The sequence below is a fragment of the Aethalodelphis obliquidens genome, unplaced genomic scaffold, assembly GCF_003676395.1.
Source record: "Aethalodelphis obliquidens isolate GAN/ISIS:26980383/991018 unplaced genomic scaffold, ASM367639v1 scaffold4, whole genome shotgun sequence".
NCBI classification, from domain to species: Eukaryota; Metazoa; Chordata; class Mammalia; order Artiodactyla; family Delphinidae; genus Aethalodelphis; species Aethalodelphis obliquidens.
The window spans coordinates 39289907-39361995 of record NW_020837948.1 but is presented as its reverse complement, the minus strand read 5'-3'; the positions used below and the strand labels follow the sequence as shown (position 1 = coordinate 39361995).

Below are 72089 nucleotides of genomic sequence, written 5' to 3'. Positions count from 1 at the left end.
GGTAGATACAGATCAGATTACTAAGAAATTGTTGGTTATAAAAACAAAAACTCAAACAGGTCAGGAGGAAATTAACAATTTACTATTATGAGTGCCTGAAAAATTATGGTCATCTTCTTCCCCAGATACTGGGGAAATTAAGACAGCCACTCCTAACTATCGATAACTCCAAGCTTCTATACAATATGTGACAATCTCCACTTAAACCAGAGGCATTAAATGGAATAAGACCTATTATTCAGGAATCCCTTGAGAAGGGACTTGTAATTTCTCGTACCAGTCCTTGCAATACACCCATTTTACCGGTAAGAAAGTAAAATGGAAAAGACTGGAGATTTGTTTAGGATGTGAGCACTGTGAATAACGTTGGGATCCCTTACAACTCTGTGGTTCTTAATCCTCACACCCTGCTCTCAGCCATTCCAGCAGCCACCTGTTGTTTTTCAGGTAATATGTTATTTAGTATTTCAGTGGAAGAAGAAAGCCAATAGCTCTTTGCCTTTATGTGGGAAGATGGTCAGTATACCTGGACGGTTATGCCACAAGGCTATACTGAAAGCCCTACTTATTTTTCTCAAATACTTCAAGCTGATTTGGCTGATGTACACTCTACTAATGGCTCTGCTTTAATTCAATATGTAGATGATTTGCTTTTGTGTTCTGGAACTGAACAGACTCCCAAAGAGATACCATCCATCTGTTACACCAGTTAGCCTCTAAGGGAACTAAGGTTTCCAAAGACAAACTACAATTCTGTTAAGCAATTATGAAATATTTAGGTCATTTGATATCTAAGGAAGAATAGTTAATTGATCCTGGTAGAATTAAGGGAATCCTAGCTTTCTCACTTCCCAAAACAAAGAAGCAACTAAGGGGATTTCTGGGTCTAACCAGATATTGTAGGAATTGGGTACCTAGTTTTCCCCTTATTGCCCAACCTCTCTGTGCATTACTTAAATCTGACCAAGCAGACCCACTGAATGGAAGACAGAAGGAGAAAAGGCTGTAGACACTTTAAAACTCTGCATTGACTCAGGCTCCAGCATTAGGCCATCCTAATTATAAATTACCATTTTTTTTCTCTCTGGGCTTGAAGGAAAAGGAAACACCCTGGGTGTACTAATTCAGAGGTATGGCGACCAGCATCGATCCACAGAATATTATAGTCAGCAGTTAGATTAGGTGGCAAAAGGTCTCCCACCCTGTGTGAGAACTATTTCAGTGACAGCTCTCTTATGCAAAGCTACTGAAGAATTTGTAATGGGTTTTTTTCTAACTATTAATGTTCCTCACTCAGTTCAATCTCTTATAAATTCTCACCTTACTCAGCACTATCCTGTGAGTCAACTGGCTTCTTATGAGGTATTGTTACTCTCTTCACCCAATATTATTTTTGCTCCATGTAATCCCTGTAACCCCGAAACTTTGCTTCCAGCACCTCAAGATGATGACAACCATGACCACATTATGCTAACTGCCTAACTTCTTACTCCTAGGACTGACTTACAGGAATTACCATTGATAATACTGATTTAATTTGGTTTAGGGATGGATTCTATTTAAAGGATGACAAGGGGCATTATCAAACTGGGTGCACAATAACCCTGACGGTATAAATAATTGAAACTGGTATAAATAATTGAAAGTTCTTATTTACCAGACATCACATTGACTCAACAAGCTAAACTGATTTTATTAATTAGGACTTGTCAATTATCCAAGGATCAAATAGATATTTATAGTGACAGTCACTAGGCTTTGGAGTGGCTCATGATTTTGGAATGCTATGGAAACAAAGAGGATTTCTCACCTCTTCTGTCCAGACCATAAGAAATGGGCAGATAGTTTCAAAACTATTAGACTCCACTCAATTTCCCAAACAGCTGGCTATCATTAAGATACCTGGACATTTCAAGTCTGATTCAGTGGAAGCCAAAGGGAATCAGTCAGCTGATGCTGCAGCTAAACAAGATGCCTTAAGCCTTGCCCCTGCCCAATTTTGAGAATGCCCTCTACTCAAACATGATTCTGATGAAACGTAAGAAATTTCTTTTGCAGCCTCAAGAGGTGGCTTCAGAAACAGTAGGCAAACTGCTACGGAAAGAATAATTCCAGTTTGAGGAATTCCTTCTGAGTTGCATAGCAACTAAGGAGCCTATTTTCCTGGACAGACTATTAAATCCATTTGTAAGATTTGGCTGATAATGCAGCATTTTCACTGTGTTTATCACCCTTAATCCACAGGGTTGGTAGAAAGGACCACTAGTAGTACTAAAGCACAATTGGCTAAATTTTCAGAGGCTTTTAATCTTCCATGGCCGAAAGCTCTTCCCTTGGTACTCCTCCACCTTAGGTCTACCCCTTTTGATAAACATGAATTGCCTCCTTTTAAAATAATTAATGGGTGACCTATGCACTTAGATAAAGTTACGTATGAACCAGCACTTCTTTGAGGGGATATTTTATATTACTGTCAGGGATTCATCAAAGTGCTTAAAGAAAATGAGATATTAGCAACTGATTCCTTCCACAGTGAGCTCCCAGGAGACAAAGACCTTAAGGACCACAGGTTACAACCTAGAAATTTTATCTATTGGAAAAAAACATCAAATAAAGGACTCTTTACAGCCATGTTGGAAGGGAGCATAACAGGTATTACAAACAAATCCCTGTGCTGCAAAACTTAAAGGACTAAGCTCTCGGATTCACATTTCTCACCTAAAAAGGCCTCCTCTCCTGACACCTGGCTTGGACTGTTCCTGACACCTGGCTTGGACTAAGACAGCTACCACCAAGCCAGGATGAGAAGACAACAGTGGTAGACAGCTAACCTAAGAGTCCAGACCAGGCCTTTAAGACCTATCTTCCTCTCTCAAATTGTGCTATTTACCAAATACTTGTCTATCAAAATTGAAAGTTATTGATTGATTTCTAGCTGTGTTTTTGCCCGAGTGTTTCGGATGGAAAGAAAACTCTTTAGTAAAGTTATCACCAAGTATGGCTACCAGGGACAATCTAAATGATTGTTGGATTTGTTATCAAATTCCTCATTCAATTCAAGGCTGATTTAGACCCCTTGTAATGCCTATCACTGATTTCAGATGTTCCTAATATTACCGTTTACTTAGATTGGCTTCCCTCTGGCCTAACCTTTCAGGTCCAAATTCTCCAACCTATTAATATGTCCATCCTTTCTTTGACACTATCCTAAGTCCTTAGAGACTGGACACAACTTACCCTAGGACCACTCTGTCCCTTACTTGATTAACAAGCATCTTAAAGAGAAAAATACAAGTCACTTATGCCAGCAACTCTCCCACATCCAATATCCTACAAATAGATTTCGGAAAGCTTGCAAAAAAAGTGACCCATGATTTAATCTGTGTTAACAAAACTCCCAGCTGATGAAGCTATCAATGAGAGCACTCTGAGAGGAATCATTTATGCTCCCCCAGGTTTTGTCTCCATATGTGATATTGGAATTGATCCACCTTCCCAAGGATGGGCATATAAATATCTTAACAGCTAGCAGGTAGAAAGCTTATGCTTACTGGGATGTTATGTTACCCCACTGTGTATATACCAAGAGACAGATGGACCTCCATTCTCTTCTCAATAAAGTCAAGAGATCCATCCATACTAGCAGGATACCAAGATACCTGGTGGCAAAATCTTTGGGGAATATTTGTTCCTAGTGCAGGAGTATATGTAAACTGGGATAGGCACAGAAATCTACCAGCCACCATTGGTCAAATGGCTAAAGAGACTGCAAAAAGCATTGCAGCACAACAGACATCCCTAAATCCCTTAGCCCAACTAGCATTAGGTAGCAAAATCGCCTTAGATTTTCTAATGGCAAAAAAAGGGGTTGTTTTTTACTATTGCTCACACTGTTCGTTGCACTTATATCAACAACTCTGGAGAAGTTGAGACGCTCTTAGAAAAAATTTTCCAAAACGCAAAATGGTTACAAGATGTAAGAAAGACTGACCCTTTAAATGATCTGTTTATTTGGCTCCCTTCAGAACTAGGCAACCTTTTCTGCTCTGCTTTAGAAATGATTATTATTTTCATAATATGTATCATTATTCTTTTCCTAGCTATCAAGTTACACATGGCGTGTATCACCGCTTGCTTCAACTTTACTGCCAAAAGCATTGGTGTACAATGATTGTACAGCAGACTGAGATGATTGGTCAAGTGCACAATCTACAAAGTGTTTCCCCATCAACATACCCTTCTCTGCTTGTTTACTACATTCAATTAATTTTACTCAATTCTAAAGTTCTATGATGAGGGAAACAATAAAACATAACTGAATGGCTCTTAATTTTAAAGTAGCTTTACGACGGGGAATTTATGCTCTAATCCAAACTGAATGTTGCATTTTCGTATCAGATGAGCCCTCTAATATGGCTCATCTAATGACACATGAAAAATCAAATCTCTGTATTGAAGGATCCCCTTCCTAATCTAAATGAAATCTCAGGTAAATAATTTAGTGCTGGCATTTATGGTTTAATCTCTGTTCATGATTTTACTATTGTTGTTGTTGGCTATATTGATTGTGTTTTACATTATTTACAGAGAAATAATCCCTGTGCTTTTCAATGTATGTTCAAAACTCCAACTAAAATAATAATGCTTAAACGATTTGAAACTATTGATCATATCTATAGTTGTATTTAAGATAATGGACACACACAATGCACATATAGGATAAAAATTGGCATAAGTCCTACTGGACATCCTAGAATTGACAATCCAGTCCTTGCCAAGCATTCTACTAGTATAACCCCCAGAAAAAGAAAGAAAAAACTGGGCTGTTAAGTCCCAGCTCAGAGGAACAACATGGATTCAGGGCAGGTGAGAAACCACCCTGGCAGCAAGGGACCAAATGTTTGGTCACGTAACGCTTTCTATTGAAAGATTTATGCTCCAAAGGGGGGGGAATAATGAGGAAAAATCATACATTTCTCTATGGCAGGACAATCAAACTAAGTCAGAATTGAAACACACACGCCCCCATTTGTGATGGGCCTTTTTCAACATGCTATGTGCATCCGCACTATATATTAACCAGACCTCCTTAAGGCAGGAAGATATAATCAACCTTGGAGAAAAATGGTCCCTTTTTCCTGATGCCAGAGTTGTTATTTTTAAGATTAATATTACTTTTTCATCCTGTACAGGGGTCGCATTGACTTAAAGGCTCACTCTGTATGTGCATACCTGACCAAAACATCTCTGATGAACTTTATGTATAATGTTAACCTGTCAATATAATTCACAATTCTTTGTCCCAAAAATGTGTAAAACTGCATCTCTACCTTCTGACCAGTCGAAGCGTTCTCAGAGCTTATGAGAGTTTGTCCCCAAGTTATAATCCTCAATTTGGCTTGAATAAAATTTTCTTTTTTTTCTTCTTAGTTTGATTGTTAATTGAATTTTCGTCGACACACTTGTCTAGTGCAAACCACTTACACGAAGAAGGCAACTTAGCAATCTCATCTCTTAGAGATGAGATTTATTTTCCCTATCACTTTGCTCATTTTGTATCATTCCCCTTTTCAAATTCTCATCATCCTTTAAGGTCCAGTTTATACTCCCTCTTCTCCTCAAAGCCTTCTTTGACCCCAGGTATACTATAAATTCTATACATAAATCCCTAAGGGCAGAGGCACGGGGCTGGACAACACTGTGTTTCTTACTGTATTCATCTCTACCTCCTTTCTCCAAATCCCAAAACTTAGTAAGCTTTCAAAAATGTTTCCTCAGCATATAAATGAAGAAATGAATGAAGGAAGGACTTCAAATATTTCAAGAGATTGAGAAGAAAATGTAACCCTGGCACACTTCTTGGTTCTGCTGGGAATGGTATTTACATAATCACAATATATAATTGTACCTACTGATTTTCAACCTTTAGAGCTGACCTATAAGGAAAACAGCTGAATATTTAAATATGATTATATGACAGGTTATAAATATTATCTTAACACTGTAAAAGTGAAGATCTGATTGGTAGAAGATGGGAATGGAAGTGGGGAGAAGAGAAGGTGGGAAGATAATACCCTCATATGGGAAACAGTGGAGCTTTGTGGGTCTGGATTCAGCCTGCCTGGTCCCTCTGCCACCTTACTACCCTTGTGACCTGGGGCAAGTCATCCTTTACTTTTCTCATCATAATTTAGGAATGATACCTGATAGAGTTGCTATAAGGAGTAAATAAGATAATCCATGTAAAATGCTTAGAACAGTGTTTGGCACATAGTAAATACCCAATAAATTTCAGTCATTATTATCTTACATATTCAAGCACAAAAAGGTACTATCTAAAGTTGATGGAATCAGAAAACAAGGTTTACATGTATTGCATAACGATATCAAGGTAAAAGAAGAACTAAAATAGAAGTGGTAAAAAAAACTTGGAGTAGGAGGGGAAATTGAGGAAAGTAGAAATGAACTAAATCTTCATATTTCAAACCAGGGAGTCAATAGACACCATTTTAAGATACAGTGGTCCAAAATGCTATTTAGAATTAGGGTAAAAACCATCAGAAAACGAAACAGAAAAGCTTACAACTGGTCGCTGCTGGGAAGTGGGACTCGAAGGAGGAAGGAGTAGGGAAAGCTTCTGCTGCTTTTCATTGTGACTTTTCTGCTACTTGATTTCTTATGTGCACATATTGTTGGGATTTTTTAAAAGGTGAAAGCGTTCATACACATACACATGTTCACATTCACATGTACACAGACACTTCAAACAGGGACAAGAACTGTTTCACTCTCTGGCTGTACCTAATATGGCACTTTGCCAAAACGTATACACAATAAATGTCTGTTAAATAAATAATGTTGCCATCCTCACCTGTATTTAAGTAAGGTTTGGTGGTTATTTGACACTGTTACCTTCCAAAGCAATATGATTGCCCTATTAATATGGTAACTAAGCCAAACATTATTTAACTTATGCCAAATATGTCAACCCGTGCGTCTTTTTGTTTTCCCTTAGATTAGCAAACAAGTGCTTCCTTCTTCTCTCAAAGTAACACTCAGTGTTCTCAGCACTTCAAGGAAAATGAATGTACATTGAAAATGACATGTTTCTCAGTACAAAAAAGATGACAGTGGTAAAGTTTCCAGGTTACTTTGCTACTTTTTGTATGCATCAAGTTGGTACAAATTGCATGGAAATGTTCTATCAAATGATAAACAGAAGGCATACTTCAGGGTTTAAGGTTATTTTTCACAAAATGTAATTGTAAAGCAAAATGTTAAGTCAATTAATTATAAAAGAGACTTATATAAACCCTTGGAGGGATACAATGCATTGAAAAGGAATTCTGCTTTTGAATCAACTGTATTATATCTGATTGTTTAGATTTGAGTCTCTTAAGGATGCAAATTCAGTAGTAACTTCCTTAGAATACTGGAAAGATTTAATAGATTGAGCAAGGGAACAATACTATTCTTTTCAAAGTGACTTACTTAGGTGTAGGTTAAAACTTTAAAAATTTTCTTATCAGAGGTCCAATTCATAGAACTATGTGTGTGTTCAGTGATAATCTTATCGATAGATATATGGAAATCTAACCAAGTGATTGCAAAGTCATTTGGGAACTGATCAGAGAACTAAAAACATTAAGAACAAATCCACATGAGAGAAAACATATGTAAGTATTTCACACATGGAGAGCTTCAAGGACCAAGAGAGAGCTGGGTAAGCAGTATCCTGAGAAGCAAAATTATTTTTCCCATTTCCTTCTAGTCACCTGCCTCTACCATTGATCCTAGAAAAGATCCAGAAAAAAACAGGAGGTGAAAAAAATGAAGAGAAAGAACACAACATTATTGAAGGCAATGTGGGGAGAAGGGGCAGGAAAGTGTTCCCTCTCAACTTCCATTGACTTGTGTCCATTTAATCAACCTGGTTGCACAATTTAAAAAAAAATTTTTTTAAATTAACACAAGAGGGAGAAAAAGGAGGAAAAAAGGTAAGTATTTTTTCTGTAGCAAATATTTTTAATACCAAAAAAACCTATGTGGAGCTAAAAATAAAAAGTATATTTCCCTCTGGAAGAAAAAAATCCTGGATTAAAGCTAACAATTTATTTAAGTATTTCACCTTTTGTGCCCTCTCTTTCCAGAACTCTTTCTATGGTCTTTTAGTCAATAATTAACAGGTACAAATGGTGTGACGAGGGTGTGGTCCCTGAGATAATGCTGGGTTCTCTTGCCTTAAACTGATATGTGACCTCTTCAATCCTCCTTATATCTCCAAAAGGAATGAAATTCTTATCCAAATAAAGGAAGAGGTCTCTGAATATTCTTGCAGACACAGGAAAATCACTCAAGATCTGCATCTTGTAAAAACTTTTCTATTTGAAAAATGTGACTAAAGCACCCAGCCAGGACAGGTTTGAAGGGAGGTACAATTCCTTCATTGCTAATGTCCCCGCTGATATAAAGAAAACTATACTCCCAAAGCATAGTTATTCAAGTATCCAAATTATATTTAGTAGTAGACTTGTATAAGTTCTGATCCCTAGTCCTCAACTTCACAAATCAGAAATCCAAGCCTGTAAATCTGATTATCTTAGGTCTGGGTGTACATTAGGTGAACGTGTCTAATTGCTTGCTGGATTGTGTTATTTACCACAGTATGTATGTTTGCATGAGGCGTTAGCAAGCACTATGGAAAATGATTCTCTGCAGTTACACTTGTCACCACTAGATGAAGCTACCACTGCTTTTGCTCTCCTCTCAAGAGAATTTGTTGGTTAGCTACTAAATGACATTGATGTGGAATTTAAGTTTAGGGTTACTCAAAAGCTGCTTTGCTCTGAGAGTAAGGTGACAGGTCTATTTTGCTAAGTTCAATAAAGTTCAGAGAGCTAAGTATTAAAGTGCACATAAATGGCCTTAACACTGTAACCCAAGACTTCTCTAGTTGATAATTTTTTATTTCAAAAGATAGACTCATCAATCTCTACACTGACTACTTTTATACCAATTATTGGCTTCAGGGAGGTATAAACAAGGTACAGGGGTGGAAAGAGAAAGCCTCTAATTCCTCTTAGATAAAACTGAGAATTAACTTACTTAACATAATTTCAAAAGCATAAACATGAGCCCTCCCACTTTTACATAGTTTACAAATTAACTAGAGGGTAACAGGTAGATCAAGAATTTCCATAGGAGGGACCTTCAAGATGGCAGAGGAGTAAGATGTGGGGATCACCTTCCTCCCCACAAATACATCTACACATGGAACAACTCCTACAGAACACCCACTGAATTACGGCAAAAGACGTCAGACTTCCCAAAAGGTGAGAAACTCCCCACGTACTTGGGTAGGGCAAAAGGAAAAAGAAAAAACAGAGACAAAAGAATAGGAATGGGACCTGCACCTCTGGGAGGGAGCTGTGAAGGAGGAAAAGTTTCCACACACTAGGAAGCCCCTTCACTGGCAGAGACGGGGGGTGGGTGTGGGGGAAGCTTTGGAGCCATGAAGGAGAATGATGCAGCAGGGGTGAAGAGGGCAAAGTGGAGAGAGTCCCGCACAGAGGATCAGTGCCGACCAGCACTTACCAGCCTGAGAGGCTTGTCTGCTCACCCGCCGGGACGGGCGGGGGCAGGGAGCTGAGACTCCGGCCTCAGAGGTCAGATCCCAGGGAGAGGACTGGGGTTGGCTGCGTGAACACAGCCTTAAGGGGGCTAGTGCGCCACAGATATCCGGGAGAGAGTCCGGGAAAATGTCTGGACCTGCCTAAGAGGCAAGAGACAATTGTTTCGGGATGTGCGAGGAGAGGGGATTCAGAGCACCGCCTAAACGAGCCCCAGAGATGGGTGTGAGCCGCGGCTATCAGCGTGGACACTAGAAACGGGCATGAAACAGCAACACTGCTGCTGCAGCCACCAAGAACCCTATATACAAGCACTGGTCACTATCCACAGGCCCCTGGGAGCCTGTGCAGCATGCCACTGCCAGGGTACCATGATCCAGGGACAAGTTCCCTGGGGAGAACACACGGTGTGCCTCAGGCTGTTGCAACAACACACCGGCGTCTTCCGCTGCAGGCTCGCCCCACATTCCAATTGTGACTAGCGTACCCCTCCCTCCCCGCGGCCTGAATGAGCAGGAGTCCCTTAATCAGCCATTGCTTTATCCCTGTCCTGTCTGGGCAGGAACAGATGCCTGAGGGTAACCTACACACAGAGGCGGGACCAAAAACAAAGCTGAACCCCGGGAGCTATGAGAACAAAGAAGAGAAAGGGAAATCTCTCCCAGCAGCCTCAGGAGCAGCAGATTAAATCCCCACAATCAACTTGATGAACCCTGCATCTGTGGAATACCTGAACAGACATTGAAAGATCCCAAAATTGAGGAGGTGGACTTTGGGAGCAACTGTAGACTTGAGTTTGCTGACTGCAACTGATTTGTTTCTGATTTTTATGTTTATCTTAGTTTAGTTTTTAGTGCTTGTTATCATTGCTTAATTTGTTTATTGGTTTGGTTGCTCTCTTCTTTTATTATTATTATTAATAATTTTTAAATGTATTAATTAAAAAACTTTTTATTCTTTCTTTTTTCCTCCCCTTTCTTCTGAGCTGTGTGGCTCACAGGGTCTTGGTGCCCCAACCTGGTATCAGGCCTGAATTCAGGACATTGGTGCACCAGAGACCTCCCAGCCCCATGTAATATCAATTGGTGAGAGCTCTCCAAGAGATCTTTGTCTCAATGCTAAGACCCAGCTCCACCCAACAACCAGCAAGCTCCAGTGCTGGACGCCTCATGCCAAACAACTAGCAAGACGGGAACACAATCCCACCCATTAGCAGAGAGGCTGCCTAAAATCATAATAATGTTGCAGACACCCCAAAACACAGCACCAGATGGGGCCCTGCCCACCAGAAAAACAAGATCCAGCCCCACCAATCTGAACACAGGCACCAGTCCCCTCCACCAGGAAGCCTACTGAACAAGCCACTGAACAAACCTCACCCACTGGGGGCAGAACCAAAAACAATGTGAACTACGAACCTGAAGCCTGAGAAAAGGAGACCCCAAACACAGTAAGTTAAACAAAATGAGAAGACAGAAAAATATGCTGCAGATGAAGGAGCAAGGTAAAAATCCACCAGACCTAACAAATGAAGAGGAAAGAGGCAGTCTACCTGAAAAAGAATTCAGAGTAATGATAGTAAAGATGATCCAAAATCTTGGAAACAGAATGGATAAAATAAAAGAAACCATTTAAAAGGACCTAGAAGAACTAAAGAGCAAAGAAACGATGATGAACAACACATTAAATGAAATTAAAAATTCTCTAGAAGGAATCAATAGCAAAATAACTGAGGCAGAAGAACGGATAAATGACCTGGAAGATAAAATAGGGGAAATAACTACTGCAGAGCAGAATAAAGAAAAAAGAATGAAAAGAATTGAGGACAGTCTCAGAGACTTCTGGGACAACATTAAATGCACCAACATTCAAATTACAGGCATCTCAGAAGAGGTAGAGAAAAAGAAAGGGTCTGAGAAAATATTTGAAGAGATTATAGTTGAAAACTTCCCTAATATGGGAAAGGAAATAGTCAATCAAGTCCAGGAAGGGCAGAGAGTCCCATACAGGATAAATCCAAGGAGAAACATGCCAAGACACATATTAATCAAACTATCAAAAATTAAATACAAAGAAAATATATTAAAAGCAGCAAGGGAAAAATAACAAATAACATACGAGAGAATCTCCATAAGGTTAACAGCTGATCTTTCAGCAGAAATTCTGCAAGCCAGAAGGGAGTGGCAAGACATATTTAAAGTGATGAAAAGGAAAAACCTACAACCAAGATTACTCTACCAACAAGGATATCATTCAGATTCAACGGAGACATTAAAACATTTACAGACAAGCAAAAGTTAAGAGAATTCAGCACCACCAAACCAGCTTTACAACAAATACTAAGGGAACTTCTCTAGGCAGGAAACACAAGAGAAGGAAAACACCTACAAAAACAAACCCAAAACAATTAAGAAAATGGTAACAGGAACATACATATCAATAATCCCCTTAAATGTAAATGGATTAAATGCTCCCACCAAAAGACATAGACTGGCTGAATGGATACAAAAACAAGACCTGTATATATGCTGTCTACAAGAGACCCACTTCAGACCTAGGGATACATACAGACTGAAAGTGAGGGGATGGAAAAAGATATTCCATGCAAATGGAAATCAAAAGAAAGCTGGAGTAGTCATTCTCATATCACACAAAATAGACTTTAAAATAAAGACTATTACAAGAGACAAAGAAGGACACTACATAATGATCAAGGGATCAATCCAAGAAGAAGATAGAACAATTGTAAATATTTATGCACCCAACATAGGAGCACCTCAATACATAAGGCAAATGCTAACAGCCATAAAAGGGGAAATCAACAGTAACACATTCATCGTAGGGGACTTTAACACCCCACTTTCACCAATGGACAGATCATCAAAAATGAAAATAAATAAACAAGCTTTAAATGACTCATTAAACAAGATGGACTTAATTGATATTTATAGGACATTCCATCCAAAAACAACAGAATACACTTTCTTCTCAAGTGCTCATGGAACATTCTCCAGGATAGACCATATCTTGGGTCACAGTCAAGCCTTGGTAAACTTAAGAAAATTGAAATCATATCAAGTATCTTTTCTCACCACAACGCTATGAAACTAGATATCTATTACAGGAAAAAAGCTGTAAAAATTACAAACACATGGAGGCTAAAAAATACATTACTAAATAACCAAGAGATCAGTGAAGAAATCAGAGAGGAAATCAAAAAATACCTAGAAAAAATGACAATGAAAACATGACGACCCAAAACTTATGGGATACAGTAAAAGCAGTTCTAAGAGGGAAGATTACAGCAATATAATCTTACCTCAAGAAACAAGAAACAACTCAAATAGACAACCTAACCTTACAGTTAAAGCAATTAGAGGAAGAAGAACAAAAAACCCCCAAGGTTACGAGAAGGAAAGAAATCATAAACATCAGTTCAAAATACATGAAAAAGAAACAGAGGAAACAACTGCAAAGATCAATGAAACTTAAAGGTGGTTCTTTGAGAAGATAAACAAAATTGATAAGCCATTGGCCAGACTCATCAAGAAAAAAAGGGAGAAGACTCAAATCAACAGAATTAGAAACGGAAAAGGAAAAGTAACAACTGACACTGCAGAAATACAAAGGATGATGAGAGATTACTACAAGTGACTATATGCCAATAAAATGGACAACCTGGAAGAAATGGACAAATTCTTAGGAAAGCACAACCTTCTGAGACTGAACCAGGAGGAAAGAGAAAATACAAACAGACCAATCACAAGCACCGACATTGAAACTGTGATTTAAAATCTCCCAACAAACAAAAGCCAAGGACTAGATGGCTTCACAGGCAAATTCTATCAAACATTTAGAGAAGAGCTAACATCTGTCCTTCTCAAACTCTTCCAAAATACCGCAGAGGGAGGAACGGTCCCAAACTCATTCTATGAGGCCACCATCACCCTGATACCAAAACCAGAAAAATGTCACAAAGAAGGAAAACTACAGGCCAATATCACTGATAAACATAGATGCAAAAATCCTCAACAAAATACCAGCAAACAGAAACCAATAGCACTTTAAAAGGATCATACACCATGATCAAGTAGGGTTTATCCCAGGAATGCAAGTATTCTTCAATATACGCAAATCAATCAATGTGATACACCATATTAACAAATTGAACAATAAAAACCATATGATCTTCTCAGTAGATGCAGAAAAAGCTTCTGACAAAATTCAACACATATTTATGATAAAAACTCTCCAGAAAGTAGGCATAGAGGGAACCTACTTCAACATAATAAAGGCCATATATGACAAACCCACAGCCAACATCATTCTCAATGCTGAAAAACTGAAACCATTTCCTCTAAGATCAGGAAGAAGTCAAGGTTGCCCACTCTTACCACTCCTATTCAACACAGTTTTGGAAGTTTTAGCCACAGGAATCAGAAAGGAAAAATAAAAGAATCCAAATAGGAAAAGAAGTAAAGCTGTCACTGTTTGCACATGACATGATACTATCCAGAATCCTAAAGATGCCACCAGAAAACTACTAGAGCTAATGAATGAATCTGGTAAAGTAGCAGGATACAAAATTAATGCACAGAAATCTCTTGCATTCCTATACACTAATGATGAAAAATCTGAAACAGAAATTGAGGAAACACTCCCATTTACCATTGCAACAAAAAGAATAAAATACCTAGAAATAAACCTACCTAAGGAGAGAACAAACCTGTTTGGAGAAAACTATAAGACACTGATGAAAGAAATTAAAGATGATACAAACAGATGGAGAGATATACCATGTTCTTGGATTGGAAGAATGAACATTGCAAAAATGACTATACTACCCAAAGCAATCTACAGATTCAATGCAATCCCTATCAAACTACCAATGGCATTTTTCACAGAACTAGAACAAACAATTTCACAATCTGTATAGAAACACAAAAGATCCAGAAAAGCCAAAGCAATCTTGAGAAAGAAAAACGGAGCTGGAGGAATCAGGCTCCCTGACTTCAGACTATATTACAAATCTACAGAAATCAAGACAGTATGGTACTGGCACAAAAACAGAAATATAGATCAATGTAACAGGATAGAAAGCCCAGAGATAAACCCAAGCACATATGGTTACCTTACCTTTGATAAAGGAGTCAAGAATATACAATGGAGAAAAGACAGCCTCTTCAGTAAGTGGTGCTGGATAAACTGGATAGCTACATGTAAAAGAATGAAATTAGAACACTCCCTAACACCGTACACAAAAATAAACTCAAAATGGATAGAAGACCTAAATGTAACGCCAGACACTATAAAACTCTTATAGGAAAACATAGGCAGAACACTTTATGACATAAATCACAGCAAGGTCCTTTTTGACCCACCTCCTAGAGAAATGGAAATAAAAACAAAAATAAACAAATGGGACCTAATGAAACTTAAAAGCTTTTGTACAGCAATGGAAACCATAAACAAGATGAAAAGACAACCCTCAGAATGGGAGAAAATATTTGCAAACGAATCAACGGACAAAGGATTAATCTCCAAAATATATAAACAGCTCCTGCAGCTCAATATTAAAGAAACAAACAACCCAATCCAAAAATGGGCAGAAGACCTAAATAGAAATTTCTCCAAAGAAGATATACAGATTTCCAACAAACACATGAAAGGATGCTCAACATCACTAATCATTAGAGAAATGCAAATCAAAAATACAATGAGGTATCACCTCACACCATTCAGAATGGCCATCATCCAAAAATCTACAAACAATAAATGCTGGAGAGGGTGTGGAGAAAAGGGAACCCTCTTGCACTGTTGGTGGCAATGTAAATTGATACAGCCACTATGGAGAACAGTATGGAGGTTCCTTAAAAAACTAAAAATAGAACTACCATACGACCCAGCAATCCCACTACTGGGCATACACCCTGAGAAAACCAAAATTCAAAAAGAGTTATGTACCACAATATTCATTGCAACTCTATTTACAATAGCCAGGACATGGAAGCAACCTAAATGTCCATCGGCAGATGAATGGATAAAGAAGATGTGGCACATATATACAATGGAATGTTACTCAGCCATAAAAGGAAATGAAACTGAGTTATTTGTAGTGAGGTGGATGGACCTAGAGTCTGTCATACAGAGTGAAGTAAGTCAGAAAGAGAAAAACAAATACCGTGTGCTAACACATATATATGGAATCTTAAAAAAAAAAAAAGGTTCTGAAGAACCTAGGGGCAGGACAGGAATAAATGCAGTCGTAGAGAATGGACCTGAGGATATGGGGAGGGGAAACGGAAAGCTTGCACGAAGTGAGAGTTGCATTGACATATATACACTACCAAGTGTAAAATAGCTAGCTAATGGGAAGCACCTGCATCGCACAGGGAGTTGCTTTGTGACCACCTAGAGGGGTAGGATAGGGAGGGTGGGAGGAAGACGCAAGTGGGAGGGGATATGGGGATACATGTATAGTTATAGCTGATTCACTTTGTTATACAGCAGAAACTAACACAACATTGTAAAGCAATTATACTCCAATAAAGATGTTTAAAGAAAAAGAATGTCCATAAAAGAAGGTTGCAGGAGCAGCAATCCAGCTGGAAGAAGGACCAGGCGCAGGGTGTTTGTAATTAAAATTGCATATAAAGAACACGGTTAGATGATTCTCTGGATAGTTCAGGGAGAGAGCTGAAGGAGGCAGTGAGTGTTGAGATAGGAAAGACTAGACGTGAGTGGGAGGAAAACTACTTAATCTTCTGACCATTAATTTTGTGGAGCTACTGCATAGTGATCAGACATCTAGCGAGACTAAAACAGTTTTGGTAAATGAGGATGGTGACCCGGCAAAAGTTCTAGTAAGACCGTTTCTGAGGCTTAGGGAAGTCTATGGGGAGGGGCCAGGGCACGGGGAGGGTGTTTCCACTTGCAGTAATGGCTCGCTATGTAACTGGACCAACCTCCTTCTACTCAAGACAACAATAAACACTGACAAAATATGAAAACATCTTCTTTAAAGCATCAAAGACAAAGAATTACCAAGCCAAGACTCAAGGGAGAACGGAAATCCAAGAGGTATTTAAGGATGCTTTTTTGCACCCGGGGTGTATGCAGGTTTGGAAAAAGAAACCGAGGAGCTGAGCTAAGCTTTTGATAGCCTCACAGAACCAAGGGAGATAAAACCTGAGTCCAAGTCCTGCTGAGCATAAAGAGAAAGAAAAAAGCAGTCCCTGACATCCGAGAGATGAACTGGCACTCACAGCAGCCTTGGTGTTCTCCCGTCAAACATAAACAATTTCGGGGCTTCCCTGGTGGCGCAGTGGTTGGGAGTCCGCCTGCCGATGCAGGGGACACGGGCTCGTACCCCGGTCCGGGAAGATCCCACATGCCGCGGAGCGGCTGGGCCCGTGAGCCATGGCCGCTGAGCCTGCGCGTCCGGAGCCTGTGCTCCGCAACGGGAGAGGCCACAACAGTGAGAGGCCCGCGTACTGCAAAAAAAAAAAAAAAAAAAGTATGAAACATAAACAATTTCATGGAACATCACCATCAGCCATCAGCCAAGACCACTCTTGAGACTGTGATGGATGAAGACAAAAACAAGCTGACGCAACAATCACGTTTGAACACAGGCAAAACATGAACACTCTCATAGCCACGAAAATGACAAAACACCTTCATATCCTGACTGATATGAGTGACAGCTGTTTCTTTACCAGTTACAGCCTTAGGCTTGGTCTGCTCTTCTCTCCTTATTAAGATGCTTAATCATAGAATTACCCCCCTTCCTGAGAACATCTAAACCAAAACAAAGCCCTGCTTCGACAGCCCTCCCACATCCCGTAAGTCGTTCCTAACACTTTTTGAGAGGCCCCATGGTTCCCCACCATGTACATTATCCTTTGCTGCAATGAGTTAAAAAAAAAAACCCAACTTATTAAAAAACCACTATTAATTTTTTTACATAGCTGGGCAGGGGATTTTTTTTTATTACTCTAATATTCTTGAGGTTTGTGCTGGGACACAGTTACCTGGAAACAATTTGATCCTTTTGGATCTTGCCTTAAGATTTGTTCAATGGGACTGAAGCAGTACTTTATCTAGGGCTAATTGCTCTCCACTACTGCGGCAAGACACCTCTGGGTACTCGACCTGTGGGCATCTTGAGGTTCTCCAAGCTGACCGGCGGACGCAGGTCCTTCTACTTCCACGAGCTCTGTGTGCGCGCTGTTCGCCAAGACCTCTAATCTTTTCCAGTGGTTCGGTCTCTGGCTCCGGTATTTTCTGCACATGCATGTGCTGCTCAGTGATCAGCTGAATACTCAAAGAGAGCCTCCAGCAGAGCTCCAAAGTGTCCTTTCTCTCTTCCCGCTTTCTCTCTCTTCTCTCCGCCCACCCCTTCTCGTTGTCTTCTCTCTTGTGAACGCTACTTTCTTGCCCACCCACACTCAGCTGCACCTACCTCAACTCAAAAGGTCCGCTAGGCTCCGCCTCCGCTCGCCCCCCTACACAGCTGCGAGGAATCTCTCTGAAGGCACTCAGCTGGCCCCTGTCACAGCCCTAACCTCCTTTGTTTCCATCTCTTCGGGGATCACTACTTTCACTTGCCCGATAGTCTTCGACTTGCAAACTGTCTTTTATACATTTTGGGGGTGAGGGGGCATTGTTTCAAGTGACAGGATAAATTCCAGTCCCTATTCTATCTTGGCCAGAGCGGAAGTTCTTCTATACCTTTAAGTCTTTAAATTCTAGGAAGCCAAGAAATACTGATTTACTAATCAGTTGGCTTTAGCAGTTGGAAGCATAAATTTTTCCTTTCAAAATAAAGTATTTGACAAGCTCAGAATCACTCTTGTTTATTTTGCAACCATGTTGTTTGATGATGTCACCAGTTTTTTAGGTAATCTTTAATTGGAAAATGACAGAAGCACCAGAAATTTTCATTTGGCTATTAAATAAAAAATTTAAATGTGGGTGCACTTATCCCTCAGCATGCCTGGGGCATTAGTTCCAGGAGCCCCCCAAACACCAAAATCCTCGGGTGCTCAAGTCCCTTCTATGAAATGGCATGGTACAAGGACCACAGTCGGCCCTCAGTACCTGCAGGCTTTGCATCCCCGCGTTCACCCACCTGCAGATCTTTAGTTATCCAAAGTCAGGTTTGCTTAATTTGTGTTCTACTTCAACAATGTAAGATTTTTTTATTGTTGCAGTCTTCTGTTTTTATTTTTAGTAAATATCGTGGAAGGCTTACTAAAGCTCTCGATTTTTGAAAGACCATCTTTCTGTCAGTTCTTGACTTAAAATTCTGACATTATGCTTTTTTAATTTTCTGCTGAAACTGAATGAATTTTTAAAAAGCTATAGCATGCATTCACTAGGTGAATTCCAGCCCCCATCCCCTCCTATTTTGCATAGACCCTGGGTCTTTGTACTATCAGAAATCTTTCTTTTAATTAAAAAATTTTTAAACGATATTATAGATTTTGCCTCCATTTTATTTGAAATTGTACAGAGACATAGCAATGATTCTGTGAAGTACTTTCAACAGAGTTTTAGAGATCCTTTTGAAAAGAAGTGAGAGGAAGTGGTTTTTAAGACTGTAAGTTGGCTGGTGTTCAGAATGATAGCATCGAGCTGGGACAAAGGCCAAGCTGTGCCTGTGTTCAGGACAGGAAATTCAACTGCAGAAAGAGAGGAGGAGATTCAGGAACATTTCATTTGTAAGGAGGCCATTTATCATTTCATTTATCCTGAACTCTCCCCACATGCAGCACAGCCCGCAGCACTAGGAAATAATTTTTGAGGCACCTGAGTGCCTGAGATAGTGTCCAACTAGCTTCATTTGCTAATTTTTCAGCTCGCAGTGCTTTAGAAGTCTAGAAACAGGTCTAGGGTGGAAGCTGAGGATGGCTGAAGGTAACAACAAAAAGTAAATAAAAATTTGAGGATAATGGAGGAACTGCAATAAACTTTGCATAGTACCCATAAGAATTCAAGAAAAAAAACAGAAAAAGAATTCAAGAAGATATAGCAACATGGGGGTATTTACTAGATTTCATTCCCCTCAAGGGCAGCACTTCATTACAACCCAGCATAGTCACTGATTATTGTTGTTAAGGTAATTGTTGCATGTTGAAACTTCTAAAGTTTATTTTATAAAACATTTATAAACTGTTTTCACATGTTATCTCAAATTGATACTGAGATGGACAATAATCCTATGTAATAATTAGGAAAGTGTTACTGTCTCTAATTAGGAAATGAAGTGATTTATTTTCAGAAGATGGCTTTGAGTCCAATTCTCTTGATTCTAGGTCCAGTTTGTAATTAAAAACTTGGGTCACTACAATTTAAATCTGTTGAGTGCACCCTAACAGGATGGAAATAGTTGTAATATACATAAGAAAGATTTCCATTAAAATTAGTTTAAAAATCTTTGAACATTCTGAAAATTAAGTGTTTCAGGTCTTTGGAAAATTCACTCTCATTCATTCTCATCTGTTTGTTGAGGGCCTACGAGGTGTGCAACGCTCTGAGAGGTGCTGGAGAGAGGTCCAGGCATAGTGTTTGGTCCCTAGCCTTTGGGCGTCGATAATTTAAGGAAGGATGTGAAGAACAAGTATGTTAGTGTAAGGTAAGGGCCAATTGAACTGACTAAACAAGTGCCTGCAGTTAGGACTGGAAAGGAAGCATGTGTCACTTCCAAGGGGGCTTCCTAGAGGAGGCATTTGCCTTGCAATAAGAAGTTTACACAGGGGACACTGAGAGAGATGTATGGAACACAGAGTGGCAGCCTCAGTAAAGGTAAGGGAACCCTGGGCTCATCCAGAAGTGGAAAGCTCCCTGCTTTGTCTGAAGCTTGGAGCAAGCGAAGGGCAATCTGAAAATTAAAGAAAAAACGACAAATATTGAAAATGCATTCACTTGTTCAGCAGATATTTATTGAGGGTTTCATATACCAGCCTCTGCTCTAGGCTCTGGGTGTTAGGAGGCAAGCAAAGCAGGCTTCCCTGGTGGTGCAGTGGCTGAGAATCTGCCTGCCAATGCAGGGGACACAGGTTCTAAGCCCTGGTCCGGGGAGATCGCACATGCCTCGGAGCAACTAAGCCATGCGCCACAGCTACTGAGCCTGTGCTCTGGAGCCCATGAGCTACAACTACTGAGCCCGCATGCCACAACTACTGCAGCCTGTGTGCCTAGAGCCTGTGCTCCGCAACAAGAGGAGCCACCGCAATGAGAAGCTCGCACACCGCAACGAAGAGTAGCCCCCACTCGCTGCAACTAGAGAAAGCCCACACGCAGCAACAAAGACCCAACGCAGCCAAAAATAAATAAATAAATTTATAAAAAAGGAAAAAAAAAGAGGCAAGCAAAGCAGACAAACTCCCTGCCTGCAAGGAACTTATGTTCTAATGGGGAGACATAAAACAAACAAATAAATCAATATATAGTTTACTCTCAGGAACTGATAAAAGCTAAGAAAAAAAAAAGCAGGCTAAGGAGATAGACACTGGGTGGCGGCAGGGGTGGGTTGAGGGGGGAGTGCTACTCCTTTTAGATAAAGTCAATAAGGAGAGTCTCCGAGCAAGAGACAGATCAGAAGACCAGGTGAAGTGACATGTGAATTCCCTAAGCAACAAGCTTCCCAAAGCTTATTCTCTTAGCAGGAAATAAAAAGGTTAGAAACCCCTTTTGGTGAGAGAGAGTTTTAAACAGTAAACTATGACGTCACCTAAACCCTACTCAGCTTCCTCTTCTGGGACTCAGTAGCTCAGTCTGATGGCCCTCTTTCTTCATTCTCTGTCATCACTTCTGTTCTCATGGGTGGGGGAGAGTTCTGAGCACACACAGACACACACAACTGGGCTGGGGCTTGTGACAATGTCACAGAACTACCCCCAGCTTCCTATATCTCCTTCACCCCTCCCCTCCTCCGCTGCAGAATTCGATTTCCAAGAATTGGCCCATGGTGCCTCCTCTTTTTTGTCCCCTTTTCCCCAGTCACCTGTTTCCATCCATCCCACCCATTGTACCCCTTTAACTATAGGAAATGCCACTCCAAGGGACTCTATACAGGTCTGTGCCTCTGGCCCTAGGTATAGGCTACCTCCTTGGTTTTGCTCCTTCTACTTTATTAAGTTTTTCATCCAGGTTGAAATGATAAAATATAACAAGGGAAAAGAAATTGAGGATCAAGAGCTAACTAGGATCTAATCACGGCAGCTACTGAATGTGGAACCAAACCCAGGTTGCAAACAGAGATGCACAGCACGACAAGGCACGAAAACCAGTGTGTGAAGGAGGCCTAAAGACGATAGGAACAAAGCTCGTTATACTTCACTCAAGAACAACACTTGTGTGCCAGCGTGGCCCTTTATTGCACTAGGATCTAAACGAAAACATCAGATGGGCCTTGAAAGAGGTCATGTGGACTTTAGGCTGTCAGCGGGCCTCGCACGGTCTCCACACGGGGAACTGCCTGTCTAAACAGGGGGAAACCATGGAAATGTATATGGAGCAGGGGGTGGCATGATCAAGCAGTGGCTGAAATAATCTGCTGGAGGGCATCGTACAAGAGGACTGCAAGGACACATCTTGAGAAGCAGCAAAACTTGTTTGAAGGCTGATGTGAGGAGTGATGAGGACCTAGACTGTTTTAATGACTATGGGAAAAAAATTTTTTAAGCTGGATAAAAAGAGATTAAAAAGGACGAGTCATAGACAATGGAGGAAGACTCGAAGCAGATGAAGTTAAAGCAAAAGGCTCTGATCTGGGGATGAAGACATTGCTTGAGTTGTTAGCAGAACATCCACATGAAGACAGTCTATCAGCCTGTTGGAACTGCAGCAGAAGAAACCTGGAAGGAGAGATCAGGAGAGGGAAATGTGGGATGGGTGAGGGGAAATAAGAAATCTCTGCACTTGAACATATTCTCCGAAGGAAACAGTAAAGTGGGAAAAGAGCAGAGAACAGAGGTTTTATCTTTGTGGAAGGCCCATATCCAGGATGGTGAGGAAAAGAAGGCCCAAGAAAGATGGAGAGACATAAAGGTGGGCGAGAGCTCCTTTATGCCCAGGAGGCAGGAGGTTATAGACATAGGAAAGGGGTATATATCATCTCTGTTAAAGGTCATAGAAGCTGGCTGGGAGTTACCTTTTCCAGGTGGTTGGACGGAGGTCATATTTCACAGTAATATGGACACAGCACAGCGAGGAATTCAAGATCGTGTCTTAAAATAACTCAGCATTAAAAAACAAAACAAAACAAAAAAACTAGTTTCTGAAGGCTTCACCTGGGGACATGGGAGGATAAAACAGCAGGAGCAGCAGTCACTGGGATTGCTGGAGTCCCACGTGGCCTTGCCGTGGTGTGACTTTTACTCTGAAGCTGCTTGTTAATTTCAGTTATGCAAAGTTCTGAATCTTACCCTAATAGAAAGTGAAAGCAAAACGAAATTCCCCTCCATTCAAGTCTGCAACAGCGTGGATTAAGGTAACACATCAACATTTCTCTTGACTTTGTCTTAAAATCATTATTTTTTCAGTGAGAATAATGACCTGAACTGCAGGTATAAAACTTCTGTCTTGAGGAGCTCTTGCAGCCTAAGGTGGGGATCTGGGGAAGGTGGGTGAATCTGGCACTACTGTATTGGAAAGTTCGTGCAGTGCAGTTAAGGATAGGATTTTATTTAAGAATCTGTTTAACTGACTCACTCTCTTTTGGAGATTCTCTTAGCTTTTGCCAAATGTTTGTTGCAGTTCTTGTGTCTTCCATCTCCGGATGTGTTGTTCAAAACACTAAAGCACAGTATAATGGAAAACCCATTAGACAAAGGGTCAAAGAACTGTATTTTAGTCCCGATTCTCCTTCAAACTTCCTATGTGATTTTGGGAGAGTCACTCACCCTCGGTTTCTTTATCTGGACACGAAGGACTTGTACTAGCTGGCCTTTAAAGTTCTTATCAGTTCTAAAGTTAAAGACTACATGAGTAAATATCAAGGCCTTTTTCTCCTCTCTTACCAAAAAAATATAACTTCCTTTGGGTATGTCTGCTACATGTGGGGGCAAAGCACCATAGTTTAGGCCAGAGAATGTGAGTTATAGTAACCACAATAAAAATTTAATGTTTAACATTCATTACATGCTCCCTACATGCTAGTTGCTATGCTGTGCCATATTCTTCACATGAATTATTACACTTAATCCTCTCAATGTTAGTGTCAACCATTACCCTATCTTATAGGCGAGGAAACTGATGCTCAAAAAAATCAGAAAATTTGCCCAAGATCATACAGGTTAAGTACCATGGAGCTAGAGCTGGGACACAGGCACTCTGATTCCCAAGCCCAGGACCTAACAAATAAATAATTTCATTTTTCAAACCATCAGAAATTCAAGCTAATAGACCAATTATGGTTTGATATATCAGAGGCCCTTGGAACATTGGGATTTGGTAGCAATAATTTAATGCTTGTCTAAAAAGAGGGGAGGAGTGTTGTTATTTAACCATCATTTTCTTCTTTTTCTTTGTTTCTTTAACAATATTTGTTGATCTGCATTAATATTGCAGATTGGAAAATTGAAGTAACTGTTTAGACAATTAATTCAAAAGAATGTGTTAATGATAAAAAAGAAAAGGAAAGGAAACCATTCATGGGTTTAAGTTGAAGCAGGGAGAAGGTAAATAAAATAGAGGCAGGTGACAGGGGGGTGTCAGAACTGAGTACCTAAATTAACCACATATATTGTTTGTCCTTATTTTATGTTTTGTAGTGTTACCCTTCTAACAAGAAGAGATTGTCTTAGTTTTATTTACAGAGGCAGTGTGAGTTCAGTTTGATTTGTGTTTTCAAAGGTAGCCTGAGATGAGGAAGACCAAAGCAACTTTTAAAAATACTCTGTTTGAATATTATAAATGAAATTTTATTTCCATGGCTTTTGATATATTGGAAATAAACTGAGGGTAAACACTTAGCTTGACCAGCATCCTTTATACCAGCAGCCATAGAATTGGGCCATTCAGCTGTTATTTATTGAAAGAGGTGAAGTTCAAAGCCATTGATAATAGTAATATCTGGTATCCAAAGAATATTGAGCATTCTTCATGACTTATTAAGACAAAATAGAGACACCTGTGCAGTTTATGTTCAGGTATCCAGACACACTCTTAAAATGATCTAACCAAATGTTAAAAATGCTCAACATGCAATGAATTTACACACCTACCTTCTGCCCATTGCACAGAATGCAGAGGGGATTCCATAGATGTAATTTTAAGGCAGAGTCCCTTCAATTGAGCTCTAAAAAAATTTTATTTATAATACCCAGATGATAATTTCTACTTTATTTTGTCGATATTTGGTACAATGCACATATGCCCATCTATTTTTCAGGTTATATTTATAAATTGAAATCTTTTTCTTCATGCTATAAATGTTTTTTTTTTTCTTTCTCTCTAGGTTAAGTCCATTTATTGAAACATATTGTTCAGATCCTGAGTGACATAACTGGAGCCAACACGGTGCTATGGAGAACTATGAGATTTAGCCTGGATATTAACTCGTCTTCTAGAGAATAGATTTAGTATTCCATTCTACTGTAATGGCTAATTCACGCAGAAAACTAATATTTAATATTTCCATAGGATTTTACTGCTCAGCAGTCATCCAAATATGTATTTGTTCTCAGTTCACAAGTTCATCTATTGATCAGTTCAATAAGGACCGTGGGGCTTTCCCAGTAGCCATCAATGGGGAAATATTTCCTTGGCATGAGCTAAGGCTCCCCACCATGGTCATTCCCCTCCACTATGACCTTTTTGTCCACCCAAATCTCACCTCCCTGGACTTTGTTGCATCTGAGAAGATTGAAGTCTTGGTTCGAGATGCCACCCGATTCATCATCTTGCACAGCAAAGATCTTGAAATCATGAATGTTACTCTTCAGTCAGAGGAAGATTTGAGATACAGGAGACCAGGGAGAAAGCTAACTGTTTTGAGTTATCCTGCTCATGAACAAATTGCACTGCTGATTCCAGAGAAACTTATGGCTGACCTGAGATATTCTGTGGCTATTGACTTCCGGGCCAAGCTAGCTGATGGTTTTGAAGGCTTTTATAAAAGCACGTACAGAACTCTTGGTGGTGAAACAAGGTAAGATGTAGCTCCAGTTGTTTATAGTCTTTTGTGATACTTTCCTTATGTGTTATGTCTCTTTGCCAGGAGCATGCTTCAGTAGTCATTTATGAAAAGCCCGAAAAACTATGGGGAAACTCAGAAGGAGAAGCTCTGCCATTCCTAAAGGAAATCACAATAAATATGGGAACACAGGATGCAGAGGCATAAGTGGCTAGAGAGAGAATAACCAGGAGGAAAGGCCAATATATGACTATGACAAGACTGATGTGTTTATCTCCTAGGGGAAAGGATGGTCAGTGCAGAGAGAGCTGAAATGCAAAAGGCTTCTCAAAGGAGGTTAGACTTGATCTGAGACCAAAAGGAAATGTACATAAGATTTGGGTTGGGAGAGAGGAAATGAAAGCACATACATTGCCCAGGAAACAGTGTGACTCAAATCCAGAAGACAGAAACAAGTCAGTTTGGAGAACTGAGAAATATGGTCTATTTGATCAGCTCATGTTTATTGAGCCCATGCTATGTGCCAGGTACCGTTCTAGGCACTGAATGTATAGTAGTGAGATATAGACTAGGGATTGGGAATAATTTAGCTGAGTGGTCAGGGAAGTTCTTGGTGAGGCGGAAGTGCATTTAAACTGAGACCTGAACTTTCATGAGGACGTCTAAGGGCACGGTGTTCCCAGCAAAGGCATCAGCAAGTGCAAAGTCTGTAAGGCGGGAGTGATTGAGAGACGAAGGACAATGAGAGAGGGAGAGAAGTAGAGTAGAGAGGGGTCAGATCATGTAGAGAGAGACTTAGAGCCTCTTGTTTTAGGCTTTTACTCAGGGGCCATGGGAATTCACTGGAAAGTTCTGATGTGATGTACGTCTTATAAAGATCAAGTATATGTTGATGGTACATTATAGAGAGGAAAAAGTAGAAGCAGGTTAGTCTTTTAGGAGGTCATTGCAATTGTTCAGGCCAGAAAGGATGTTGGCTTGGGCCAGGCTAGTGGTGCAGCTTATGGAGTGAAGTGATTGAACTTGGCATTTGTTTTCAAGTGTAAAACAGACAGAATTTGCTGACATTGACTCTGTAAGGCAAGAGAAAGAGAGGAACCAAGGATGCTTCATAGAGGGGATGATGTGGTTGTCCAGGGCCAGGGTCCATCTCAGAGGGGAGAGGAGTCTGGTTTCAGTGCTCTCCTACATTTTATCAGTTGCATTCAATTGCCGGTTTGAGAAACCCCCAATACAATGGCTTTGCCACACACTTGTTTTTCTCATGCAGCAAGAAATCCAGAAGCAGGGCATCCCAGGTATGCTACAGTGTGTACCAATATTATCCAGGACCCAGGCTCCTCGTATCTTTCTACTCAGCCATCCTTGGCATATGACTTTCCTCCTAATACAAAATGATTTCTGCACCTCTAGGCATCAAGTCCACATTCCAGGCAGGAAAAGGGGGAGATGGGGGAGAGGAAAATGCAAAAAGAAACATTCCAGCTGAGTCTGACTCCTTTTACCACGACTTCTCACCCAATGACTTCAACTGGGCCAGAACGAGTCATGTGCCCACCAAGTTGCAAGAGAATCTAGAGAAGTGATTTTTTCATCAGACACATTGCCTTCCTGAACAAAATCAGGATTCTACTGGAACTGAAGAAGGAGAGTGGATATTGGTAGGCGACTTTAGCCCCGCAGTGTCTGCTGCCTACCTCCCCTTCCCCACTTCAGGTGCTCACTGCCCTCTGCAGCTCACATGCCTACCCCACAGCCCCCAGCAGTTTACTGAGGACAGCCCTTCCCCAGGCCCACCTCCCCTTCCCTTGGAGACGCTTCCCCTCGTTGCAGCCTCAATTCTCAGAGGCCTATTCTCAGGTCCAGCACAGTATTGGATAGGAAACATCAACTTCTCACTGAGGTACCATGTGACCAGTGATGGTTTATTTCACTTTTTTCAAGTGACAAAACCTCCACCTAAAAGAAATACATTTTAAGGATATAATTTGGGGAGATGAGGGAGACCAGAGGGGGAATTTTTTTAGAGTAGAAGCTTGGAAAGTAACATGCCTCCCATAATTAACTGCAGACTATTTCTGACTCTTCTTATGATTAATTAGTCAGCTCTCTTCATACTCAGTCACCTAGTAGGTCTTCGCATGTAGGATGATTTGCAGGACAGTGTCAGCAGCATTTTATTACCTCTCTATTTTTCATACACACACACACACACACACACACACACACACACACACACATGCATACATACACAACTTAACTTAAAATACAAAAATAATTCAGTCAACAATAATTCTTTGAGAAGCAGGAACTCACTACTTTGCATGCAGCACTAAAATTGTGTAAATAGCAAAAAAGATCTTAAAGTTTGGGCTTTTCCATTCTAAAACTTAACTATAATCAAAATTTCACATTAGTAAAAATTATTCCAGGTACTTGAGATTCCTTTACTTCTGTAGGACCTGTTACTGAATCCAAGTAATACCGAGGCCCCAAACAAATCATTTAGCTCCCAGTCTCACTTTTCCAGCCTGTATTATAGAAATACAGTAGACGGAGGCAACATTATCGTGACAGGCCCTCTTTTCCCTCCTCCTGGCCCTTCTCAGCCTTTATCTGTCTCTTGAGCTTTTCTATTCTGCTCTCCTTCTTCAATCAAAATATGCTCTCCAGAGTTGCTGCTTAATTAAAGCTTTAAAGCCCAAATAATAAATCTGTAATTATATCATTTCAAGCATTATCAAGGTGATGGGGTATAGAGATTTGTCAGAGTATCTATCTACCTGTTATAGTCTGAAGGCTGGACCTGCTTTGCCGGCAAGCAGAGAGAGCTAGATGTGTCTGGGGGGGAAGCTTGGGTCCCCCAGGAAGACCCTTAGCCAATGACGATACAGAATATGAAAGCCCAGCTCCTTGCCTCCAGTAGGGGAAAACTTGAAGGTGTGGTTTCCACTCCAGAGCTCCGCAGGGATGAAGCTGAAGCTGGCACCGGGCCTGACTTCTTCCTCTTCCCTGTCCCGCTTCCCTCCCTCCTTTACCTGTTTCTCTTTTTTTTTTTTTTTTTTGCGGTACGTGGGCTTCTCACTGCTGTAGCCTCTCCCGTTGCGGAGCACAGGCTCCGGACGCGCAGGCTCAGCGGCCATGGCTCACGGGCCCAGCCGCTCCGCGGCATGTGGGATCTTCCCGGACTGGGGCACGAACCCGTGTCCCCTGCATCAGCAGGCGGACTCTCAACCACTGCGCCACCAGGGAAGCCCTACCTGTTTCTCTTGGCAGCCTGTTCTTATAAATCCGGATCTGCTTCCTGGGAACACAACCTAAGGCATCACTCATCTCACAGGTATTCAAATGTCTGATTGAGGCCCGCTCAGGTTTAGTGATGACACTAAACTACCAATTTCCTAGTCAATTTGGAAGTCAAATTGGGCATGACTAGCTCAGCAAATTTACTAGCTAAGGGTCCTGGTAAGGTCACTCAAATTCCCTGAGCCTCAATATCCTTCTCTGCTATGAGTATGAAGGTGATCATGTAAATAGAGTGCCCAGCGCCATGCATTATTCATGACTGGCAGCTACTAAACAAAATTTTACCCTCATTTTCTTCACAAATAGATTCTGGATTCTCTAAGGTTATAGTTTGAGAAATCAAACGTATCACCTCCAGGTTTGATAAGCTGTGCTCTGAAGGTACAAATTCATTTTTTTTTTTTGACTTCATTTGTGTATTCTTTTTGTAATGTACTTCTTTTCACAGAACAATTGCAGTAACGGATTTTGAGCCAACCCAGGCACGAATGGCTTTCCCTTGTTTTGATGAACCATTGTTCAAAGCCAACTTTTCGATCAAGATAAGAAGAGAGAGCAGACACATTGCCCTATCCAACATGCCAAAGGTATTTGCCAATTTTAGAAACTTTGGGGAATTGTTCTCAAAATGAACTTTGGTCTTTGTTTTGTTGTGTTTTAATATTTTGTTTGTTTTCAGGACTTAAGCCATTAGTTTGTTTTTGATCCTTCTACATATTACATTACCCCAATCCATCTAGATTTTAACATCATTCTGTTTGGGCATTGTTTCACAAGAAGCTTTATTTTTTACATAAAGTGATTTCTATTTTATTTGTGTTTATATGGAAGCAGAGTTCTTTTAAATCAGTGTTACTTGGCTAGCGATGAAATTCAGAATTGCCCAGAACAGCACTTCTCAAACTTTAATTTTCAGATGAGTTGTCTGAGGATCTTGTTAAAATTCAGATTCTGATTCAGTCGTTCTTGAGGTAAAGCTCAAAATTCTGACTTTCTAACAAGCTCCCAGGTGATACCACTGCTGCTTGTCCAGAGACCACATTTGGAGTGGTAAGGATCTAGAGAAGCTTGCCTGGGCCCCATCCTGGAGATTCTGATCTAGTAGTCTGTGATATAACGTAGAATTTTTTTTTTTAAGTTCCACGTGTAGTGCTTAAAATTATTTATGAAAATTTTATCTCATAGTTATAAACTTTTTTAATTGAGAGAGACCTCTGAACACTTTTATTTGAGTCATATTTATACTCAAAATGCAGAGACTCTGAATGACACAGTAGACACTGAGCCTCATTTGATATTTCCTCACTAATGATATGCTTGCCTTTTGAGCTGTTGAACGAAATATAAAATATTTCCCCATTGCTACTTAGAAAGTAGGATAAAAATAGAGGCTCTCCGGACAGTGCTTCAGCAGAATGAGCTCAGAAAGCATCCAGGTCATCATAACCCAGCCAGTGACTCCACCCTAGTTTCCTCTCTGCCCTCCACAGTGACTGTCCTCTGTGGATGAACGGGGGAAATGAGTCCATAAGCTAAATTTCCCCCAGATTTCTGTTTAATGCTAGAAAAGTGTTTGCTTTGAAATACTTGCAGAGCAGATCAAGGGGAAAAGCGACACACTCCACATGACATATATCCCACAGTTTTTCCACGATCATACAGACAGCAATTTAATTTGCCTCCTCATGTTCAGGTAAAAAGGATTTGCTACTTAGCTCCAAGTCTTCTTTCTATGAACCAGATGTTCATTTAAGGGTAGTTCAGTCTCTTTCCTGGCAGCTTTTTATTAACAGAATTTTTCACATGAGTAATCATGGAGGATAAAGTAAAAACACAGTTAGTAATGCCTTTTAATTAAAATGTGATGCAAACATCAATTGTCAGTTATATTAGAATCTCAGTTTTCTATCTTTAGAAACCTTCAGTAACTTCTCATATTTAGGAAAAATAAGTGAAAACTTTGAAAATATTTCATACAGTCCTTGAACTTTGCATTGCCTCAGTTGACTGGGCCAGTTCTCTGGATCATGCCTTTTTCAGCAAATATTGGCTTTAGTTTCTGCTTCTCGTTGGCACGCCCAACCCAGACTTTCATGGTGATCCAAAAAAAGGAGAACAGAAGTAATGCTACAACCATACTCTTTGGATAATAGCTGCAGCGCTTAAGATGGGTTATGGACTGGTGAGAAGAAGCGACACATACTAAGTTCTCAATTTGTTTAGTTAAGAATGTAGGAATACAAGTTAAGAACACTAGGAAGTGAGGTGGTCAGCCAAGCACTAGTAGAGGCAGCATATATTCTGGGCATGTCTTTGTCCCCTTCATTCCTTAAGGGAACACACACCTGCTGGTGACACTTGCTATGCAAGTAGAATCCTGCCAAAATTGAGAAGACAGCTAAATCCTTCTCTAGCAACAAGTGTTTTATACTTAGAGCTTACATCACCATCCTGGAAGGACTTACACTAACAGCCCAAATACTTCCATTTAAGGCAATGTTGATCAACATGGGTCACTCCAGGTTCCTGAACAAAACTCAGCCTCTGTGGACTACGTCTTCATCTGGGGGGGAGGGGAGAAATCAGAGGGAATGCCCACCTGTCTCCTGTCTCTGCCACCAGCTGTCCAGTGTCACAGACTCATTTCCCCACAGTCCCACAACCTTTCCCCTTCCTCCCCTCACCCATCTACACACTTGACAAAAGGGTCTTGCTGCTGAGTTTGGTCAGAGGACCACAGTCATCACGTCCCCTCCCTAGCTCCTACCATAACCCTCTCATCTGCTAGGAGTATGTACCCATAGAACTCTGGTTGAATCAGACCCCTAGAAAAGATTATTGTTGGACAAAATTAACTTGCTGAACAGAGGTAAAACTTACAGCCCTATGCATGCTGCTACCTTTCCTGGAGTATTTGGTCAGTGTTTCCTGCTTTATTGAAACTTAGGAATTGAGTTTTTGATAGAATTCTGTAGAATTTAATAGCACACACATTTGTCATTGACGTAGGCAAGGCAGTTTATGATAATACTTCAAGCTATTTTTTCTCGCCAAAGCAAACTGCAATCTTATACAAACACATAAAACATGCTCAATAGTCCGTGGTTAACACTGCCACAAACCAGATGCCTTAAAAGGAGGTTGGAGAGGGTGAGGGACAAGCCAGTCTAAGAATTGTTTTCAGTTTGAAGAAAGTGGTATTTTCAGATGACTGGATCTGTGTCCGTTCAGAATTTAGGGGCATCATACCGTGGTGAAGACCGTCTCTGGGACAAGCTATCCAGGGCAAATAAAGATAGAATTCAGTAATTACTCAGTGAATTTGATGGATGCGGCTGACCAGTCTGTAGCCTTAAAACTCTTTCCTTCCTCAGTAGATAGGCAGAAGCTCAAATCGCTAATGATCTCCTTGGCCTGACTGCTTTCATTGCTGAATCAATGAAGCAAAGATAAAATAAGACTATGACTCAAGCTGTCACCCAGCGAGTGGAAGAATGAGCAATGGCTTTAGAGTCACACGGTCACATCCACATCTTGATCCTGCCGTGGAACTAGCCGTGTGATCTTGGGCAATTCAGTTAACATTTCTGAGACTGTTTCCTCACCTGTGAAATAACACCTACCTCACACACAAATAATAGGAGAATTAAAAGATAATGCAAAACATCTAGCACAGAAAAAAAACAAAAAAACCATCTAGCACAGTTTTGCTTCCCATTTCCTTCTGCAACAGAGATTTATTTATTATATAACAAAGGGAAAGGGACTCTTCTCTGGCATTTTTGCTTAGAAGTACAAATCTTAAATTGATGCCAGTGTTGGAGATTATTGCATCTCAAGAAAGCAGAAGCATCTAAGATATTTTTATTTGAAAATTAAATATTTATTTAATATTTATTTCAAGCAACAAAATAGATATCATTTTGAGATCCCAAAGTAGTACATTGTGTCTTCGAGGGAGTCTAGAGATAAAAGAAATAGAGAGAGGTGAAGCCACAGAATGTTGTGAAGGGTCCACTGATCTCCTATAAGGGGATCACATGTCCTTCGGAACATCAAGCTTTCCTCTAACTTACGTAGCCTATGTCATAGGCATTCTTGTAAAATACTCCAGTTTTCAAATACTGATTCTTTCCCTTCCTGTAGGTTAAGACAATTGAACTTGAAGGAGGCCTCTTGGAAGATCATTTTGAAACTACTGTAAAAATGAGTACATACCTTGTAGCCTACATAGTTTGTGATTTCAACTCTGTGAGTGGCACAGCCTCGTCAGGGGTCAAGGTGAGTTTGGGTTCTCATTTCATACACAGTGCAGAATAGTGTCCTGAAGGCAATGAGCTTTTCTTTATTTTAAGGTTATTTTCCTTATTATCAAAGTATCATGCTTATTTACAAAAATAGAGATAGATAAAAAATAAGTTACCCACAATCCCATCACCAAGATATAATTACTGGTAATATTTGTGTCAGCCTTCCAAGTATTTTCTATAAGTCTGTCAGTATATGAGTGTATACAGTAACAGTATATACTGTATATGACTATATATATGTTTTACAAAATAATCTATGATTGTTTTAGCTCACCATAATATGCCATAAAAATTAAATGCCATTAAATATTTCTATAATATTAATAATTAATAGTATTGTACTCTACTGTATAGAGGTACCATAAGGATTTTTTAATCAGCTTCTCATTCTAGGACACTTACATTGTTTCCAATTGCTTTCTGTAAGTTTATTTCCTCAGTGAAAGGAGGTCTTCATAATTTTTAGGGCATTAATTGTTTACAAAAATTTACAGTGCCCAATAATTATAAAGTTTCGCGACTATCAGTGAAGACATGAAAAATAAAAAAGAGCTCCTTACCCTGAGGAACCAGGTTATAGACATAAAAACATATTCAAAGAACCATAAAATAATGCTTATGAAAAATAGCAATAAAATGGCTATTACAATTTCCATACATATTATACCTTTGGATATGTAGATACATGTTATCAGCAATGTGTCTACATACATCTCTGCACATATATATATGTGCAGAGATATAGATGTGTGAGAGGTCAGATGGAACTTTACTTCAGAGGACAGGGTCCTGTCAGCTTCCTTGGATTCACGTCCCAGCTCTACAGTTTTCTACATGGGGGGCTTGAAGTAAGTTACTTAATCTCCATGTGTTTCCATTGCTTCATCTGTAAAATGAAGACAATAGCACCTATTTCATGAGGTGATTGAGAGGATTAAGTTAGATTTTGCATGTGTGCATTTAGCACAGTGCCTGGTACGCCACTGTGGTCACTAATATATCCTTCTTATAAAATTTCTGAGGAACTTCAGTTAACTCAGAGCATGAAAGCAGATTATGAACTGAGAGCAACACTGTACTTGAAACCCAAGAAGACTGGAATCTAACTTTATTTCTTCCACTTAATAGCTAATAGTTTGCAGGGATTCAATGAACATATTTGGGCATTTTTGAGTTTAAAGAAAACACGACATGGTGGGATGAATTGGGAGATTGGGATTGACATATATACACTAATATGCATAAAATAGATAACTAATAAGAGCCTGCTGTATAAAAATTAATTAATTTAAATTTTTAAAAAACCCAATAATCAAAAAAAAAAAAGAAAAGAAAACACGACAGAGGGTGGTTTGAATAAGTTCATGAAGACTTTCCACCTCATAGAATTATGTTTTATTTGAATTGTGTTGGTGGTCATAATTTTGGAAGGTTTATTCTCAAGTGCTAGAGTACATGATAGTGATGAACTGAAGTGGGCTCTCATGAGGCGATAGGTTTACATAGCTTAAAACGTACAGATTAGCACCTAGGGAATGTACTGTAACAGAAAATACAGGGTTGTTTATAATTTTCAAGAGTGATTCTTGCTTTAATACTTTACAGAACATCTTATCCCCTGTTGACAACATGTTTAACGGTATCTCAATATTTTCTTGAAAAATGCAGTCTGTCTTTCTTTGGGTGAGGGCTGTTAGGAATGGAGTTGTGCAAAGGAGCTGTCCTTCAAAGACCACTTCTTCCCACCAACATTTCCCAGGTGTCCATCCATGCAGCCCCAGACAAATGGAGTCAAACACATTATGCTTTGGAAGCATCATTGAAGCTGCTGGACTTTTACGAAAATTACTTTGATATCCACTATCCACTCGCAAAACTGGGTAGGTTCAAATGCCACATCATCGTCTTTATTTTTAGAACATATTTTGATTTCATCCCTCTTAGTATGTGATTTAAATGAGTACTGAAGACGTTCAGTTAGCCCAGAAAGCAATAATTTGTACCTCAGAGATGGTCCTAGAGTGTAGAAAATAAAGTATTATGAGAAGCCCAAGTTCTGTGGTTCATTTCTCTATTCTTTTATAAGGTTTAATATTAAAATATCTGCATTTTGTATTAGATTTAAATGGATGAATTTTCTGGAGCATATATTATCTTCTGTACCGTATTTGTACAAGACTAGCAATCTTATATAAAAGTTGCCAAAGGTTTATGTAAATAGCTGAAAATTGTCCCTCCATCTGTTATCTACCGTGAGTCTAAGGCTGGAAGATAAGACTGTGGCACAGACTTTAAAAAAAAAAAAAAAAAAAAGATTTCGAGGAAAAAGATAATTTGAATGTAGTAGTTGTAGATCTTTATATGAGGAAATACACACAGGCTATCTTGGTTGGTTTTAATTTTCTATCTTAAAAATTAAAAATTGTGATTTTTATGTTACAGAATATATAAAAACCATGACTTAAAATTTATAACTTATATAGATTAATTTTTAGAGTTTCTGACAATGACAAAACATTGTTTTTCTTTGGGACTTTAGAACACACACCTTATCATGTCCTTCCTCCCCTTTCCTGCCCAACCTCCATACAGTTTTAGACAGTTAAAAGGGACCATCAGAAGACATCTCCAGGGGGTTGTCCCTACAGTTCCTGAGTCTCACTGTATTATTATGGCGCAGGTTCTATACACACCTTTTAGTACGGATATACTAAATCAGTTTACCCACAGTCCACTGCTGTTCTCTGTCAAAAATCAAGGAAAGATCAAATAACAGCTATCAACAATCTTAAGTTGCTCTTGAAAAATGCAACCTTGAAGATCATATGAAGTGAATGTATTTAAAATAAAACTAACTGAAAGGAAACATGCAACTTAGGAAAAAATTGAGCAGATATAAGCATTTCTAATGGCTTTGGGAAATAATATAACTAATATAAAATCATCAATGCAATTTAGAAAAGGAGTCATTCCCACATTTGAAGTGCTAATGAATACTAATCTTTACTAGTGCTAGTTTGCTTTTTGATTGCATTATAAATATTTGATTTTATCCACTAGAATTAACCAATACTAATTCCAGACATTGTAATTGCAAGGCAAGTGACTTGATTTATTTCAAACTTTTAAAAAATTACCTTTCTTTTCAGCCAAAAAGCAGTAATTTTTCCAATATGGCCTGGCAGAATAAACAGAAAGAAGTCCAAGATTAAATATTAGCCAGAAGTTTTCTAATCTACATGAAGTCATTGGCAGAGGGTATATATATATATATATATATACACTCACACACAGATATGATATAAATTACGTTATATCTGAGTTGCTTAAACATGATTAAATTTCACTTTTTCTCCCTAAGACTTTGTCAAGAAGTAGAGGAAATATCAATGTTGAAAAGGAAATTGAGCTCAGAAAGAAGTGATGCCAACAGCCTTTTTCCTCTACTGCCTTAGAAGGACACTTAGAGTCTGTATGCGCTAGAAATATTGATTGAAATATTGACTATAGAGATGCTCCTGAAAGGTGTTCCCTTGAAATTAAAATCCCCATTTTTTCTTTTTTGTAGAAATGAGTTCATTATATGTTTTGTTGAATTCCAGACATATTAGAAATTATTTGATACCTCATATTTTCAAAGTTTTTCTGTAGTACTAATATAAAATAAAATAGGAGAGTTTTAAAATGAATTTTTTTCTCAGCAGTAATGCACTCAAGGTATTTTCATAGTTTAGTTTTAGAAAAAAGTGGTTAAATGTCAATAGGTTACTTCACCTACAACCAAAACTTTACTGATAGACTTTATTCTGCTTGATAATAGATACTGATTATTTTCAGCAACTACAAGACACCATATCAATGTTAAGACACTCTTGATGTTTTCAGAAAATCTGCTTATATATACTGAATGGATCATAACATATTTGAGGAGGAAGCAAATCCCACTTCTGGTGTGGAAGCCATAATGATCAAGTGTGGTTGTTCTTATTTCTTAGATCTAGTTGCCATTCCTGACTTTGAAAGTGGAGCCATGGAAAATTGGGGCCTTGTCACATATAGAGAGACGTCACTGCTCTTTGATCCCAAGACCTCTTCTACTTCTGACAAACTGTGGGTCACCAGAGTCATAGCTCATGAGCTAGCGCACCAGGTACCTGGCACTCATGACATTCTCTTAGCATCGGTTCAACAGAGCATTATGCAGAACACCACCAATATTCCTGAAACGACATAAAATCATGTCATTTTACTTCCAGAGGGGACCTTAGGGATTATCAAGCCAAACATAATATGTCAAGTAGAAGAATATTCAATCTCTAGACAATGGGTCTCATACAGGAATTTTATCACAAGAGAAGTGACCACTATATCCTCTAAAACCCTTCAAGGCAAAGCCTCCAAGTGTCTTTTAGTAAAGAAAAGTGAAGACCATGCAGATACATAAAGCACAGAATTAGAAACGCTACAAATAGAGATTTCTATTAAAAATATTTCCCCTTATACCCTCTAATACGGTGGCATTCCAATCTAGGGCAAAATCAATCTCCTTTCAGTTGGAATCTGTGGTTATTCAGCCATAATGAAGTATTTTCAAGTCTATGCACTCATGGGCTGCTGACCCTGGACACATTACCTAACTCTCTAAACTTCAGTGTCCTCGTCTATAAAATTAAGTTCACAATAGCTCCTGCTTCTTGAAACTGTTGTGAGGATTACAGATAAGTGTCTATGTCTGTCATGTGGTAGGTACTCAGTAAGTGTTAGCTATTAATGATGGTGACAATGACCACCACTGCTACCATTTCTTACAGAATAAGATTTCCAAGGCCCATCTATCAACACTGTATTACATACAAATATGAAACAGTAAAACTAGCTCTACAGATATCAGAGACTTTTTCCACTCTATTTCATTTCTGAAAATTCCCCATTATGCGGTGAATTATTAAAGGCACTGGAAACTCTCTTTTACTATGTAGGCAAATATCATTCCATTGTAGAAACTGGTAAAATCTCTTATTTTTCAATGTTTAACTTTATCCTTTATCATGACCATAATAATAATAAGGGGGGGGGTTGTTTGTTTTTTTTAAAGCAGCAAACTAAGAACCCAGTTACATAGGAGCCATGCTCAGCACTGTATTTTGAGAACATATGAACAGCTTCCTCTGGTTTAGCATCTCCCCTCTGGCCCATCTTAGGGGTTTGATCATTAGTCTCTGGAAGCTCTAAAGCACTTAACTGAGTCTGGGTATTCCTCATTTTCTACCCAATGTTCATAGGGAAATAATCAGAGAGCTCTACTTTTGAGGCTCCATCCTCCCTTAAGGCCTTCCTGTAATAAGTTCTCTTTTACGGGGACGCAGTGTTCAGGGCTGAAGCAGCAGGCCCCAACGGCCTTGACTATTTTGTTTCCCCATTAATCTCCATGTCTCCCCATGTCACTCCTCTGTGTAAAACCCTGGCAAAGACTCTCAATGCCTGAGTGAGTAAAGGATCCACAGTGTGGCAAACAAGGCCCCGAGGACCCGGCTCGCCTCCACCTCTCCAGCCTCATCTCTGAACGACACCTTTAGCTTTAGCCATCCCAGACTACCTGCCATTACCTGAACAGGCGAGGTTGTGTCATTCCTCTGTGCTTTTGCTCCTGCTACCTGATCTGCTTAGAGCACACCCCACTTCCAATATTCCTGAGGACCACTTGGAAGACTAAGGAAATGAATCGTTTCCCAGTTATTCTACACACTCTCCCAGCAAAACTGATTTTTTTCCTTCTGGAATCTCCTCTGTCCCTGTACAGACATAGATCATAGTGCCAATAATGCTTTATTGCATGCGTATGTCTACCAGTTGACCTCCACCATTTGTATTGAGGCAGTGGCTATCTTACATACATCTTTGTATTTCTAACATATGGTATAGAGCCAGAAACGTAGTAGATTCTAAATAGATATTTATTGAATGAATGAATAAACTACTTTTACTGACTGGTGAAATGACCATAACCAGCTTGTACTTCTTGCGTTCATCACTTCTCAAACTGAGGAAACACCCGCTGTCCCTTCTCACAGAACCCCCTCAGAAGATTGGAGCCCACTTGCAATATGATAGGAGGGCTGTAAGAAAAGGTATAGAGCTTGAACTGTTTCTAGAAGCTACAGATCTAGTGGTTTGTGTTCTGTAACTGTAACAAGGCTCTTCTGAATCTTAGAATCTTATTGTTTAAGCTTCCAGTCCTGGAGACTGCAATCCTAAAATAGATAAACTGGACACACACTAATATGACAAAGGCCAAATAGATAAAATATAATAATACATAAAAATAATATTTAAAACGTGTTACAGATTAAATATAGGTCAAGGGTAAATTTCTATTTAGATTATCTTTTTGCGTCCTTTTAATTTTATTTATATATATTTAAAATCTCAGACTTTTATTCACCTTAGTGGCCAAGTTAATCCCTAGAAGTAAATTGGGGCAGAGGACAAGTAAATTTGGTCATCACTAATATTGTGTAACAATCTGAAAGTCCTAAATGAATTTTTATTCTTTTAAGTACCTGCTACTTAATATAAAAAGGTGACTTCACCCAAAATATTTTGGCTTATATTTCTCCTTAGACCATCACCATAAGTCAATGACAAGGTGAGATTATACTTATTGTGCAAAATGTACCCTACGAAATGTTTCATTTTCTTCCTTAATATTAAATCTAATATCTAGGAAATATAGTGAGGATATAATGGAAGTTGGGAAGTTGGAGACAATATGAACACAGAGAAAGAGAAGTGGGCTTCCCTGGTGGTGGAGTGGTTGAGAGTCCGCCTGCCAATGCAGGGGACGTGGGTTCGTGCCCCGGTCCGGGAAGATCCCACATGCCGCGGAGCGGCTGGGCCTGTGAGCCATGGCCTCTGAGCCTGCGCGTCTGGAGCCTGGACTCCACAACGGGAGAGGCCACAACAGTGAGAGGCCCGCGTACTGCAAAACAAACAAACAAACAAAAGAACAAAAACAAAGAAAGAGAATTGAAGGAAGCAAAAATGTGGAGAGAGGCGAAGGCAGGGAAATCAGTAGAAGGAGGCTGTGCGGAGAGAAAAGGGTAGCAAAGATAAAGAGGCCTCAGCTACTAAAAGAAAGAAGTTACCACCCATTATATTTTTTGCTATAGTTAATAATTTTTTATATTTGTTTACCTTCTAATAACATGGAGTTTTTTCCTCCTAGTGGTTTGGCAACCTGGTTACAATGGAATGGTGGAATGATATTTGGCTCAATGAGGGTTTTGCAACATACATGGAACTTATCTCTGTTAACGTCACATATCCAGAGCTACAATTTGTAAGTCACAATTTTGTATGTCATACTGTATGCCCTAACGAATCATTAATTTACTACTAAAATTTTTAGAGAATGCCAAAGAGAACATAGCATTGAGTCTTTGAATCTATGGTGTTTTGTTTTGTATAAACAGGTTGTATTAGTTTTCTAGGGCTTCCATGACAAAATTCCACAGACTGCGTGGCTTAAACAACAGAAATTTATTTTCTCACGGTTCTGGAGGCTAGAACTCTGAGATCAAGGTGTCGGCAGGTTTGATTTCTTCTGAAGCCTCTCTCCTTGGCTTACAGATGACCGTCTTCTCACTGTGTCCTCACATGGTCTTTTCTCTGTGCTCACACATCTCTGGTGTCTGAGTTTTTAAATTTCCTCTTCTTACACCAGTCAGAGTGGATTAGGGCCCACCCTAATGGCCTCATTTTAATTCAGTCCCCTCTTTTTTAAGGCACTATCTACAAATCTGGGGACTAGGGCTTCAGCATATGAATGAGGTGGGAGGCACATAACACAGATGATAGAACTGGATGAGACACTGGAGGTTTTAGAGAACAGTCAACATAAATCCCTCACCCTAAAGTTTGTGGATAGAGAGTGAAAATAGCACAAATATACAGCTGTGTATGTGGGGTGAGAGGAAAGTGTCACTGTCCGAATACAATGATATAGGACAAGACAATGCCCATGGCTATAGATCCCGTACAGAGTTCTTGGCATGTAACCCGAATTGAGCATGACTGGGGACACACTCCTCCAGAATTTCCAAAGGGTTAGTTAATTTCCCCAAAGTGTGTGAAAAGATTTCTTCAAACATGTCTTTTTTAATAGGCACAAGAGGGTCTGAACAGCACATATCAAGGTAGTTAGTAATGGATAATTAGCTCTTTGAGGCAGACATTTGGTCCAGTACAATTACAGACAGACATGGATTCAAAGTCAGTGTCTTCTTATTTGCTATGTGCTGCATCTGTGGTTTAATCCCAAAGCTTCATACATTCTCACTTGTAAAATGTATGTAATGCATCTCCCTTGCAGGGTGTTGAAAGGATTGCAGATGATGGATGTAAGATCCTGGCACACAGCACGTGTTCACTCAATGGGAACCTTAGTTTTATTTTTGTATCGAAGGGATTGGCTCATGGTAAACATTCAGGCAGTATCTGAGGGAATGTCGAATTTATACCTTTACAAAATAGAGAATTGGTGAAAGGGGAATATATAAGGGGAAAGAAACATCTTGTAAGAGATATTGAATACCTACTTCTGAGAATATCTTATAAAACCTATCATGTTTCCTATTGCTGAGAATGTCAAATGGAAATTGAAAAAAATTTCTCTCCTGTTTAGGATGACGATTTTCTGGACATGTGTTTTGAAGTAATTAAAAGAGATTCATTAAATTCATCCCATCCTCTCTCCAATCAAGCAGAAACCTCTACTCACATAAAGGAAATGTTTGATGCAGTTTCCTATAAAAAGGTAGTAAATGCTGTGGACTAGTGGAAGCACTGCTTTTGGGAGAAATATAATGAGGCCAGTACATCAACAGTTTAAGTTGCTGGTGCCAGGTTATTGCTACCTGTTTCAGTTTTTATTTGCTGCTTCATTTATCAGACGTTACACATGTTCCGTAAAATGTAAGTTTCCTTTAAAAACATATACTACCTTTTCCTTTATCTTCTTTTTCTTTGCTTTTGTTTGTATTTTAGGGAGCTTGTATTTTGAATATGCTCAAGGATTTTCTGAGTGAGGAGAAATTCAAGAAAGGAATTATTCACTACTTAAAGAAGTTCAGCTATAGAAATGCTAAGAATGATGATTTGTGGAGCAGTTTGTCAGATGTAAGTCCTCTGTTAAGTTATAGTAGACTGCTGTTCAGCCTAAAAAGTGACAAGCTAATTATGAAGGTTTATAAATAGTTACATTGTCAGGCAACAAATGTTTATTTCACTTGCCACACTGCCAAGGGTAAGCAGGCAGCACCTCTTTTTTTCCTCTGACACCTTACTAAACCAAGATGCCACACTAGTTAAGCCCTAAGGGTTCAATATTTGACCTCCTTCTCTTTGGTTTCCCTTTTATGGTTGACCCTACACTTTTGTCTTTTTTTCCAAATCTTTCATGACTTTGTAACTCCTTCATGTAACACCTGATCTTCTCTTCCCAAATTTAAGGTTGAACTCTCCTTGCTCAAATGTATTTCCCAGCCTGTATTCTCTGTTGAGTGAGACACACCTCCTCCCTCATAGGAAGAAATCCTGTTCAATCCCTGTCATGCCTCTGTTTCTAGTGCTCTTGCTACCCGAAGTGCTCTCTCTTCTTTCCAACAGTTCAGGTGCTGTCCATCTTTTGAGATCTAGCTGAGATTTCACCTCCTCCTTACAGACAGCTCCAGCCCTCATTGATTTGCCTTTCTGCTGAATGCCTAGAAGTGCACTTATGAATCTGTTCCAGCCAGTGACATTCTCTTTTATTGGCTTCCATTGGTTCAATAATAACAATGATAATAATAAACAAAATTTGCTTAAGAGAAAGAATCATGTCAGGCCCTTAGCATTCTATTGACCCTATAATCAGATAATGATCGATTAAGAACATATGGTCTCTTTGTCATTGGGATTCACGTAGTATAGTAGGTAAGACAGAGAAAACATGCAGTCAACTCAGATGATTCTAATAATTATTAAAATATTCTTAGATTTTCAAATGCAAGGACAATACTTTGTTATAGAAGTAATGAACTGGCAGAGCTTGTGCCTGCAGGTAGAAGAACCCTAAGTCATTGTACTCTGAAGAGGTCCTCTCTCCTTTATAAGCACGTATGTCCCAGGGACAGTAATAATATTGTTCAATATTTGTATAGCACTTCACAGTTTAAAAAGAAACTTCATGTGCATTATCTCATTTGATTTTTCTGTGCCCTAAGTAAATCTGGACCCTCAAGGTTTAACTTATGTGTGAGTTTGTGGTTAAAGAGACAAATGCAATAATTAAAAATTTTTTTCAAAGTAGCTCAAACATTTTACCCCCATTTCTTGAAAACCCTAAAGGGGATCAAATTACACAATCCTTTGTAATACTTGTAAAGATGCTCCTTATCCATTTTCATCACCTCTTGCAGCTGATCCAGATGTTCTTTCTCCACAATTCTCCCTCAGGTTGTCAACAACAAGCCTTACATTGCTTTTCTCTCCCCTCTCCTTCTCCCTCTCCTTTGCTATGATGTGTACTTGTGTATGTGTCTCTGTGTGTAGACATCAACCAAGGCTTTTTTCAGCAAGGAAGAATCTGTCTTTGGTGTGGGTAGTGGGTGTAAAGGGGATTAAAGGAGATATTTGGGCAATAATTACAGGATTCTTTTAGGTTAACTGTGAGCACCCTTATGTTAATTTTTGTCACTTCATGCTTATAACCATCTCAAGAAGGTAAGGTAGGCATTCTTACCCCATTTTTACAGGTGGGAAAACTAATGCTAAGGGAGAGATTTGCTCAAGACCATATACCAAGTGAATGATGGAGTCATTACTTAAAATCTGTCTTCTGACTCTAAGTCCAGTATTCATTCTTTCAATTACATCACAGCTTCTTCCTGGTTATCAGGGAAGTCTCCCATCCAAACTTCCCCTAAAGGTCCTAAATTCTAGGTGACCCCCTTCTGATGCCAAATGAAATTGTGGGGGACTTATCTGGTGGCTCAGTGGTTAAGAATCCGCCTGCCAGTGCAGGGGACACGGGTTACAGCCCTGGTCTGGGAAGATCCCACGTGCCACGGAGCAACTAAGCCCATGCGCCACAACTACTGAGCCTGCGCTCTAGAGCCCACGAGCCACAACTACTGAAGCCCAGAGTAGCCCCCGCTCGCTGCAACTAGAGAAAGCCTGTGCACGGCAAAAAAGACCCAACACAGCCGAAAAAAAAAAAGAGACTGTGGTAGGAAAATGATAAATTCCTGAGAATACCTAACTCAGCATCGTGTCACATAACATCAATTATACATATAAAACAAAAAGAGTAAATTTTATGTATTCTTTAATGAATTGCTATGCTTATTACCATGTTTAGATGAACTAAATTTTCATATATCTATGCTAATAAATGTCTGCCTTCATGTCTAATATGCATATTCAGCCAACTATCAGTGCCCAAAATGGCGGTGCTCTTTTCCTCTTGTGTTACAGGATTGTTTAGAAAGTGATTCTACATCTGGTGGATTTTGTTATTCCGATTCCAAGACAGCAAGCAACACAGTAAGTAGAAAGAGACTTGTAGAGTAGAAGAGATTTGGCTCATCACCTGGCCCAAAGTGAGTGTGTAAAGTCGCCCAACTGTCCCTTTAAATAACTGGAGAGAAATAGAGACTCCACAGTTTTCCTTGAAACAAAGCTGCCTGAAGAAAGAATGCTCAGGCCATGTAGGGGGGTGACGCTGTTACTACTATATTTTTGTTGTTATAATTCAGCTTTCCCACAACCCCGCTGCTAGCTAAAAATATCTCAGCTCAAAATTCTTCTGAGTGGTTACTGCTGCACTGGCATCCTCTAGGCTCTGAAAAATGCCAAACCAAATCTGTTAAGTTTGGAAATAGAGTGAATGGCTTTCTTGAGGCCCTGTCTTTTTGTTTACTTCTGGGAAGTCATCATGGAAAAAAGAAAAGGCAAACTTTTTAAAAAGCATTATGGTAATCCCATCAATTATAGTTTTCAAAGGGAGATTCGGCATCACTCAGTGATCAGCAATACATACTAGAAGCTAAAAAGCTAGAGGTTTTGTTCTCCATTCCATATACCTCTATTGATATAATATTGTTCTATTGGAATTTTTAAAAAGCTTCCCTAAAGAGAGACATTTCTTCTTAAGCCACTTCTCTGGATTCTGTCGTTAATAAAACGGAGAGTAGTTTTTTGGTTTTTGGTTTTATGGTGGGTTTTTTTTTTTTTTCTGTTTTGAAAGGGAGACTTCAGTCTCAAACCCTTCCTCTTGACCCTTCCTGCCCTGTGTTAACCCTCAAGCTCCCACACACGTCCCTGCTTCAGGTAATTTGCAGAGCAGCCCTGGGCAGGGTGGGGAGGGGCAGCATTCTAGTTTCCACATCGCTCCCCTAGGAGATTGTAGCCAGAGTCCCCGCTTCCTGTCCCGCCCATGTTTCCAGCGTCCAAGGAGGTTGAAGTTTCTCATCTCTCTCTGGCTTCTCTCCTCTGTCTTGAGTTACCAAAGTCACTTGTCATTTCAGCTCACCTTTCTGCGGGAAAATGTGAAAGTGAAGCAGATGATGGCTACATGGACTCTGCAGAAAGGAATCCCCCTCGTGGTGGTTAACCAAGAAGGGCGTTCACTCAGACTACAGCAGGAGCGCTTCCTGAACGGGGTGTTCAAAGAGGATCCTGAATGGGGGGCCCTGCAGGAAAGGTGACTGCTTTCCTTCTGTCGATCTAGTTTACCTCATCTCAGTTTGTTCGTGATCGCATTAGCTTTCTTTCAGCTTCTCTGGCAACTTTATGGGGTGCTATTTCTACACAGGACTCGAAGCCCTAAACTAGCCTTGATATCAGCCCAGACTGCGTTGTTGAGGGGCATATTCTTAGTAATCCTGGGGCCACCTTTAGAACCTCAGTTCTGATGCAGAAGGTTGTTGGTAATATTTCTAATATAATATACCTAATAAATTGTGTGACTGGCCCATACCTAGGAAATGTTATGACAGCTGTACACCTTATCAGAAAAGACATTCCCTATTTGATAAATTAGATGCTAAGACCTTCCACTCTCTTTCGTTTTTCAGTAAGAGACTATAAATGTAATCCCTTAAAACATGATGTTCTTGGTAATAATAAAAGCAAATCCAATTACCCACACTGTCATCTGTCCTGAGAAAACTTGTTAAAGGCTTTACTAAAATCAAGATATACAACACTGTCCACCTTCCTCTGATCTATTAGCCCTGTCAATAAGATGAATGAGGTTAAATTGAAATGAAATTAATCCAAGTGAATCCGTGCTGGCTCTTTTGATTATTTTTTTCCCAAGGATCTAGCTGTCTAATAACAGTTCTAGAATTTTTCTGAGAATCAGAAGCAAATTCACAGCCTTTAACACATAGGATATACTGTTTTCCCTTTTTGTTTCATCAGATGTCTATTTCGATCCAACAGCAACTCTTATGCCATTTATCTTCCATTTCTGTGTATGTCCTTCTGAAGTCTGAACTTCAGAGAGCTTAAACAACTTGAAGCTTGGCAACACAGGCTGGAAAATTTAATGTTTGATTTACTATTGCGAAAGCAGGACTCATAATTGTGTAACTTATCAAAATGTGACCAGAGAGAGTTCAATAGTGTGGTTGGCCCAGAATAACAAATATCTACTGCAGTGATCTGTATTTTTCCTCTACCTGAAGCAGTATTTAGATTACTATTATAAAATTATTATCCTCTGATCAATGCTTATCCAAACTCATGAAATGCTACTCTTCCTCTCTTTACTCCCAGATATGTTTATCTGGAAAAATCTCTTTCTAGAGTCAAGATCCGTCCAGGAATCTCGATCCATTAAGTCTTGGTGATATCTAGGTGTCTATTTTTACCAATTTGTATAAATATTTCAGTTGCTTTGTTAATTATCTGTACTCTCTGGATTAGCAGGTAGATTATCCCTTCTGACCCTTTATTAGATCGAGTCTGTGTCTGCTGTTTCTTTCACTATTTTATATTTTTGTGGGCACATCCTCAGTTACTATTCTTTCTGTTTTTGTTTTCTTTTTTTACATATTTTTTTAAATTATTTATTGATTTATTTTATTCTTTCTGTTTTATACCTATTGGTATTTTCAAGCATGTGATTTTACAGGATTACTATAGCTAATATTGCTGTGATAGATGAAATGAGTTCTAGAAGCTGCTAGAAAGTTATTCAGAAAAAAATAGCCAATTTCAGTTATTTACCGTAGTAGGGCCATTGAAAAGTAACTGAGGCCTTTTCCTCCAATCCATTCTGCTTCTCTGCTCTCTGGACTTGGCTGACATGCAGATCCTGACACACTGCTGCAGGCACTTAGCAGTTGGGGGGTTGAATGTGGGTAGCTTTGCTGAACAAAAGGGTAAGTGGAAAATCATACTGGAGTAAGATTGTTACCTTGGAGGGCTTTTCCTACAGCTTTGGTTCAGTTATTTGAATTAATATCAGGCTGTCATAATTTTTGGAAATATGAAAGGAAGATTTTTTTTTTTTCTCTTACTTAGAAGAAAACAATCAGCAGAACTTGTTGTGGTATGATATTTGGACAGCAAATGGCACAGGTAATTGTGACAGAGTTCAGCTAGGTATACATTGCTGCTCCTTCATAATCATTATGGAAGAACTTTTGCACACCCAAGGATCTGCTAGTCTTAGCCTATAAAATTTATGTTGGTGTGAAGGATGAGTGATTAGGTGTCTTTTACAGCCTATCCGAGTCTGATGATGTGAAAATTGAAATGGCCATTAATTTAGTCTGTAACAGTCTTTACTTTCTAACATAGGTACCTTTGGCATATCCCAGTGACCTATTCCACAAGTTCCTCTAATGCAATTCACAGACACATTCTGAAATCAAAGACAGGTAATGAACTAACGAGCTAATAGCTGTTTTAATTCTGAAATTAAACATGTTCTGAGATATTTGGAGGAAAGATAATGTAAGTCAATCTGATAATGAATGATATATGTTTGAGGAAGTTCTCATTTATCCATATATGTGTTACTAAAAGAACCCTTTAGCTAGAAAGTCTGAATTTTTTATTCAGTGGAAAGTTCTCTTGTGCTTCTAGCACTTAGAGATAGGTTTATATTTATATTAAGAAATGATGGCATCCTATCTTATGTCTTTTAATACATACTAGTTCAGTGGATAAAGGCATACACTCTGGAATTGATTGGCTCTGAATTCAAATCCTCATTCTGTCGCATATTAGATGTGTGCCCTTAAGAAATTTTTTTAACTTCTTCTGAGTTTCAGTTTTCTCATCTTATTTTGAATGGGGATTAAGCCTCACAGAGCTTTGGAGAGAATATGATAATGTTATTTTACCACCTAGTATAATGTCTGTCATATTAAAAATAATACAATTTTAATTTCCCCTTTGAACACATCACTGAAATTTGAGAATGTTCCCATCAGAATGTCGTGTTCAGCCTACAGTCCTTATTTTGCCCAAAATAAGGACTGGACAAATGGATCACCTATTTACATATACATATTTCAATGAGTCGTAACTAAACCTTGAGATGAGGCCACCAGTACATCAAGCCACATTCCAGTCATGTTCATCATCTGGCTCACTGGGCCCTCGCATGCCTCTTAAACCTGCATAGACTGCTTTTGAGAACAAATTCATCCGTCCTTTTCCTAGGAATTAGTTTATTTATTAATTTAATAAGGTCATCATCCCCAAAATAAGCCATCCAGCAGACTATGAAAATAGGATCATTGTGAGTCTTCCAAAACTTTGTCTTCTCCTTGATTTGTTAGTAATAGCATGGAGACTAACACTTCTGGAGATGTTCCTGGCGTGCACGTCGATAAGGAAATACCTGTACCAATTTTCTCCTCCTAGATACTCTGGATTTACCTGAGAAGACCAGTTGGGTAAAATTCAATGTGGACTCAAATGGCTACTACATTGTCCACTATGAGGGGCGTGGATGGGACCAACTCATTACACAGCTGAATCAGAACCACACATTTCTCAGACCTAAGGACAGAATAAGTCTGATTCATGATGCCTTTCAGCTAGTAAGGTAATGCAAAAATTCATCTGATTTCATAGGAAGTAACTGCTTTATCACCAGATACATTAGATTTCAAATCAAACGTTCAGTGTTAATCACTCACATGATATGGATATGAATGGAGGTCAAATACAGGCCATTAGGCCACAGCCTACCCACTGATAAAGTATTTTGACCCACCCAGCATTTAAAAATTTAATCCAACATTTTAAAATATGGAGAAGTTTATGTAGAAATCCTGACTTCTGGAATCTCTTAAATAATGAGAAAATTTGCGAACTGTGGGCCTCATTCCCACAGGGCAACCACAGAGGAGGGTAGAGTGGGCAGATCTTCCTTTGGGCCAGGCCTACATTCTCCTATGTACCAAAGTCCTAAATGGTACACATGAGGGGCCTGCTTCACTCACTTATGGTGGACCCTCCAGGCATTTAAGCTTTTGACCTCAGATTTTAAATTTGTTTATGCTGGTAGCTTGCTGTTTCACCAAATACCAGTGTAATCTGTTGGACAAAAAGTATAAATATGGTTATAACCTTTATAATTTTTAAATCTAGTGTACAATCCATTCATTACTTTGCTCACATTGGGGAAATCAATATGAAATTGGTAGAAAAATGCAGGAGGAATTGGCTGCTTATGTTTATTCCTCTTTTTACTTTCCTGGAAAGACAAAGTGTTTTCTTTCCTTTTTCCCATTTATCATCAACAGAATAATATGTAGAATAAATCACAAGGTCACCAATGGAAAAATAATTGGGGATCAGGTGGCGTATTTTGCATTATGTAAGCTTTTCCTATTCTGAGAATTACTGTAATGTACTCACTTTATTCAGTGTGACGTATTATTTCCTTTCCGATCCTTATTGAGGTCAAATTAAGTAAACGTAACTAGCAAGACATCAGACACAGCTTCTCTGTACAATAGAATTCCCTAGTTAGAAAAGTGAGAGGATTGAGAGATTAATCCTCAGTCCCGTAGGTCTCAGGAGCATCATGGTAGCATAGCTATCCTACATCTGAGTGGATGCATGATAGACTAGCTGAGAAGTGGATTATCATCAGTTGAGGGAGGTTTGTCAGCTTAAAGGAGAAACTCTGAGCAGATTGCAAAGAAGGTAGATTACAAATTTAAGACCAGGCAGAAAGAAGAATATTGACAACTCAGCAAATGAAAGCCAATCTTTCAAGTAGTTGCAAAGTCTTTTTTGCTGTTTCTAGCCTATAAATTTATGTGTAGTGTAAATTTAGCAGAAGGAACCCTATAGTTACTGATGCATCAGTGGAAAAGCAATCATTTCTTTACTAGGTAGACTGGTTAATGAACTTCCAAGTACAAATTTTGGTTTAAAACATATCAACTAAGTACTACCTCTTCACTTATTGTTTGACCTTTGACAAGGTATTTAACCTTTCTAAGCCTAAATTTTCTAGTCTTTAAAACTTTTCTAGTCTTTAAAACTCCAATAATAATAATGTCTATCATGCAGGGTTGTTTTGAGGATTGCTTAAGATAATGTAGATAAAGCACTGAGTACAGTAATAAATGCTCAATAAATGGTAGCTGTTAGCATTATTAGTATTATCTAATATAAATTGTTTAAAAGATCATGCGTTGAATGGGAAGGTGAAGTGAAAACATAGAAAAATGCATTTCAAATAATGTGAAATTGGAAAAAAAGCAGAATGTAAGCTTAGGTATTATTATGTTTGCAGTTACATGAAAAAAAAAAAAACAGCTAAAGGTGAGAGAAACAAAAACAGAAAGAAATATTCCAAAGTGCTATTAGTAAATATGTAAGGTAATGAAATTATGAGTTTTTTCCCCTTAATTTCCAATTGTTTTGTAGTTTGTTTATATTACTTTTATAATAAAAGTAATTATATAAGAAAACAATTTTAACATCTCATAATAGGTCTAAATATTTTTACTTGCTACTCTGCTTTGGTGATATATATCTCTTCCTTCCCTGCTTTGTGAAATATCTATTTAAGAGTTAAAGGATGTAATCTGTGATCACATTTAGTTCAGAGACAGAATTTGACCCAGGAATGCATATTCATTTCAATTGGGTTTTCATACTTATTGTTAAATATAATTTAAGACTTGGATCTCCTCTGAGTTGGGTGGAATTAAAATGACAACCATAATTTCCTTACAGGTAAACTATTTATTTCTTTAAGTCCAACACCATAAAAAGAAGCCCCAAATTGTTTCCTCAGGAATACAGTTTATTTCACAAAGGTACTATTTAGCCGAAACTTTATATAAATAAGTAGATAGACTTTTTCTATATAAGAGTAAATAATGGCATTTGTCTAAGTAAAAAATAAATTAGACTGGGCTAAAAAGAAAAACAAGGTTAATATAAAGTGAGTTTTATGTGTTAAACATTCTTTTAAAAATTTTAACCCTAGAACATAATACCTAGTTTCTTCCTGTTACTGATCCTCTTCGTATACTTTATAGCATCTGAAAGGAAATAATATGTCACACTGAATAAAGCGAGTACATTACAGAAATTCTTAGAATAGGAAAAGCTTACAATGCATAATACTCTACCTGATCCTTAATATTTTTTCTGTTGGAGACCTTGTGACCTGATTTATTCTACGTATTATTCTGTTGATGATAAATGGGAAAAAGGAAAGAAAACACTTTGTCTTTCCAGGAAAGTCTAAAGAAGAATAAACATAAGCAGCCAATTCTTCCTTAATTTCTCTACCAGTTTCATATTGATTTCCCCAATGTGAGCAAAGTAATGAATGGATTGTACACTAGATTTAAAATTTTAAAGGTTGTGACTATATTTATACTTATCTACTGCACCATGTATTATGACACTTACACATGTGGGCAGGAATAGTGACATTTTGTGGATTTGTTTTTTAAAAAATATAGCAGACCATAAAATCATAGAGCATATGGTCCAGCCCTCTGTCTTCAGATGAAATGTTTGGAAATTTTACTATTAAGTCTGTTTTAAAGCAGTATGTCATTGTGGCTGAGAAGAGTATAGTCACAACAAAAGTTGCTCACATTTAATGTCACTTCTTTCTAGTTTTAGTTCCCTCATTTTAGATGAGAATTTAAAATTTAAAAAACCCATAGGAGGTAGGGCATTATATTAATGAAAAATTCAAAACAGATATCTTTGTTCTGGAATCTGTTTCCATATAAAACTATTATGCTTAATCTGGGAGTTGGATGCTGGCAAGAATGGTTTATAGATGCTTCAGGGACACAGGTCTTCTCAGAAACACATGTGAAAACAAAAAGTGACAAAGTATACAAAAGTGACAGTATAATGGTTTATTTCCTCTACAGAAGAGATCCTAATGTTTTGATATTCAGAATAATAGTTTTGTTGTTTGTTCTTCTCATTAAAGGAAAATGTAGAGAAGGCATATCACTTTAGAATCTAAATAGATTCTTTAAAATTGAAAGTCCTTGTTTGGACCCACTCAGAATAAGTGCTGCTTCTCTGTTAGGCTCTAGGGGGTACATCAAAGAAACAAAAGACATGGCACCTGTCCTCAAAGTTCCAAATGTGCTTGGAGGAACAATTCAGACCCACAAATTAGGCAATTAGAGAATGACAAATATATGAAAATTTGATATTATTTGGTACTAAACATTAATATTAGCTGATATTTATTTCATTTTTATTTACAAAGCACTTATTTATGTTAGACATTAGTCTAAGCACTTTACCTATATTAACTCATTTAATCCTTACAACAGAGGACTAAAGTAGATACTCTTATTATCCCCATTGTATTGGGGAGGCAGCTGAAGCCCAGAGAGGTTAATTTGCCCAAGTCAGTGGCAGAACTAGGATTTAAACCAAATGGTCTGAATATAATGATCTGCTTCTGTTATTGCTCTCTATATCATATTTGTTTTAATATTTTAAATATTAAGAACTGTAAGATATGCACAAACCACTGACATTTGTTTTATACCTCAGTGCAGGAAGGTTGACTCTAGACAAAGCCCTTGACCTGACTCGCTATCTCCAACATGAAACAAGCATCCCTGCACTTCTCAAAGGCCTGGAATACCTAGAATTGTTTTACCACATCACGGAAAGAAGGAATGTTTCAGATGTCACTGAAAATCTCAAGGTTTGTGTTTCTTTCAGAAAATTCATTAAGTAAAATACACAGTGCCTGGAGGATCAGTGAGACTTAAGCACCTAATAGTTAGATGTCCCTCGTTCCTTGTCATCACCATCCTAAGAGCTAGGTGCCAGGATCATAAGCAAAACATCCCTCCTAAGGTGATTTTATCTTATATCACTTGGTATTCCCCCCTCAGATAGGAAATTAAACTGTACTTCTTCTTTTTTTTAACCTATTTATTGGAGTATAATTGCTTTACAATGGTGCGTTAGTTTCTGCTTTATAACAAAGTGAATCAGCTATACATATACATATATCCCCGTATCTCTTCCCTCTTGCGTCTCCCTCCCTCCCATCCTCCCTATCCCACCCCTCTAGGTGGTCACAAAGCACCAAGCTTAAATTGTACTTCTAATGGAGAAACTAACTCTGGTAGGTGGAGGCCAGAAAAAGAGAAGCAAAATATAGAGATAAGTAGTTCTATGCTTTGGGAAAGGTTCATGCAGACAGTTTAGAGTTGAACCCTTTGGATGGATGAGTGAGAGCTGGGTTAAGAACTAAACTTAGCCTTTCTGTAACCATCCTATGCTTTCTGCAGCATTACCTTCTCCAGTATTTTAAGCCAGTGATTGACATGCAAAGCTGGTGTGACGAGGGCTCGGTCTGGGACAGAAGGCTTCGTGCGGCTCTCTTGAAGCTGGCCTGTTACCTGAACCATGCTCCTTGCATCCAGAAGGCAACTGAACTCTTCTCTCAGTGGATGGAATCCAGTGGAAAATTAAAGTAGATCTGGACTTCTGTCCTATTCTTTGCTCCTTTCACTTTGATGTAAAAGTCTTTGATCATGCAAGACATTAGATCTAAAATCTTTTAGTGAGGATAGAAGAAAAAAACATGCTGGGAATTACAGACCCTTGTTTCATGCTCCCACATAGCAAGTGCTGGATAGATTTTGTGGGAAGTGAGGTTTAAGTCCCTGTAGGGGAGAGCTAATACACATTAGCATGGTACCAGAAAGATGGCCAGAGGGTGGAGGCCAGCAGGGCACCTGCCCAATCTCCAAGAGTAATGCCTTTTAAAGGTAAAAAGCAATGTGAAATGTTCATGCAATCCAGACACCAGTGATCAGTTGATGAAACTAAAAAAAAAAAAGGGGGGGGCATGCCTTTTTAAAACATGTTTACTTCTTCATTAACCAATACCACACCTGAGCCTTAGCCCCAAGTTTCAACTTTGATAGGAAACTGATGATTTGGGCCATCTAAAGGATGTGTATGGTGGCAAAATTGATTCCAGTAGTGGTTGTAATCAAGTAGATGCCCTGTGATCAAAAGGATTATGTTGCAGTTTAGTTTACCAGCTGCAACCCATAGGTACTGAAAGACGCCACGATCTTTTCAATGTAAGCCTTGATTTCTGTACAACACATGATTTTATATTGTTGCTATTAAAACTCTGACTCTCCAAGTGGATGTTTTGAGAAATCAAATCTGTATATGAATTAAGGAAAATTCCTTTTTAAAATAGGAAAAATAATTCACAACTGTAGTACCACGTAAAGCAATGGTGTCAATTTTCCCTCTGCCAAATTGTTATGAAATGCTATTATAATTTATCTCCACATAACTAAATCTCAGTGAGCTTTTTGAAATCTTTTCTTGAATTCTTCTTTAAAAAAAATAATTCGTTTTCTTCTTTTTGGACTTTTTCACTCTTCGGGATTTAGGCTTAAAATCAGTTTCGGAACAAAAATTTCTTTTAGCTATATTTTTCTCTTCTTTTTGTTCATGTTTAAATGAACTGTATGAGTGAGGCTAAAATATAGACATCTGTTGCCCTATAACACAACAGAATATTATTCTGTCATTATGCTAGTTATAAGAGGGATGATCTTACCTACAGTAACTCAAGTCCAGTAGATATCATGGTTCAACTTGTTGAATAGGATGCTATGCCTATGAAAAAATTCTGGGTAAATCTCATTTAAGCTTGTAATCAAGAACACATAATCATATATTGTAGGTTTCTTTTTTCTAAACTTCAAAAGCACTAGTATTAATCCTAAAGGGGAATTTCCTTTTATTGATTAATTGATTACTTCATTCATGAATTCAAAATATAATGCTTTGCCTGTTGCCTATGTGCCAGGCACTGCATTTGGTGCTAAGAATAAACTAGTGAACAAAACAACTATGTGTTCTACCTTCAAGGAACTTATTTTTTATTTGTTACCAATTTTTATAAATTTGTACAGTAAAACACACTAAAACAAAATAACGTGGAATGTAATTTAATTACTTTTTGTTTTATGATTCAAAGTCTCTTGGGATATTTAAATACATATAGTACAGTGGAAATAGCACAGGATTAGAACCATAGGTCTAAACCCCATCTCCAGAAAGGCTAGTATGTCACCTTGGTGCAAGTTACTTAACCTGTCCAAGCTTTATTTCCACTTTTTAAAAATTAGCATAATTTTTCTATCTCACTGGGTAGCTTTGACAGTTAAATAAGTTGTATAGAGACTAGTACAATCTTATGGTCCCTGCATGATAAATACAAATTTCCTGTCCCATCCCTACTTCTCTGTGTTTTGGTTATTCCAAGCCATCAATATGAATATCATTTATTATTGATCTAATGATATTTGGGATTAAAAATCATAACCAAATTAAAATCAAAACTAGTTAGTATCCTATAGGACAATAAAACCCCAAAACCATGGTGTCTTCTTTAGATGGACAGAAACTAATAATATTGCATCTTATCAGTTTTACAGAATTATAAAATGACTGAACTCTAAACAGCTGTGCTAAAATATAATTCTCTACACCTAGAGAGTCAGATAACCCTCAGACAGGCTAGAAAATACTCCTAATGTGACATTAAAGCAACACGTAATAATCTTTTTAAAAAAATCATATAGCACCAATATATGCTATTTAATGATAGAACTCTATATAAACGAGTGCACTTATATTTCAGAAATCACCTTTTTTATTTATTCATTCCATCAACTTTCTGTTTCCATCTCCAGGTAGTTTACATTTTTATGATTATTATCCTTGTTAACATTTTATCATCAGGAGGAAAAAAACCACAAATAATTTGCAAAGTAGAATTACGTAAAATATTTTTATAAAAATTTGCCAGAAAAAAAGGTTTAACATGCTAGGTACTGGAAATAACTCAGGGGTGATTCTGTTATAGCAATTTAAAATCATAATAAGAAAAAAAGAATTTTTTCTGTCATAGAAGTTTTTTTCACATTTGTGCTTAATATTACAGTATCCCAACAGATGTTTTAAAGATTGTGTACTCCGTGGGTGCTCAAACAACAGCAGGATGGAATTACCTTTTAGAGCAATACAAACTGTCATTGTCAGGTGCTGAAAAAAACAAAATTCTGTATGCATTGTCAACCAGCAAGCATCAGGAAAAGTTAATGAAGTAAGTGAATTTAACTAAATTGCTAAAAGTAAACTTACACATATTCAGGGAAGATACTAAAATTTCAGCCACCAATTTCAAAGGCATATAATAATAACTGAATCAGAATTTGAACCGCTTTGACTTTACTTCCAAAAATATATATCGACAAAATGCAAAACAGATATTCCTTAGTTATTAACATGTGATTGATACTAAACAAATAGCTATGTTTTACTTTCAGAACCTTGGCAGAAAATTATTGTACAAAATACAAGATGCTAATCATCTTGTATTTTAAGATGCTAATATAAGATGTATATAAGATGCTAATCAAAGTTCTTTGAAATAATAAGCGAATAAAATTACTTCTAGAAAAAAGTAGAAATTTAATTGGAATAGTAAAAATGTTAGCCAGTAGCGACTTTATTACTGTTTTTGGTACATCACACTTTTGTTGGGCCTCTTTCTCTCTGATTCTTCTAATATACTGATAGCCTGAGTTAATTTCCATTATAAAACACAAACCATGAAAAATGAAGTGATTTTTATTTCTTCAGGTTAATTGAACTAGGAATGGAAGGAAAGGTTATCAAGACACAGGACTTGGCACCTCTTCTTCATGCAATTGCCAGAAATCCAAAGGGGCAGCAATTAGCCTGGAATTTTGTCAAAGAAAACTGGATCCATCTCCTTAAAAAGTTGGTATTTGTTTACATCCAGTGTGTGTTCTTCCACCCAGATATCTCAGTTGCCTAAAACCATGTATAACCAAATGATCCCAATGACACCATTTTTACTCAAATAGTTTGATGAAGTCTGTCAATTTTAAAACTCAGTAGCCCAAAGTGCCCTGTCCAGGTATAAGTGAGAGGAATGAAATAAAGGGAATGGGAAACAGATTTCTCTTACTCAGCCCAGGCAATGAAGAATTGCTGGGAACAAGTAAGAGCTCAGTTAAATCCAGTCATCAGCCCCATCCCCCCATTCCCTTCTGGCTCTCTCCCCAACCCTGAAGAATACATTGAAGCCATATATAGTACATCAAACACTGGGGGGAAAAAAACTTCAGGAATTCTGAAGAGAACTAATCCCTATTTCCAGTTCCCCTGGGGAGGTGGCACAGTGGAGAGCTTGGAGTAGCTAAAAGAAATTCAATCAGAAATGTTTTGGGAGCCCCCCCTCCAAAACTGGATAGGTTATGAGTCTTTTCTGGGGTTTCACCTTTGGGGAAAACTAGAGCTCACTCAGTATGCTCCTGAACCTAAAATTGTCCCAGAAAAACCAACAATGATTAGATTCCATTGGAATGTACAGGATGGCATTGCTTTCTCTCACAACAAACCTCCTGCTAAGTGCTCAGCCATTCCTCATCCAAGTCCAAAATGTCACTTATTAACTATATGGAAAATACCCTGAATGAAAGAGCTGTGCAATTTGCTCTGTTTATCTTTGTATCAGTTAGCATCTCTGATGTCAGTCATCCTCAGTTCCTCTTCCCTCTCATTTCTTAGCCATAAAGGACTCAGAGTCCTCACAGATAGCTTTTTGTCAGTAAAAAGCACATTTCTACCCCACTCCCGGACCTTCAAGGGGTTGACGTCCACATGAGACTGAATAGTTAAAAAGCTGCGTTTTTAAAATTGTCTTTCGTTAAAGACCTTACTGGCATCATTGGTTTGGTTGTCTGCATGACTGTCTGTCCCCTTCTGAAATGGTCAGACTTTTCTGCAATGCTGTAGATTTATTTCGTAACTGGAAATTACCCTCCTGCCCAACCATGGTGCACAGTCCAGACTTGGGACCATTTCTGAGATGTATCTATGCTCTGCTTTACGGCATGAATCCCTTTGACCTGTGGGACAAATTCTCTATATAAGACACTGGGGTGAAGGATGCCATCTGTGGCTTCGAATGAGAGTTCAACGAACAATGCCCCAATAAACATAATGTATTAACACAGTGGTGTCCAAAATGAGATGGGGAAGTATGTAAGACAATGCCTTACAGTGCAAGAAGATAATAATACTACATGTATTATTTGTTATCTTATGCTCTTAAATTTTCTTTTTTACCTTTAACATAGTACATGCATATAATTCATAAATAAAAATATGTATATTGGGAAATTCTTGGTCAAAAAATATTTATTGATGGGTATATAATCAAAAATGTAGAGAATGCTGCTTTAAATATAAACTTAAACATAAACATTGGTCATATTTCCTAAAAAAAGCTTTATTTACATTTTAATCTTATGGTCAAATTTGATAAATTTCATAGCTTTCAGATTTTACTGGATGAATATGTGTTATTCTTGTGGTAATTAATAGTATCCATTGCAAGGCACAAATTTATCATATAGTTATTAATGTTATATATTTTAAATATATAGCATGTTATAAACATAAGGTCATTATTTCTATTACTTAAATCTATGAAGTTGCTTTTATTTTCAGATTTGAGTTGGGCTCATTTCCCATAAGAATGATCATCTCTGGCACAACATCTCACTTTTCTTCCAAGGATGAGTTGCAAGAGGTTTGTGACTCTCTTTCGCTAACAATTTAAAAATAAATGTTCAAGCTGTAGAACTGAAAGTAAACTTAGATGCAATCTGCTTTGAAGTTGTTATTTTATTAAAAGAAAATAAGCTGGGGCTTCCCTGGTGGCGCAGTGGTTGAGAGTCCGCCTGCCGATGCAGGGGACACGGGTTCGTGCCCCGGTCTGGGAAGATCCCACGTGCCGCGGAGCGGCTGGGCCCGTGAGCCACGGCCGCTGGGCCTGCGCGTCCGGAGCCTGTGCTCCACAGTGGGAGAGGCCGCAGCAGTGAGAGGCTCGCGTACCGCAAAAAAAAAAAGAAAGAAAGAAAGAAAATAAGCTGTTTGTCCAATGTCACATAACAAGTAAATGGAAGGGGTAGGACTAATGTTCATAGCATTCAAAATGGAAATTATACCTGAAGGATGAGTCCTTTTGTATTATTTCATTCATATTGTATCATCACTTGAGTGATTATATTGAAGGTTGGAAGAGTGCATAAAGGTCTTTTTAACAAAGTTACTCTTTTTGGTAATTCTACTTTTTTTAAAAAAAAGCATTCTAGTGTTTTACATCTTCTTTCCACAATAAATCTTAAATTTATTTACTTTACAAGTAAATTCAGAATTCTAGTACTTAAATCTCAGATCACTGCTTACTCTATGACTTGGCTCAATCTCTTTTTTCGGAGCACAGGCTCCGGACGCGCAGGCTCAGCGGCCATGGCTCACGGGCCTAGCCGCTCCGCGGCATGTGGGATCTTCCCAGACCGGGGCACGAACCCTTGTCCCCTGCATAGGCAGGCGGACTCGACCACTGCGCCACCAGGGAAGCCCTTGGCTCAATCTCTTAACTTCTTTACCCACAGTGTGCTCACTTGTAAGATTTGTCATTCCTGTCTTATTTTATCTATTGTTTGAAGGTAAAGTGAAATAATAATTATGCCCCAAAAAGAGAAGAAGAAGATAACCTTTCAGAGATTGGCAAAGAAATGCTTGCGCCTGTGTTTGTGTAATTTGTAAGCTGTTTTGAAACCCTTTGGAAGAGAAAGTGTTTCATGAACCACATCAGTTATCCTTTTCTTGCTTATTTTTCAGGTGAAACTGTTCTTTGAATCTCTTAAGGCTCAAGGATCACATCTGGAAATTTTTCAAATTGTTCTGGAAACCATATCCAAAAATATTAAGTGGCTGGAGAAGAATCTTCCCATCCTGAGGAATTGGCTACTGATTAGTATTTAAATGGTCAATAGAAACAGCACATCAGATGCAGGCTGTGTCTACATGAAGTGGGCAAAGCTCAAGTCAAAGTCTCAGATAGTTTAACCAGTAAGAAGCCTCAAGAAATCAGCCAGCACAGCTACCTGTGCTCAGCTATCATCTCGAGCTGACAGACGTATGATGCTGGGGTGAGGGAAGGCCAGTTCAGTAGCCTATTTTAAAGTAAACTTTGTGAGTAATGGAGATATGTAGAGATGTAGTGATAAATATAGCTGTAATAGTTTAGCTGCAACACAGACTGTCTACAATGCCTGACATTATGCAACTACGACTTTGCTTCTTTGTTGTTTTTTTTAAACCTTGCATAGAATCCTGGAATTAGCCCAACCAGGTTACCTCCAAGGAAACACAGCCAATCGGCAAAAAACTCTTTCTTTTGCATCCTTCCATCTTCTTACTCTCCAGCTCCCTCAACTCAGCATGGATAGCTTAATTTTTACCATTCATGTAAAATCTGAATTAAATTATGAAGCATACAGATGAAGAAAACAGAGACTTTATCACCAAATCTCAGATTATTAGAAATTAGATGTCAGGGTTTATCAAGGAAGCCAGGAAGGCCTCTTGGCTGGAGCCTCACATTCGTGAAGAGCCTCAAAAGTAGACTTTTGAGATCATCTCTAAGTGAAGTTAAATCTGTAGTCACAGAGGCACAGGGGAGAAAGATGACACCACTTTAATCCAGGCACTGTTGCATTTTTAATAAATCTTCTGAAAGTTGCAGAGTTAGATCATACTATGGTGTATATTTTGGATTAAATTATGGTTTAATGTAACTATTTAAATGTATAATTATATTTTCTAACCCAGTTTTGGCATTTCTTCATATTTTAAGGGAAGCTCTTGATCTCTAAAATGCTTTTCTAGATGCTTCCCTTAATTGTTTGACTAAGGTATTAGGAATAAATAAAGAAAACACCACTCTAAATACAGGCAGTAAATTTAATAAAGTAATGATCCACATATAAACTATAAATAAGTTCTAGAAAGATTTGAATCAATACACAGATGATTGGCTTATCTGGGTTATGGAAGGAGGCTGGGATTATCTGGGTGGGAGTGGGGTGGCAGGGTGTTTTCCGATCCATTTTGAAGTGATATCATGAAGGTCTATAGCCCTTCCTCTGTTACCATAGAGTCAGGATACAGTTTGGATGGACCATGGGCATGACCCAATACATGTTTTTTTAAGTTTGTTTTAAAATCATTTCTTGGAGTCTTTGAAGCACCTTTGACTCTAGATTTGACCTGTTCATGGCCCTACCAAGGTTTGTATAACACCTAAGTGATATCACTCTAGAATTATATGTACTGTAGCATAAGGAAACTGAAAGAGTAAAGAATACTATTTTTCCACCAAGATAGTATGTAAATTAAGCAGTAAATATGTATGAGTTTCAGTAGAATTGTGCCATCAACATTTCCATGAATAAGAAAAGTACTTTCTCTTGTGTAGTAATTCATCTACCATAAATTTCCAAGTTTTTAATTCTCTTCCTTTTAAGTCTTTATTTAAATACATTTTTAATCTCTCAGGTTCTTAAGAATTGAGTACAGAAAGTGGAAATTTTATTATTTGATGAGAATGAACATGAGAAGTACTGTGCCAATAATGTTTTAACGAATAAAGAGTTTTTTTTTAAAGAAATGTACTTATTAGTGTGGTATTTCAAAACCTTTATGGTGGATGCCAGACCCCCAAAACAAACTAGGGTTTGGCTCAAGTTGGTTTTACTTTCTTTTACCTTGAATGAATAAACAAGTTGTAAAAACGTTATATACAATATCATGAATAATGATGGAATGTGAGTTGATACAACTTCTCCATGCTTCCCTGATTCCCCACAGAGGCACAGGGAAAATTTTGTGGTTTCCAGAGCCCACTCAGAATGAGAAACCTTCCAGATCAGGGGAGCCCAGAGCAATGACTTGCTCCCTCTTTAGGGTTTGTGTCAGGGAGACTAGGCCCTTCAGCCCTCAAGAGTCCAGCTTACTACCATGACAGGAATTTCTTGTGCTACTTCATGTTCATACTTCTGCATTTCATTCTTTGCTATGTCATTGGGTCTATTTGAGATTCCAGAGAAGCAAGCCTGGCCAGGACCTACTAGTAGAGATCCTAATTTTCTGAGGGAAGTTCCTAGGGTTTTCCTTGGTTTTGTTTTTTGGAATTTTTTTTGGGGGGGAGGAGGGGTTTATTCCATTCCAAAATGCAAGGAAGGCCTCTAAATAGTCGGGGGATCTAGTTTTCTACTAAAACATTAATGTAATGTCTACCAAACACAAGGTTGTTTATAATGGCCACATTTTTACTCTGCAACAAATACCTCTTTACCTAAATTCATTATGACCTTATTTCCATTCAACTATGGCACTATTTTTCATTCAACACATAATTACATTTACAGACTTTAAATCAACAATTTATTATATTGTCTGCTTCCTAAAACCTTAATCTCATCAAAGTCATGTGTCCAAATCATAAGGAAGAAAGGGTGAAAAGGATTATGAAAGAAGTGGATTTGCTGGGTTGAAGCGTATGTGTATTTTACATAATCTAATATTTTAATAGTTAGTGTCAGATTATTTTTCTGAAAAGCAGTGTTAATTCACTTTCTTCTTACCCCTATATTCTTACTTGTCAGTATCAAATATTAATCTCTTGTATCTAGTAATCCTTTTTCATAGTAAGGTACAATTTCTCCAGATACTTACAAAACTATGTCACTGCTTTCTTTTGATTCAGTATTTGCTTGATACATCTTTTTGTACCCTGTTACTTTGAATTTTTCTGTATTCTTTAGTTTCATATGAGTCGTTTATAAACAGACTATACCTGAATTTTGTTTTCTGTTATGTTCCCCACCTCAGGCAGGCCCAGGCTTTGTCCTCTGTCCCCTCTGCTCTCAAAGGCTTAAAAACTGAAGCTTCAGATGCCGTCAAGGAGAACATTGACTTCAGCCTTCTGCTGACCCCTCAGGTTTCCTGCTTTCACTTGGTTTTTTATCCATGACTATTCCTTACTAACTTTTCAGGTCACGAATGCATTAAAATAATTTAAAAATATATTTCATTCTATATTTTTAGTTATTTTTAGCAAGAAGGTTAGGGTACCTACTCTAGCATATTCCCAGAAACCATAATAATTTATTTTCCAATATGCAAATGCAGAACACTTTTACATAGAGGCTCCTTAGGATGGAAACTGGTTGGTGGTATTGACTGTGTAGTATTGATTTCTCAGAAATAAAGTTGTGGGTGCCTAATACTGTATCATACTTAAGAAGTTAGCAGTATAAACAGACCATTTGTTCAGGATTTAAATCAGGAAAATGTTTCCAATATTCATAAAGAGAAATGGTTAGAAAGTCTGAGAAATGCAGACTTAACAAGATAGAAAAACCTTTCTATACCTCAATCACTTCTTCAAACTTAACTTCAACCATAACTTCAAGATCTTTTGCTAATTTGTTCTCCTTTCCCCCAAAGTCCTCATCTTCTACCATACTCCCAGATAAGGTTGAGTAACCAGTTTTCTATTCTCAGTCTATGACTCATTAATTCTCATCTTTAGGTATTTACACACATGATTTCCCACACTTCAAAGTTCATGCCTTCCGCTGTTGAATTATACCATATTTCTTTCTTTCAATACAATATTTCAGGTTCCTGCCTCTGTAAGGAGTTCCCATGTTAATACCACCCAGCACATTTCTCCAAAGAAGATATACAGACTGCCAACAAACACATGAAAGAATGCTCAACATCATTAATCATTAGAGAAATGCAAATCAAAACTACAATGAGATATCATCTCACACCAGTCAGAATGGCCATCATCAAAAAATCTAGAAACAATAAATGCTGGAGAGGGTGTGGAGAAAAGGGAACCCTCTTGCGCTGCTGGTGGGAATGTGAATTGGTTCAGCCACTATGGAGAACAGTATGGAGGTTCCTTAAAAAACTACAAATAGAACTACCATATGACCCAGCAATCCCACTACTGGGCATATACCCTGAGAAAACCGAAATTCAAAAAGAGTCATGTACCAAAATGTTCATTGCAGCTCTATTTACAATAGCCCGGAGATGGAAACAACCTAAGTGCCCATCATCAGATGAATGGATAAAGAAGATGTGGCACATATATACAATGGAATATTACTCAGCCATAAAAAGAAACAAAATTGAGCTATTTGTAATGAGGTGGATAGACCTAGAGTCTGTCATACACAGTGAAGTAAGTCAGAAAGAGAAAGACAAATACCGTATGCTAACACGTATATATGGAATTTAAGAAAAAAAAAATGTCATGAAGAACCTAGGGGTAAGGCAGGAATAAAGACGCAGACCTCCTAGAGAACGGACTTGGGGTTATGGGGAGGGGGAAGGGTGAGCAGTGACGGGGCGAGGGAGAGTCATGGACATGTACACACTAACAAACGTAGTAAGATAGATAGCTAGTGGGAAGCAGCCGCAAGGCACAGGGATATTGGCTCGGTGCTTTGTGACAGCCTGGAGGGGGGGGATGGGGAGGGTGGGAGGGAGGGAGACGCAAGAGGGAAGAGATATGGGAACATATGTATATGTATAACTGATTCACTTTGTTATAAAGCAGAAACTAACACACCATTGTAAAGCAATTATACCCCAATAAAGATGTTAAAAAAAAAAAAAAAATACCACCCAGCATGTTCCTCTAGTCATCCAAACAATACCTCTGTTATAATTACAAACCTCATTTTAAAGTAGGCAGAGCAAATTGTCTGTGAAAAGACTTAAAAGATACAAAGGACATTATTTTTCAGTTTTAGAACTGTACTCGCCTTTAAAAACTGTTTTCTAATAAACTAGTAAGTTTGGAAATCCTAACTCACTTCTAATATTTTGAGTTGGAGTTGGAATAAGGATAAATAGAACATTCTAAAAACTTAAATATGGAAAGAGGTGGGGAAGGGGATGGGGGAACTTTTTCTAAAAGAGAAACAGTTGTCTCCATGGTATAAGGCTGCTGATAGGTAATTTTATTTTCTTGCTTTTATTTTTTTTAATTTTATTTATTTGTTTATTTATTTATATTTTGGCCGCATTGGGTCTTCGTTACTGAGCGTGGGCTTTCTGTAGTGGCCCCAAGCGGGGGCTACTCTTCTTTGCGGTGCGCGGGTTTCTCATTGCAGTCGTTTCTCTTGCTGCGGAGCTCGGGCTCTAGGTGCGCGGGCTTCAGTAGTTGTGGCACGTGGGCTCAGTAGTTGTAGCTCGCGAGCTCTAGAGCGCAGGCTCAGTAGTTGTGGGCATGGGCTTAGTTGCTCCGCAGCACATGGAATCTTCCTGGACCAGGGCTCAAACCCGTGTCCCCTGCATTGGTAGGTGGATTCTTAACCACTGCACCACCAGGGAAGCCCTTATTTTCTTTCTATTCATACTTCCAGATGTAGAGTCAAAGAGTAATAGCAGAAATCTTAGAAGGACGAACAGAGTATTTTAGCTGGTGAGGGGGTAAACAGGTAGAGATATATCAGCTGATAAGGATTAAAGAAAAGATCTGGTCTGAAATAAGTATGCACAACCTATGTGATCCAGACAGAATCCATAGGAGTCAGACCCTTATGTCCTGAGTGAGTTAATTTAACTCACACTCGGGGGGCTGAATTAGGTCACTTAAGAAACAATGAATAGGACTTCCTTGGTGGCACAGTGGCTAAGAATCCTCCTGCCACTTCAGGGGACACGGGTTCGAGCCCTGGTCCGGAAAGATCCCACATGCCACGGAGCAACTAAGCCCGTGCACCACAGCTACTGAGCCGGTGCTCTAGAGCCCACGAGCCACAACTACTGAAGCCCACATGCCTAGAGCCCATGCTCTGCAACAAGAGAAGCCACCGCAATGAGAAGCCCGTGCAACATGCCCAAGAGTAGACCACACTCCCCGCAACTAGAGAAAGCCTGCATGCAGCAACGAAGACCCAATGCAGTCAAAAATAAATAAATAAAATGAAAAATAAAAAAGAAACAATAAGTTGTTGGTTAATGAGAGAGGCTGGGTAGCATTTACAGTTTTGTATTTTTTAATTCTAAGTTGTGCCTTATTTATAGATAATAGTTTTGACACTACTGATCAAAGCACTGTTTTAAAAATAATGTTCTGGGCTTCCCTGGTGGTGCAGTGGTTAAGAATCCACCTGCCAATGCAGGGGACACGGGTTCGAGCCCTGGTCCGGGAAGATCCCACATGCAACGGAGCAACTAAGCCTGAGCACCACAACTACTGAGCCTGCGCTCTAGAGCTCATGAGCCACAACTACTGAAACCCGTGCGCCTAGAGCTCGGGCTCTGCAACAAGAGAAGCCACCACAATGAGAAGCCCTCACACTGCAATGAAGACCCAGCACAGCCAAAAATAAATAAATAAAATAAATAAATTTATAAAAATAATGTTCTGGGCTTCCCTGGTGGCGCAGTGGTTGGGAGTCTGCCTGCCGATGCAGGGGACACGGGTTTGTGCCCCGGTTTGGGAAGATCCCACATGCCGCAGAGCGGCTGGGCCTGTGAGCCATGGCCGCTGAGCCTGCGCATCCGGAGCCTGTGCTCCGCAACGGGAGAGGCCACAACAGTGAGAGGCCCGCGTACCGCAAAATAATAATAATAATAATGTTCTATATTGTAGAAATGCCGTTACCAGGTAGGAAAAGCTTATTATTCTCCTACTTTCAGTTAACTATTTCTTTGGGAAGCCTAGGTGTTTAGAGTTGAAGTCCAAGGGAGTATACCAACTGTGGGCTACCAGGTCTCACTGAGAATCCAGAAAGAAATAACACCTGCAGTGTTGGCCTTGCAAAGCCAAATCTAAAAAGTGCTGCCTAAAAAAGGAAATTCATGGATTTTTTTTCCAAAATACATCTCCCTTTATCCAGCAACCTTTTCTTCTGTAATTCCACCATTACAGATTCATTCCTTTGGGTTAATAAAAGTTAAAATATTAAGCTTTAACTCATGCTTTAGTGCGACTTTTTTTTTTTTTTTTTTTTTGCGGTACGCGGACCTCTCACTGTCGTGGCCTCTCCCGTTGCGGAGCATAGGCTCCGGATGCGCAGGTTCAGCGGCCATGGCCCACGGGCCCAGCCGCTCCGCAGCATGTGGGATCTTCCCAGACAGGGGCACGAACCCGTGTCCCCTGCATCGGCAGGCGGACTCCCAACCACTGCGCCACCAGGGAAGACCGACTTTGTTTTTTTTAATTAGTATTTCTTTATAGCTAGCTGACAAAAGGGCCTTAAGGAGAGAAGACCCTGAAGCTGGAAGAGAGGACTGGGGGAGTGGATTCTGGAATGAAGGCAATACCCCAGAAAGGACTGGTTGGGTAGGAAGCTCTGGAGGTCAGTATCTCTTATTTATGGGTATTATACACAGATGGCATTTGATAAATATGTACTGACTGTGTGAAGCAGCACCTTGAAGTGAGGAAGGAAAATAGAAAATGGGACATCGGAGAACTCAGAGACAAGCCTACTTGGCAATTTTGCATCAGATGGTCCTGCTAGACCATGATTGTATAGTTCGGCGTCATGTATTATGCATTATGTATATATCCTGTGTGCTGGTCTTAACTGGCCCTGTGTATTGTAAAGCCTTAAAAGCAAAACTTTAGCTCGTGTTTTGTTTTCTGTTCTCTTTGGTCTCTGGGCACCATGGGCACTCCACAACCGTTGCTGACTGACTGACAGCCTGTGCTGGCAGCTATCAGCCAGAGGGAGGAAGAAAGCATCTGAGCCAGCCTAGAGTCAGTCAAGAATTACAGTCAAGTGTAATTTGACATTACAGGACCTTCTCATGCTCAAAAACAAACAAAAATCTGAAGGACACATTTTATAGGAATGAACCTTATCCATGCTCTATTTCAGCATAGCTGTAAGAAATAAAGGAAAATGAAAACTGAATCAGTATCTTCAGGAGTGTAAACATCTCCCTAGAAAGAATAAGTCAATCAAAAATTCCAGCTAGAGATCATTTCTAAAAATAGTTTTTATATCCTCTGACTTTTATTAAAGAGGGTCTGTGGTTGGTTTTCACAGCTGGAGCAGGGCCCACCATCTCTGCCATTTGCTGGCCTAGCGAGGCTCCTTCTGATGCAGGACAGATATAAACTCGATACCAAAAACTTGGTTTCCTCAGGACCCCATTATTTTAAATTATCAGGTTAAAATAAGTCAGCATTATACAAATTTGTTTGCTCTCTCATTATACTTTGTGTGACTAATCTTTTTTTGCATGCAATCTACATGGAATTAAAGGTTTACAATTCACATTTAATAGTAATAGCAAATACCTCTTTAGTGCTTATTTTGTGCCAGTCTCTGCTGAAAGCATTTTTGGTGTGTTAGTTCATCTTATCCTCACAATAATCTTAAGAGGGAAGTAGCTGTCCTTAGTTTGCAAAGGAGAAAAGGAAACCCAGGGAGGTTAAGCAACTTGTCCCAGTCAGAGACAATGGTTTTTAGTATATTTACAAAGCTGTGCACCTATCAACATGGTCAATTTTAGAACATTTTCACCTCCCCACAAGGAATCTGTACCCATTAGCAATCACTTCCCATTCCTCCCTCCCTTCGTTCTTAGGCAACCACTAATCTACTTTCTGTTTCTATAGATTTGCCTAGTCTGGACATTTCGAAAACATCAAATAATACAATATATGATCTTCTGTAACTGACTTCTTTGTTGAACATTTGGATTGTTTATACTTTTTGGCTATTTTGAATAACTCTCCTATGACCATTCATGTACCAGTTTTTGTGTGAACATAAATTTTCAATTCTTTTGGGTACACACCTAGAAGTGAAATTGCTGGATCATATGGAAACTCTATGTTTAATCTTTGGAGGAAATGCCAGACTATTTTTCAACACAGCTGCTTCATCTCCACCAGCAGTGTGTGAAGGTTCCAATTTCTCTACATCTTTGTCAACATTTATTATTATCTGGCTCTTTGATTCTAGACATACTATGCCTATGCCTAGCCAGACCATGAAGTGGTATCTTAACTGTGGTTTTGATTTGCATTTGTTTCATGGCTAGTAATATTGAATATCTTTTCATGTGTTTATTGGCCACTTGTATATCTTCTTTGGAGAAATGTTTATTCAGATCTTTTGCCCATTTTTAATTGGATTATTTGTCTTTTTTTTTTTTTTTTTTTTTTTTGCGGTATGCAGGCCTCTCACTGTTGTGGCCTCTCCAGTTGTGGAGCACAGGCTCCAGACGCGCAGGCTCAGCGGCCATGGCTCACGGGCCCAGACGCTCCGCGGCATGTGGGATCTTCCCGGACCGGGGAACGAACCCGTGTCCCCTGCATTGACAGGCGGACTCTCAACCACTGCGCCACCAGGGAAGCCCTGGATTATTTGTCTTTTATTACTGAGTCGTAAGAGTTGTTTATATATTCTAGATACAAGTCCCCTGTGAGGTATATGATTTGCAAATATTTTCTCCCATTCTTTGGGTTGTCTTTTCACTTCTTGATGCTGTCCTTGGAAACCAAATTTTTCTTCAACTTTGTCTTCTTTATTTCCATTATATACATGCTGTTATGATGAGCTGAATTGTGTCCCCTCAAAATTCATATGTTGAAATCATAACCCCCAGTACCTCAGAATGTGATGTTATTTGGAAATATGGTTGGAAATGTAATTAGTTAAGATGAGGTCATATTGGAGCAGGATGGACCCCTGCTTCAATCTGACTAGTATCCTTATTAAAAGGGGAAATATGGACACAGACATGCACACAGGGAGAATGCCTTGTGAAGACTGGAGTTATGCTGTCACAAGTCAAGGAACTACCAGAAACTAGAAGAGAGGCCTGCCTGGAACATATCTTTCCCTGGTGCCTTCAGAGGGAACATGGCCCCACTGACACCTTGATCTTGGGCTTCCAACTTCCAGAACTATGAGACAACAGCTTTCTATTTTTTAAGTCACTCAGATTATGGTATTTTTTTATAGCAACCCTAGCAAACTAATACAAATGCCTAAGATATTTTTCCATTTTGGTAGTTACTTTCAGTTCAAAATTAAAGATTGAATAATAAATCATTTCTAGGTTTGTAATCCTAGTTATATTGATCAATCATATGAAAAATTACATTGAATTGGGCTCTGTCTTTACATTTCCTGTACAAGAGTCTTAGGGTTTTGAAAAAATTATCAAAATATTATTAAAATATATCAGTATTCATAACATTAAGTGGACCTACCTAACATTTTGGTTGCTTAACCCCTTTTCCTTTTTGAATAATAAAAATGATTTTGTCCAAGTGCTCCCTTGTTCCCCCAGATGAAATAAGGGAAGTGATCCTTGACTCTGCTTTGTCTAAGACACCAATCACAGGAACCCCATTTTCATTTCCAGGGACTGGCTTACAGTTTTGGCCAGTGAAACCTAAGAAGAGTTCTAGTAGGGTGTTTCTGAGAAAAGTTTCCTTGCTCTTAAGAAAGAGACATCAAAGAAAAGGTTCTTTCTTCTTCCCTGACACAGCCACCTTGTTGACTACATGGTCCTCAGACTTTCAGAAAACTGCTCAGAGAGAACACAGAGGGAGAAGCTGGATTTTTATGAGGTTGGGGAGCTCTGACTGGGGACGGCCTTACCTCTGCACTTGTTATGTGAGATGGTAAATTTGCATATTGTTCCAACTGGTTTAATTCAGCATTTTGATTTTGTAGTCCAAAGCATCTGAGCTAGTATATAACTGCTCCTTCCTGATAACCTTTCACTTCATTTGGCTGAATCTTTTTGCTAAAGTCTAAGCTATACCAGAACTCTGTTGGAGAATTATTCTGCTTTCCTCTGTGCTCTAAGCATTTCTTAATTTGATACAATTTCAAGCATCGTAATTGATGCAGAGCATGTGTGCTGCAAATATTACAGGAGTGATGAGATACTGACCCCTCCAGTCCTTGAAGTGGCTGGAAACCCCATGGTGGTCATCTGTGTCCTGGCAGCGAGCTGCATCCACCATTTATTCAAAAGTGTTGAACAAATATCATTTTCAAACGTGTACACTGAATCAATGTATTTTTAATTATTTATTTCAAAATAATTAGAAAGCATATTTAATAATGCTACACCTAAATGTGACATGGAACTCAGTAAATTATATTGGAATATCAATTGAACGATGAAATAGCAGTCCAGTAGCCTGAAGTTAGCTATATTTCTCTATTTCACATC

General features: G+C 38.8%; 1 protein-coding gene across 1 annotated transcript; it reads left to right on the top strand.

Annotated features, from left to right (window-relative positions):
* The first annotated feature begins 23034 nt into the window (after nt 1–23034).
* Nucleotides 23035–61673, top strand: ERAP2 (endoplasmic reticulum aminopeptidase 2). Its single transcript, XM_027100555.1, has 19 exons — nt 23035–23127; nt 25096–25788; nt 29528–29666; nt 33226–33360; nt 35149–35269; nt 37385–37539; nt 40615–40728; nt 42073–42204; nt 42435–42566; nt 44904–44972; nt 45956–46131; nt 48240–48319; nt 49314–49497; nt 53460–53616; nt 54212–54396; nt 56902–57063; nt 57603–57743; nt 59502–59583; nt 60681–61673. Exons 2-19 carry the CDS (start codon nt 25238–25240, stop codon nt 60822–60824), a joined length of 2859 nt encoding a protein of 952 aa, XP_026956356.1. The 5' UTR covers nt 23035–23127; nt 25096–25237; the 3' UTR covers nt 60825–61673.
* Nucleotides 61674–72089: the final 10416 nt, after the last annotated feature.

Excerpts from the sequence above, each read along its gene's own strand:
- ERAP2 (XM_027100555.1), top strand. The coding sequence starts at position 25,238 with ATGGCTAATTCACGCAGAAAACTAATATTTAATATTTCCATAGGATTT. Across the intron at positions 35,270-37,384 it reads CTATCCACTCGCAAAACTGG|ATCTAGTTGCCATTCCTGAC; the intron begins GTAGGTTCAAAT and ends CTTATTTCTTAG. Across the intron at positions 59,584-60,680 it reads CCAAGGATGAGTTGCAAGAG|GTGAAACTGTTCTTTGAATC; the intron begins GTTTGTGACTCT and ends CTTATTTTTCAG.